This window comes from Anser anser (assembly GCF_964211835.1).
Source record: "Anser anser genome assembly, chromosome: 3".
In the NCBI taxonomy this organism is placed as follows: domain Eukaryota; kingdom Metazoa; phylum Chordata; class Aves; order Anseriformes; family Anatidae; genus Anser; species Anser anser.
The window spans coordinates 124145223-124201129 of record NC_139722.1 but is presented as its reverse complement, the minus strand read 5'-3'; the positions used below and the strand labels follow the sequence as shown (position 1 = coordinate 124201129).

General features: G+C 49.7%; 3 protein-coding genes across 52 annotated transcripts; all 3 read right to left on the bottom strand.

Annotated features, from left to right (window-relative positions):
* Positions 1–621: 621 nt before the first annotated feature.
* On the bottom strand, positions 622–12614 carry LOC310895935 (uncharacterized protein; the record flags this gene model as incomplete). The annotated part of the gene is made up of 8 exons (XM_083827651.1): positions 622–1103; positions 2705–2804; positions 3030–3103; positions 6296–6440; positions 6534–6640; positions 9334–9484; positions 10102–10225; positions 12595–12614. 8 exons carry the CDS (start codon positions 12612–12614, stop codon positions 967–969), a joined length of 858 nt encoding a protein of 285 aa, XP_083683777.1. The 3' UTR covers positions 622–966.
* On the bottom strand, positions 11870–28379 carry LOC310897904 (uncharacterized protein). Of its 50 annotated transcripts, XR_014582697.1 has the most exons (8): positions 24367–28379; positions 23651–23801; positions 22061–22211; positions 21001–21092; positions 20633–20701; positions 20485–20558; positions 16878–19951; positions 11870–15311 (listed from the first exon to the last, which is right to left on the bottom strand). XR_014582697.1 is itself a non-coding variant. In XM_083832056.1 (6 exons), the coding sequence occupies exons 1-6, from the start codon at positions 24580–24582 to the stop codon at positions 20548–20550; spliced, it is 672 nt and encodes a 223-aa protein (XP_083688182.1). In that variant the 5' UTR covers positions 24583–28379; the 3' UTR covers positions 19789–20547. The 50 variants fall into 50 exon arrangements, 3 of the variants coding, with proteins under 3 accessions (XP_083688182.1, XP_083688183.1, XP_083688184.1); XR_014582698.1 differs by lacking the exon at positions 20633–20701 and having other exon boundaries at positions 16878–20030; XR_014582720.1 differs by lacking the exon at positions 20633–20701 and having other exon boundaries at positions 16878–20030; positions 22065–22211.
* Positions 28380–38770: 10391 nt separating this feature from the next.
* LOC310895934 (uncharacterized protein) lies at positions 38771–50763 on the bottom strand (the record flags this gene model as incomplete). Its single annotated transcript, XM_083827650.1, has 8 exons — positions 38771–39252; positions 40854–40953; positions 41179–41252; positions 44445–44589; positions 44683–44789; positions 47483–47633; positions 48251–48374; positions 50744–50763. 8 exons carry the CDS (start codon positions 50761–50763, stop codon positions 39116–39118), a joined length of 858 nt encoding a protein of 285 aa, XP_083683776.1. The 3' UTR covers positions 38771–39115.
* Between the last annotated feature and the right edge of the window lie 5144 nt (positions 50764–55907).

Genomic DNA, 55907 nt, shown 5'->3' with positions numbered 1-55907 from the left:
ACCCCCGATTCTCCCGCCTTTCCCGGAGGGGGGGGACTCAGGCGGCGAGGAAACGGCTGCGCGGCGCTGAGCTGAGCTGTGCGGCAGGTTGAAGCTCGGCAGCCGGAGAGGCTCCCGCTGCCCCGGCATCGCGGCCAGACCCCGTCGCCTTCCCCTCCCCCGACAGCTGAAGCTGTTCTGTGTTATGTAGCCCCGCTACATAACCTGCTCCCGTAAAGCTGGCAAGCGCCGTGTGCTCGGGGTGCGCGCTACTCCGTGCCCGGGGCGGCACCGGCACCGCGCCTCGGCGGCCCGACCCGGCCGCTGCCGCCCATAGCGCCGGCAAGCCCTGCACGGCACCTCCGCCCTGGGTTCCTCCGAGCCAATCACGGAGCGTTTCCGCCCTGAGTGAAGGCTAGCCGTGACGCCGCTTCCGCCCTGGGTTCCCAGCCAATCACGGAATGCTCCCGCCCTCACTGACGGCTCGCTCGGACACCGCATCCGCCCTCACGGTCCAGCCAATCACGGAGCCGTTTTGGCCCTCGGTGAGGGCACGCCCTGACGTCACTTCCGCCCCCGGTTCCCTCCCAGGTAACGGGTCTCAAGGCAGTTTGTTCCCTTTAAACAATAACGGAGCGCGGCTGTGCTTCAGAACGATTGCATTTCTTGAAATCTCTAGGAAGCAGTCCGTGAAATGTGATCTCGGACCCTCGCCTTTTAAGCATCAGAGGCAAACGTGCTATCTGTAGATGCTCCTTAGAAGCTAAACTGTCAGTCTGCAATTGTTTTACCTTTACTGCAACTCAGGACCGCACTCGGAGCGCTGACTCAATGCCGTGTGTGCTGTCTCCAGCTAGCTGTCAGGCACACGCTGCTCCACGGAGAAGTCAAATTTCCTCTGAAATTGCTTACCCAAACCAGTATGGGACGCAATAGGAAACCAGGGAGGAAGCAACCTCTCCTCTGCACTCAGAGTCCGTCCTGCCGTCAGCTACAGCATGGGACAGAAACCGTATTATTCAGATGCGGAGGTATCAAAGATGATCCTCTGAAGTCGCATCGGAGAACTTGAGGCTGGGGGCTGGCAGGAAAAAAAGTAACTAACAAGACAAGCCATCCTAAGTCTGTAAAAAAAAAATAGAATAAAAGGAAAAAAAAGAAAAAGGTCGGAGGGTGGGGGTGGGAAGCCAGTAAGAATCAGCCTGATAAAAGGTTTACAAATGAGATGAAGAAGAAGAGGAGAAGGGGAGAGATTGTCTATGCAAGGCAAGAGACCCAGGAGGCAAAGGCTGAAGTCTAGGCAGGCAGACTAGAATGTGACGAGGAAACATACTGGCTTTCTATGAAGAACAGAGCTAGCAGCAAGGAAGTAATAATGGCAGACGAGGGAGACTAGTGCCTTTTCCTTTCACGTGAACATACTCCCTTCACTAGAGCCTACTCCCCTTCAGTATGAAACGAGGACCAACGCTCACAAAATTCAGTTATAAAATAGGAAGCTGCCCTTTGGCAGTCTCTTTCTAAGTGCCCATACCCATCACTTGCTCCTCAAACACTTGCTCATATGTTAGAGAAATGCTCAATCAGTCTTGCTAAAAATACTAGCAGTGAGAGCCTAGACTCATCGCTCCACAAGCGAGTGAAAGCAATCATTCTGCCTCGGTGCAAACATGCAGTATCAGTATGGGACAGACCACTCACAGCCTAGAGCTTCTACTTCCTGTGCTAATTTTTTTTAGCATATATTCTTAACAGTTGCGATTTGCTATTAGCAATCTATATCAAACATTTGATGTTTAATGGTAGCCTGCAACTCAGCTGCGTTCGGCATGGACAGGAAAGTGCTCATTGGTAGGAACCTCATAAATTGCAAGTTAAGCAGGGAACCTACGTTATAAGACACGTGCAGAAACCGCAGCACCTGAACGTAAGCTAACTCCTTCTCTACGCTGGGTATCAAAAACCAACCCTGAATAACTCTCGACATTGCAGAAGCAAGTCCCAAGAATGTGCCCGTAGGAAAAAAAAAAACTGGGATGGCAACAGAATTCATTTCAGAAGAGTCTTTTGAGGCAAGACTTCTTGCAGCCTTCCAGTAACTCACCAACAGAAATACACTTTTGTTATCAAAGATCTCTCTGCATTACAGTTTGCGACGTGCCAGTTTCACACATTTTCTAACCCAAGACCAGCTTCTCGATGCACCCCTCGAACGCAAAAGAACGGATTTAGTCTATGCTGCCTGAACTGTACTTTCCTCGGTCAGAAGGTAATATGGTTCGTTCCGGAAAGCATCATTTTTCAGTAACAACCTTCCCCACAGGGGCCAAACATCACGTTAACCAGCCCGGGAGATACTCATGCTATTTCATACATGACGATAACAGGGCAGATACTTGCTATATTCAATTCCTAAAGCGAGCCTCCTTTGGCAAAAGGAAACGCTATTTATTTATTTATTTAGATTTTTTTTTTTTTTTTAAACAATGCCGTGGGTTGCTGTTTTCAAAGGCCTCTCTGTCTTCTCTGATGAAGACATCTCTCATGTAATTATGGAAGCTGCAGCTGTTTCCACCGACAAGCTCTCAAAGTCCTGGGCTCACTAACCTGTGACAGCCGTAATATCCAATTGCAGGTGACGGAATATTCTAGTTCTGCTCATTTCCTTTGAGGCCCAGAAAAGCTCACGACAACAGGAGTACCATGAAAGGACCCATAATATTACCTTTATTTTCAGCTTCTTCTAAGTCCTTCTCGTTTGCCAAGAGAATTTCTTCTCTCTGATCAGGTAACAAGTCAGCAAGACGATAATCAATCTCCGCTCTCTGAAAGAGAAAAGTTTCTGAACTGCATCCTTATATGAAGTCCGTGGTGTTTGACATCTGGCTCACTTCAGCTCATTTCTACTGACACATCTTCCCGCCGTCTTGACTCCCTGGATGCTTGGAGCCAGCTGATTTTTTCCAGGACCCATTTGTGTTATAAACCTGTATTTTAAGGCTTGCCACGTGTTCCCAACCTTAAAGAGTGAGCACATACTGTTCTCTCACCTGCTCAGGCTGCAGAGCTGCCAGGGTCCTGCCACCAGCTCGAGCCCTTTCACCCTGCTGCTCTGCTGGAGGGCCTGCCAAAACAAACAAACAAACAAACAAAACACAACCACAAGACACGCAGACAAAGGTTACAGCCCATGTGGGAGGAAACGAACGCTAACCTTTCATCTTCCAACTCTTTACTCAAAGCAGGAAAACAGGTACGGTCCTAATAGACATATCAAAGAAATTCACTGTATGCCAGAACAGGAAAATCTGTATCAGATACCAAAATGCTGCCACGGTCCCCGAGCACAGCCCTTTTCAAGGCATCACGGAGATTCAGCAAGATCATCCAGGTCACAGGGGACAAACAAGCTCGTATCAAAGCTGCACACAGCTTGTATCAAAGAGACTTGACAAAGAGCAAAAGAATACAAGGACGGCTAAATCTCAGGAGAGATTTAGGAGAAAACTGAAAACAGGGAGGCATCCTTTGAAAAAGTTTAATTAGACAACTAACGAAAAGAGAAAAGATTGCAAAACAACACGGGAATGTACAAACAGCGCTGGAAGCCAAAAGCGGCCTGAGTAACAGCTTGCAGAATAGCTGCTCTCTCCACGCCTCTCCCTGTGCACACTGAAGGGTTCCTACAGAAGAAAGGTTTTCTTCTTGGCGTGGATATCAAAGAACCTGTCTCAAACTGAAACGATACAGAACAAGTTTTGAAACAGAAGCAGAAGTAACAAGTCAAAAGGCTCACGCAGCATTTCACTAAGGAGTTCTCAAGTAGCTCACGGATAAGCTACGTTTTCATTTTTAACTCTCTTGAAATTGTCTGTAGGACAGATGACTTGAAATGTGACTAATAGGCCCGGACTTCTATTTCAGAAGCGTCCTACAGAAATTGCCAGAGCAGGAATTCCCACGTTAAGGAAAATAACAGGAGGTAAGAAAAGAACTAGCGGACACTTGATTAAGAAGGCTTAATTAAGGAGCGTTAAAACAGCTTTTTAAAGCGAGGTCATACTTTATAAAGTAGAGCGTATTTTCGTGTTCTTTGAAAAAAAGTGACACACGCGAGGAGATAAGAGTTCATTTTAAAAAGTTACCTGACTATTTCAAGTGTGTTTTGGAAGACAGAAGACAAAAGAAAGAATGGGAGTAACCACGTTCCATGGTAGAGGAAGGGTCGCAGTAAGATTTCACCTTTACTTTTGCTGTTCACCATACTTGTAATTGTCTGAGACGTGGGGTTACAAGATGAAAAGCTTTATAGCTGATACAAATTTATTGCAGTAGGACAAAGTGAAAAGCGCTGATATCGCACTTTTTCCCAGAAAGGAACTTCTCGGAAAAGGAGCTAAGTTTCCTGGTGGACGCCAACTTGAACACGAAACAGCAATGTGCCTTTGCTGCAAAAGCAGCTGAGGGTATCCTGGGTGGCATTAGGCAAAGTATTGCCAGCAGGTCAAGAAAGGCGATCCTCCGCCTCTGCTCAGGAACGGTGAGGCCGCACCTGGCGTGCTGGGCCTGGGCCTCCCAGTACAGGAGAGACCTGGACACACTGCGAAGAGTCCAACGGAGGGCCACGAGGACGGTAAGGGACTGAAGCACCTTTCCTATGAGGACAGGCTGGGAGAGCTGGGACCGTTCGGCCTGGAGAAGAGGAGGCTTGGAGGGGATCTCATCGATGTCTGTAAATACACGAAGGGAGGGTGGAAGGAAGACAAAGCCAGACTTTTCTAACTGGTACCCAAGGAACAAAAAAGGAGGCAACAGACACAGGCCGAAACATAGGATGTTCCCCTCCTGTGGTTTCCTGAACATCAGTAAATACTTTTTCGCTGTGAGGGTGACTGAGCACTAGCGTAGGCTGCCCAGGGAGGTCGTGGAGTCACAGTCTTTGTGAGGTTTCAAAACCTGTCTGGACGTGGTCCTGGAAAACCAGATCTGGGTGGCTCTGCTTGAGCAGGGGTGTTGGACCGGGTGACCTCTGGAGGTCCTTCCGACCTCAACCAGCCTGTGATTCCTTTGCAGCCGCTATGCAACCAAATAGCGAGCACAATTCAAAGCAGATAAACGTGAAGAAATGCAGAGGCAAAAGGGGAAATCAGGCCTCGGTACTGCACATAATCCTATGAAAACATCACCCCAGTGCTCATCAGCGTCGAAGAGCAACTTACACGTTTAAGCTTTTGGAAAAGGCCTAGGAAAGGCAACAAGAAACATCACCAGTCTAATCAAAACTCAAAGTTAGCCTTGCTATCTCATAAACTGAAGGTTCATTTGCATCTTGGATGCTACACAGAATTTTATTTTTGCCTATCTTAAAAAGGTCACAGTAGAATAAAAACAGTTTCAGCCAAGAGAAACAGGGATCGCCAAACTTTTGGAACAGTTTCTGTAGAAAAGGACTAAGAAAAAACCTTTTTCATGTGACAAAGAGACGATGAGGGAAAAGACGATGTCTCATATCATAGAAGTTGAACAGAGATCGATCACCCGTGTTCTCTTTCCATACAGAAGGCGGGGGCATCAAAAGCTAGCAGGAAGCAAACTTCAACGCTCCTCCTGCCCACAAACACACACAAAATAAAGGAAGCAGTTCTCCACATAGTGCTAGCTCCAGAGTTTACGCACAATACCTAGTTAAGGCTCGTGACTGCTGTGACCCACGGGTGCTAAGTGTTTACATGGGTTCAAAGGATATGGCCGATTTTTACAAGAAACACATTAAGCGTTTTTATACTCAAAGGCATTGGCTTGTCTTAAAGTGCAAGTCACAAGTATCGCTCTATACTCGTTCCATTCTGCTAAGACCACCGATCTTTGGTCTGACTTTCTGCGGCCCTTGTTACATTGTCACAGCAACACAGAGGCAGGAAAACATTCCTGCATACGGTAACAAAAGACCGAGTCATTAAAAGAACTTACGACAAAAACCCAAACTACACACTATCTTAGTTCAGCCGTACATTCTATATGCACGCTTTCACCCTGGAATCTTCAATAATAGATGATAACCTCTAAGACTAAAAGCAATACAAATTCTACCTAGTTCTTTGAATGCAAGTCTGATGCAGCAAGTCATCAGCTGGAAGGAACCCGAGCAGAGGATTCAAGATGTTCTATTCCAACATTAAAAGTTACCTTTCAAAAGCCGTTTGTCAAGCAGAGCGTAGTTTCCCATTTGTTGAACAGGCAGGCCTAGCCAAATTTTGACCCTAAACTTCCAGGAAATCTCTACAGCTCCCAATGTACATGTTACTTCCGTACTCACCTGCAGGTTTTACCTCTGAAAAAAAAGTTCCAACTTTCTTCCCTTCCACAACACCTGTGATGACATGACCCGAGATCTTTGGGTGGGTTCCACTTGCAATCACTGCAGAGGTGCCTCCTTGGAGGGCCCACAGAGCTGCTTTCACCTGCGATGAAGGATAGAGCCAGTTCCCGAAAATGCACTTGTTATTTGAATCCCCATGCTCAACACGAATTCTTGCTCCACTTTGATCACTTACGTTTCCCACCTGGGATTTGGTTCCAAACGTCACCGATTGTTGGTCTCCTGGGTAGGATATGTCAGTGAGCTTTGCATCATCGGATCCAGGAGGGCTGTCAAAGAGTCCTGAAATGAATAATAAAAAACTGTTAATGTTACATATCTTCTGTTCCAAAGCTCACCAGGGAAAAAGAACTAAAGCCTTTGAGGCTAAAAACCTGTATTCCACTCTACAGGATTCAAAACTTCCACTGAACCCTCCTTTTGTGGAACTGAAAGGATGAAACACTAACATGCAGGCTCAAGATGCGTAACTTCACCGGAATTGTAGCTAGTGTGAGGAAACAGAATATCCACATGCTGAATAGCATCACGTACGCTGGGAAGTACCCACACTTCAGTGAGGTTAGAGAGAAAACCGGAAAGAAGTTTCCAGCTTTTATACGGTTCAGAATCAGGGCTGACACACAAGAGTGCACAACTGAACAAAGGACAGTCCTCTTCACCTAAAATCTCAGATGATATTCCCGAATGCTGTGTTGTACACTGATAAACCGGGCAACTTAGAAATATGTATAAAGGCTAACTATTGAGTTCTGCAAAGAAAGGACACAAGACTATAGACACACACTTATTCATTTTAAGTAAATATTGTACTTTTATTTAACTATGTTCTGAGTTGAGCGATACTTCTGTTTACCTAACATGTAAACCCTAAACTCTACCGCCAAACTTCCCAGAAGTTCTATGCGAACAAACACGTCACAGATTAAAGCGCACAAGTGAAGAGTACCTGAACTCTTCCTTTACAGCTTGGGAAGGAAAGGACACTTCTTTCCATAAAGAAGATACCACAGCAAATGAATAAGCTGTGAGGAAATGGGAGCGGTGTTTTCGTTTGTTTTTTATTTTTATTTTTTTATAAGTTGTTTGGACTACCATTTTTGTTATTTTTTTTTCCTGAGGCAGTCATTTCAACTAGAATCAACCATGAAATCCATCTGAAACAGCTGGAAGAAATTGTGGTTATGAAAAGCCAACCTCCTTCCTTCTCGGGGCCTACAATATGGACCAAAGTCCAGAAGCCACCGAAGGAAACACGTCTGGAGATGATAAAAAGAGTACGTGATTTTGTTGATGGCCTGGTGTGAAACTGTACCAACCACCTTCCTCTTTCCAGAAAAGTACCTTCAACATCAACAGGTGACAGACTTCACGGCAGCACAGCTCACAAGACTAGACCACTATCAGCCACACGTCTGGGAGACAGAAAAGCTAGCAAGCTCCAGGTATCTGGAAAGCAATATCCAGGACATGTAAAGTACCCATAAATCACTGAAAGACAGAATCCACTGCCGGAAGAAGCAAACGATTGTAGAATAGCGTTCGGCTTATATGCAGGGAAAGACTATGTATTTAGAATCAGGAGCGTTACTCATGACTATATACAATTCCGAGGAGCTAGCAAAAGTACCGTAGCGTCCACACAGGGCGTGCCTTCCAATCCTTTTACCGGCTTTGTTGCCCTCCTCTGTACGCTTTCAGGGATCTTAACGTTCTTTTTATATCGTAGAGCCCAGAATCGCACACAATATTGAAGGAGAGGCTTCGCCAACGCTAAATACAGTGGGAGAATCACCTCTTTTGACCAGCTGGCTACGCTGTGTTTAATATATCCCAATATGCTAGACGATAACCCGTGCTTCTGAATCCTCTAGCTATCTTCCCAGGGCCCTGAAATTTATTTTGATTGAACACAGACTTCTTGCTGCAAACTTGTTGGTACCCACGTGAAAGAGCAGGAGTAGGGAATAATCTGAAGTTTGAACTAAGCTCGTAAGCTCGCTAGCAATGTCCCTGATCCAAGCCCCAGGCAGGTAGAAAAGCTCTCGGTAAAGATGGTCTGGTCTGCAGATGGGAGCCTCTGTTCCCTTCAGAAGGCAGTCACCTGTGACTATAACCTGGCACTATTTCTTCACAACGCTGGCCTTGATCTCTCGATCACTCTACAATTCCACGAAAGGAATTGCCTCCCAAGTCGTTCTTGACTGACCACAACTAGCGTTCCATAAAGCCCTGCAAGCACTTGTTCATTGTTTCTAGGATAATTCTTAAAGCTGAAGCGGGACAAAGTTTTGTCCACAAAGGCCTTCGGGGAGACTTCTGAAAGGAAAACCAGGCCAAACCAAAAAACTAGGAACAGCAAGCGGCGTGTACGTCGGTTTTGCTAACAGAGTAACACTAACGTACTAGGAATTTCCACGTTCTTTGCCCTCTACCTTGAAAGTGTCACCCAATTCTGTCAGTGTTCACCATCAGCTTCTTTTTTTTTTTTTTTTTAAATTTTCACATGGACATCTGAGAAAAACATTTCGAGTCCCCGTCATCGAGGGAGAAGAGGAGAGGAAAAAAAAAGAAAAAGAGAGGGGGGTGGGGAAGAAGCACAGCCATTCCTTTCTTCAGTAATGTGAGCAAAAAGCTCAGGCGCTCGGCAACAACAGAATCGTAGAATATCCTGAGTTGGAAGGGACCACCGAGGATCATCGTTAAGGACCACCGAGTCAAACAACGCGCTTTGAAAGACAAAACACAGAAGAACCTGCACGTTATTTAATCTCAGCTGTAGAGTCACGTGTATTTGTACCCGCTCATTCCTTCACCTGCCAGTTTATTGTGCTACAGACGCTACGGAACACACAAACTGCAAGGTTACTACTACCTTTTGTAACCGATGCGACCTTTGGTAGGGCTAGCCGTCTAAGAGAGCCACCAAAATCCCCTTCACGCCCGGATTTCACCCGGAGGTCGCTGCGACTTACCCGGACAGCTGGGACAGACGGGCTGCTCTTTCTCCTGGGAAACCTGCGACTGCAGCACGCCAGCTGCAGCTTTCCTCCCTTCAGCTGCCGCGCCACCTTCGCTCGGCGACAAACCCCGCGGGGGTCCCAGCGGCGGGGAGCTGCTTCTGCCCTGGTGAGCCGCAGGGAAAGGAGAGAGCCGGCCGTCAGCGCGCGGGGGGAGGAAAACCTCCGAGGCGCAGCCCGACGATCGGGCGCAGCGAGGACCCGCGCCCGGCCGCCGCAGCCCCCACCCCTCCCGGCCCGACGCTCCGGGGAAGCGCCCCCGAAGGCTCTCGCTCGCCTCACCGCCGGCAGCCGCGCTCGCAGCCAGCGGCAACCTGCGCCTCCCGGCGCGCACGGCCCGGCCCCGGCCGCGGCCCCGGCTCGGGGAAAGACCGGCCGCGCGCCACAGAACTACAGCTCCCAGCATGCCGCGGGACGGAGCAGTCCATCCGCCCCAGAGGGGAGTCGGCCAAGCGCACGCAGCCGCCCCCCCCCCCGCCGCCCTCTCTGCGCCCGCCCGCCCCCCCCCCCCGCGCCGCTTCGCCCCCCTCTCCCCCAGCCCTCCGAAGCCCCGCGCAGTGCGGACCCCGCCGCACGCCCGCTCCGCTCCGCTCCGGCGCGGCGCCGCCCCCGCCCCGCACAAGGGCCGTTTCCGCAGAAGCCGCCGACCGCGTGGCGCCCCAACCGCCCGCCGCCTCGCCCCCGCCCGGCCCGGCCCGGCCCGGGGCGGCACCGACCACCAACCTCGTTGCGGCACCGCGCCGCGGCGGCCCGGCCCGGCCCGACAGCTTCCGCCCATAGTGCCGGCAAGCCCTGCACGGCACCTCCGCCCTGCGTTCCTCCGAGCCAATCACGGAGCGTTTCCGCCCTGAGTTAAGGCTAGCCGTGACGCCACATCCGCCCTCGCGGTCCAGCCAATCACGGCGCCGCTTCCCTGTGGGAAGGCGACCCTGAGGCTGCCCCTGTGCTGCCTTTTTTTTTGTTTGTTTGTTTATTTTTTTTTAAAGAAGGCGCGGGTGTTCTTGGTCCTCTCTCGTCAAGTATATCTGCGAGAAACATCTCAAATAATTTTCTTGACACGCGATCTTCTCTGAGGCTATTTTATTCGCGGTTGCAGTGGCGGGCGTCCTGCCGATCAGGAGCGCATTGCAGTAAGCACAGCATCAACTTTTATTCCCTGTTCCCCGACACCTGATCCCCTCCCCTGTATGTACCATGTATGTACAATCTTACTTCTTTTTCAACCATTTAATTTCTCCCTTCTTATTTCCTTTTTTTTTTTTTTTTTTTTCCCTTTCTTATGTTTCAGGAACCTGTGATCTTTGTTTTACCGTGCCCACGCTGCTCAACCTGTTTTTCCTCAAGCTTCTGCCTTATTTCGGAACAGTGAGGCCGCCTACTGTCCGCTTACCCACGTGGCGTTTCTCCTCATTATGACTGCACAACTACCTCGGAATACAGAAAATTAGTTCTCTACTGCAAAAACACAACTTAGTTTCTCACAGCTCCCTCCTCTCCTTTCCTTACTCCTACTGTTGTTTTTGCACCTCTTCACGTACCGCGCTCTTGAGTTTCTCCAACGTTAAGGCGCAATAGTCTTCTTCGGATGTCACGGGGGATGGGAGGCGTACAACGCCATTATTTTTACAATACCAACAAATAGTTGTTTGAGCCAATTCTGTTCAGGTAACCACGAAGTTAGTTTCTCCCAAATGTTTCTAAATGCCCAGGAACTGTCACATTGAGCTACTCTATGTAGGATCTTCCCCCCCCCCCCACGCCCCCCCAGTATACCTTTTTTCCCCCCAAATATCAGTCAAATCCGTCCCGTTTGATCTACATCTATACAGCAACTAGCATTAATTACAGTGCACGCTCCTCCTTATGAGGTTATTAATGAATCTAATACTATTCGATTCTACGGTGCTATTTTTGCAAACTTATCAAACTTATTTTCTAGTTCTTCAGTTATAGCGGAGATATTTACAATAGCTTTTTCTAATTCACCCACCCCTCACCGAGGTAAAAACCACCTTGCAAAGCTGTGAAATACTAGAGAATTTTACTAGAGAATTGTCTGGAGTCCGCTTAATCCTGCGTGTGGTCTCAAGGGGGCTTTGGCTTTGTGGGTCTTCAATAATAGTCACGTTTGGAATTATTGCCTCCAGGGTGCAAGCTCCCTTCCATCCCAGGGGCAACACCTTCCTGGCTTTATTGCCACGTAGCCAGTACCACCTCTCGCCATTTGGGACAGGCCATCCAGTTGCAGGATTCTCACGTCGCATCTGGCACGCGCTATGTATATTAGCGTTCCTGTGGCTACCATATTTGGTGCAGCGTGGATTATTCCCTGCGTGGATAATTCCACACCCAGGGTCAGTACTATCGCCCCCTGAGTTTCTATCACTGTTGTTTAAAAGGCACCTTCGATAACGCGGTATATTGTAGCCAGGATTACGCGCAGGGAGCGTGAGAAACACTCCGTAGCCAGTAGCTTAGGCTCAGGCGAGGATCTCAGTGAAGTAGTAATTTATTCGCGATCGCAATGGCACGCGTCCCACAAGCAGGAGCGCGCCTACTAGTCACACAGTACGGTTTGTGTACTTTCTTTCTCGACGACCGGGACCCTCCCCTGTTTCCCCACTGACTGGGTATTCCGGGTTCACAACCTATCCGACGCTTCACAGACACTACGTGGCCTTCAGTTGCCGGCCTGTTCAATTTCAAATTTCTTTTGACTTTTTTACTGTTTGAAGTGGTAATGTTTCTTCACTGATCTGACTTGACGCCGTGATTTTCACCTAGCTGCTCTGAGGGGTCCGGTTGTCTGCATTTTACAAGGTTGTCCGTTAAGCTTTCTTATCACTGCGAGCCTATCTCAACACCGCATTCCTTCCCTCTAAACAACGTAACTCTGCAAAAACAACATTTTTATTCCCACAATTCCCCCCTTTTCTTCTTTATAAATTGTTGATTTTTGCAAAACTTTTCTCTGCGGTGTAATTTGGTAGATCTCTTCCTCTTCTTCACCTTCTTTGCTTTCCATCCCCTCTAATATCATCGCCTTACGTGAGTAAGGTGGTGGCTCCACGGTCATTTCTTTCGATAGTGCAGTTTCAGTGAGCCGCTGTACTAGTCCTTTTACACAGGGGATAATGCAACAACCAAGGGCCGTCAAAACTCCTGATACTACGATCAAGGACGCAGATACGGACGCTAGGATCCCTTTCCATTTACCAAACCAAGATTCCGAACATCCCGCGAAGGAAGGGCCGGTTCCTAATTACTCTGCCAATTCACTGGCAAGGGCGGGAAGCCCTTGCAACGCTCTAGTTACTGTGCCATCTGGGGCAGTATTGTTGGGTATAAAAGTGCAACAATGGTTGCTCAGTATCACACACACACACACACCTCCTTTCTCCGCGATCAACATATCTAATGCTATTCTGTTTTCCCAAGCCATTTTGCTGGTGGCATCTAGTTGTTCAGCGATTTCTCTTATCACATCCCTTGTATGATTTATGAATATCTGCTGACTATAATAAATACTCTTATTGATTGTTACCCACCAGAACAGCGACTCAAACCCTGCAGCAATGTGATTCCTGGCTTTCTGTTCATCGGGAACTCCTCTAGGCACCCCAACAGAATCTATGTACACTCTATCATCAAATGACATTCCTAAGCCTCTTTTACTTCTTCTGTGTATTTGTGATGTTTCTCTTTCAAATGCCAGGGTGAAGGGTATAGCTAATTGAACAAGTGCAAAAGTGCCTCCCCAATTAGATGGTAGGGTGGACCATAAGATCTTCCCTCTGCAGTACCACCACAGATCTGCCCTGGGGATCTCAAGTCTTGAGCAGTTTCCCATCAGGTCCTTGGTAGCATTCAAGGTCCTCGTGCACAAGGCAAATTCTCCCAGATGCCGGGTAGCGCTCACACCCTGCCGTGAGAGGCAAGCTGCATGGTCACCTGTAGCTGTAGAGAATGCAGGGGGAACCCTGATATTGCTATCACGCAAGGAAGGGAACAGCAAAGAGAGAGACTTACAGGCCTCATTTCCCCAGGCAGTCTTTTCTTGGTACAATGCAATCATACATCGCATCCCCTGGGAATCCCTGGTCCACCCCAATGGGAAGGGCACTATCCGGGCAATCCGTCGTCCCGAGGCACAAGCATAGCAAGTGCTACGGTTGAGACTCTGGACAGCATATTTGACCCATTCTATCCAGGCATTCACATCCCCATACCCTGTTTCAATCTCAAATGTTTGAACTGCCACATTTCAAAGAGAGCCTCCTGTTTTCTCTCCTGTTTTCTCCTTGAGTTTCTCCCTTTCTCTGATGGCAATAGAGGATCGTTTCCATACAGCTGCTCTCAATCTGGCTGTTGGGTGTCTCCCAGTTACTTGTTCTCTCTGCTCAGTTGTCATTGGGCATTTAAATCTCCACAAGCTAACACCTCACAAGCATCAAACATGACAGATTGTGGTACATAACCCTCTGTCACATTCACCCCTATTTTGACGGGGTATCCCATCTTACTATTATCTGGTCATGCCTTTTCCAAGTTGCCAATTGACCAAGGCCTTCTCTGAGGCCTACAGTCACTAGAAACAAAATTAATAGTTGATTTTTCCCGGTCATTATTTTTAACCCTTAGGTTTCCAAATAATTACCAATACAAAGAGTAAGATATATGTACCCTACTACTAGAACAAAAACCCCTTGGGAGCACTTTGATTCGCTATAGGCCAGTCCTTTCTCTCAATCACAAGTCACACTCATTAGTTACCTGTGAAAATAAAAGGTTAGTTTACAACTGTAAGCTTTTATCCTGCTCACAGTCCACTACAAGATTTTTCTCTTCGATTTCAACTTCCAACAAGTCTTCTGTAGGAACAGCTTCCCAGGTATTAGGGTCGACGGATGCCTTCACTCGAGTATAGTGAGTCCAGCCTTTTTGTGCAGTTCTTACGGCTGTTTCAGTGGTTAGTAGTACTTGGAATAGTCCTTCCCATTCAGGCTGGAGTTTTGATTCTTTCCAGGTCCGAATCAGGACCCAATTTCCTGGTTGATGGTGGAGAATGGGGAATTCCAAAGGTGGGGTTTGAGCCAACAACCCACGGGTCCTGAGAGATGACAAAGAAGAGGACAACCCCAGAATACAGTTCTTAGGAAACTTCTCTTGTTTTGAATTGTGGTATCTCATCCCTTCTGCCCAGATAGGGGAATCCGAACAACATCTCATACGGTGAAATTCCTATATCGTTTCTTGGTGCTGTTTGAACCTGGAGGAGTGCTAAAGGTAATCATTCTACCCAAGGAAGTTGGGTTTCTAACACTAACTTAGTTAATTGCTTCTTTAATGTCTGGTTCATTCACTCTACCTTCCCAGAAGAGGAGGGGTGCCAGGGGGTGTGAAAATTCCATTGAATCTCTAAGGCCTGCATTAGCCCTTGCAGTACTCGTGAAGCGAGATGACTTCCGTGACCTGAATCAATGTTTTCAACTATCCCATATCTAGGGACTATTTGCTCCAGTGATACCTTAGCCACCGTGTTCGCAGTGGCAGATACTGAGGGGAAAGCTTACACCCATCCGGTCAACTAGGACAAACAAGTACTTTAGTCTCCCTACTTTAGGTAACTCGGTAAAGTCTACCTGTATGCTTTGGAAAGGTCAAATCCCTGGCTCCCGTCCCCCTCTAGATGGGTTACGGATGACCTTTTTATTTACCTTTTGACATACGGTACATCCTCTGCATATTTGCTTCGCTACAGTGTATACTCCTACACAGACATACTTTCTTAGCACAACATCACACATTGCTTGCACCTCCCAGTGACTCTCTTGATGTAAAACAGTTAATATTTGCCTCATTGGTGCTTTATTCAGCATTTCTCTCCCATCAGGGAGTATCCATTTTCCCTCAGACTTCGTGGTGCCTGATTCCTTAAAAAAAAAAAAAAATCTCTCAAAACTTTTTAATTCTTTCTCAGTTTTCAACAATTCCCTGAATCCTCTCTGGATTTATTCTTTGTTTTCCCTCAGACATTAGATGCCTTAAATACCTGACTTCTCCTTCTACATATTGTAATTTCTTTTTCAATACTCCCGAGCCGAATAGCTTGTCAGTAGCTTCCTTCACAACTCTTTTCTCCTGTCCTGACAATAAATGATCATCTACATATTTGTAACAGTAATACCTCCTCGGGAGGTTGTAATTGCTCCAAAATCTGTTCTAGAACTTGCCCAAATAAATTGGTGGCCCTGTAAACCCCTGAGGTAAAACTGTCCATCTGTATTGTTGCTTCCGCCCCCATTTCAGGGTCTTTCCAGTCAGAGGTGAATAGATCTTTGCTCTCAGGGCCTGAGAGCACTCCATTAATAACACTGTTATTCCAGTCTAACAATTTGCTATTTGAATGCCCAATTTCATCATCAAATCCCTTCCCTACAAGTTAGTCCCTGCCTTTGGTACATACAGTAATTGCCCAGTAATCATTTTATCCCCTACTCTCAGCCTGGTATCCCCCAAAAGTGGGGCTGTTATCCCAGCCCCTTCTACCCCCATCACTTTTAGGGTTTCATTAGTTAATTTAATCCCTGATACTTTACAAGCCAGTAATGATCTAGCTGCCCCAGTGTATTGGGTTCACATACCAAGGTTTGGGGGGGGAGAGGGGGGGTGGAGCAGGCTGCCCCCCCCCCCCCCCCATACTTGGGAAACTGACCAAACATCACAGCAAATATACCAAAACTTCTAGACTGTTACTTAGATAATGCCTTCATCCTCTTTCCCTGCTCATTCAACTTCAAACAGCTCTGTCAAACACTACATACCCCACCTTTAACACCTTCAATAACCCTTTTTAACACTTCTATCTTTCTCCAGCCTGTACTTTCCCATTTTCCTTCTCTCCTCCTTCTTCCACTCTGGATATTCCTATTTGAAACGGCCAGCCTGGCCACACTTCAAAGCCTGTCTTTCCTTGCCTGCTATTCCTTCATCTCTCTTCCTCTCCTTTCCATCCTGGCCCTGACTCCCCCAGATGATTTTCTTCCTCTCTCTCCAACCCTCTGCCTCACTACCTGCTACACTGTCAATACCATTAGTTTCGCTCTCTGCTTTTCCTTCTCATCTCCCCTCCCGATATACACCTCCAGGGCCTCCCGCAGGAGGGCCCCCCACAGTGACTGTTCACTACAACCCCCACCTTCTGGAGCTTTTTCTGTGTATCTTGCCAGGCTTTAATCACAAAATGAACTTTCAAGAGACCTTGGGATACCAGGTCCTTGGGATTCATCCACGAGTACTTTCCCATTCTGACCCCAAATCTCTCATATGATTTCGGTGTTGTGCATTATTATTATTCCAGCCAGGATCAGCAAGGATCCTACTAGTTGTTACCTCACAAAGAAGGACGTACCTATCTCTACTTGGAAACGCATCAGTCCGTAGACTCTGACCCACCTAAAGACCCCTGCAACTGACTGAAGCAAAAACAAAGCACTTACCCCAAACTGCAGCCCAGGCAGAATGAGCTCTCTGATGGGATGCCTGTGACTCAATTACCATTAGGCCCTCCCTGGAACCCAAAGCCAATCACCTGGGAAAGGGGAGGGGCAAAGCACAAGAAAGTAGAAAGCAGAAAGAGAGCAGGAGAAGCAGCAGCTGTTTTTCTTTTCCTTTATTTTTTTCTAGCTTATCTGAACAGCATGCAGAGTGCAGACCGGAGAACTGGCGTCTCTCTAGAAGCAACAATACCAATGCTTTTGCTTCAGCTTTGAATATTGAAATGACAATATGAGAAAGCAAGTTACTGAAGCTAACTGGAATTAGCTCAACTTTTCTTCTGCACAGGAAGAAAAATCTAGCAGCATAACAGATTACACCCCAAAACCAAAATCAATGTAGTAACATCACTCGCAGGAAAAAATGTAGCAAATGATGTAGTAACATCACTCGTGGCCCCGAGGCGCCTGCAGTACCCACTTTTCGCCACCAGGTGGCGAAGAGGGCGCCAGGGGGAGCCACAGGGTATGCGCTGACCGAAGGCGCCTGCAGTACCGGATTTTCACCAGCAGGTGGCGGAAGAGGGCATTGAAAGGCGGCACCGCGCATGCGCGGCGCCGGGGCGCCTGCAGTACCCACTTTTCGCCACCAGGCGGCGGCAGAGGGCGCCAGGGGGCGCCACCGCGCATGCGTGGCCCCGGGGCGCCTGCAGTACCCACTTTTCGCCACCAGGCGGCGGCAGAGGGCGCCAGGGGGCGCCACCGCGCATGCGCGGCCCCGGGGCGCCTGCAGTACCCACTTTTGGCCACCAGGCGGCGGCAGAGGGCGCCACCGCGCATGCGCGGCGCCGGGGCGCCTGCAGTACCCACTTTTGGCCACCAGGCGGCGGCAGAGGGCGCCAGGGGGCGCCACCGCGCATGCGCGGCCCCGGGGCGCCTGCAGTACCCACTTTTCGCCACCAGGCGGCGGCAGAGGGCGCCAGGGGGCGCCACCGCGCATGCGCGGCCCCGGGGCGCCTGCAGTACCCACTTTTCGCCACCAGGCGGCGGCAGAGGGCGCCAGGGGGCGCCACCGCGCATGCGCGGCCCCGGGGCGCCTGCAGTACCCACTTTTCGCCACCAGGCGGCGGCAGAGGGCGCCAGGGGGCGCCACCGCGCATGCGCGGCCCCGGGGCGCCTGCAGTACCCACTTTTCGCCACCAGGCGGCGGCAGAGGGCGCCAGGGGGCGCCACCGCGCATGCGCGGCCCCGGGGCGCCTGCAGTACCCACTTTTCGCCACCAGGCGGCGGCAGAGGGCGCCAGGGGGCGCCACCGCGCATGCGCGGCGCCGGGGCGCCTGCAGTACCCACTTTTCGCCACCAGGCGGCGGCAGAGGGCGCCAGGGGGCGCCACCGCGCATGCGCGGCCCCGGGGCGCCTGCAGTACCCACTTTTCGCCACCAGGCGGCGGCAGAGGGCGCCAGGGGGCGCCACCGCGCATGCGCGGCCCCGGGGCGCCTGCAGTACCCACTTTTCGCCACCAGGCGGCGGCAGAGGGCGCCACCGCGCATGCGCGGCCCCGGGGCGCCTGCAGTACCCACTTTTGGCCACCAGGCGGCGGCAGAGGGCGCCAGGGGGCGCCACCGCGCATGCGCGGCCCCGGGGCGCCTGCAGTACCCACTTTTCGCCACCAGGCGGCGGCAGAGGGCGCCTGGGGGCGCCACCGCGCATGCGCGGCCCCGGGGCGCCTGCAGTACCCACTTTTGGCCACCAGGCGGCGGCAGAGGGCGCCAGGGTGCGCCAACGCGCTTGCAAGGCCCCGGGGCGCCTGCAGTACCCACTTTTCGCCACCAGGCAGCGGCAGAGGGCGCCACCGCGCATGCGCGGCCCCGGGGCGCCTGCAGTACCCACTTTTCGCCACCAGGCGGCGGCAGAGGGCGCCAGGGGGCGCCAACGCGCTTGCGCGGCCCCGGGGCGCCTGCAGTACCCACTTTTCGCCACCAGGCGGCGGCAGAGGGCGCCACAGCGTATGCACGGCCCCGAGGCGCCTGCAGTACCCACTTTTGGCCACCAGGTGGCGCAGAGGGCGCCAGGGGGCACCACAGCATATGCGCTGACCCAAGGCGCCTGCAGTACCGGATTTTCACCAGCAGGTGGCGGAAGGGGGCATCCAAAGGCGCCACCGCGCATGCGTGGCCCCGCCGCCTGCAGTACCCGCTTCTCGCCGGCAGGATGCGTCCTGAGGGCAGCAGGGACGGCTTCCCAGACCATTTTCCCAGAGAAAGCACAAACGAAAACAGCAGAAATTTGCACCCCGCGCCGCCTCAGGGAGGAAGGGTCTGCCTTGAGCAACGTGCCGCTCACGGCTGGGAAGCTGAGCGGCGGCAAGCTGTAACAGTACATTTTTTATCGGGACAAAAAAGGCAGGGAGATAATAACAACGAACCCAACGCGGGCAACGGGATGCTCTGAGCCCAACGACCACAACTCCCGGCTTGCTGGGGGAATGGTGCTCCTGGCGGCTTGACACTGCAGACACCATGGAGCCAGCCCCAGGCTTCCCCACCTGCAGCCCAGCACCCGCAGACCTGTGCCTGCCACCCCATGCCACCCCCGCCTGGGCTTTCCTTGCCCCAGCCGGCAATCCCCCGGGACCCGGCCTCCACAACGCCATCGCCTGCCCTGGGGGTCCTGCCGGGAACCCCCAGCCCCCTCCCCACTTGCGCCTCTGCAAGCAGCCCCCACCCCACAGAGCAGTCTCCCCACCCCAGGGAGCAAAGACAGCAGCGAGCCGCCCTCCCCGTCCCACAATAGGCAGCTGCCCCCCCACCTGGCAGGGCTGGCCCCGCACTCCGGCCGACAGACACGGGGCCACCCCCCCTCCATACCCACCCCGCTACGGAACCTGCACCCACACACAGACGGCGAAAGCCACTTCCTGGGATGGCAACCACCAAAGGGGGCACGGGCCGGAAAGCAAACTTTATTAAACTGCTGTGCAGGACTCCGGGGAGGGGGGCTGCGGTGGGGCTCCCTGCCCGGTCGTTCTCCCCTTCCCCTGGCGGGCAAGGCAAAGAGCGGCGTCCGTCTGTCCGTCCCTGCGTGGGGAGCGGATGCTGGAAGTGGGCTTCTCACTGTCGCTGCTTTGGGTAGTTGCAGAGTAATTGCCTGAAGTAACTAGGCAAATTAAACTCATATTCACCTTTTAAAGAAAGCGTACAGCATCGAAGCTTTCAGGGTGGAGGGCAGCTGCGCTACCTAAGCGTTCCCTAGGCCTCCAACTTTACGTGCTATCGCACTAGGGGAACTCGGTGTGCTGACTCCAAGGAAGGGGAGGGAGCGTAAAGCGGAGTGGAAACACCACGGATAGGCTCTGCAACCAGATGGGGATCCGATGCTCTCGTGCACACTGAGACCCACTGATAAGCTGAGACACACTGATAAGCTGCACCTTTGCTACCCTGAGCCAACGACCTGTCATGTTTTTAACAAAACACTGTACTCTAGGGAACTTTTGCTCATTCTAGTATCATCATAATACCAAAACACACCTCCATCCCAAAAGGTCCGTGCCTCCAAGGGACGACCACCCCTCACTGAGGGCGTGCTATGAATTTCTCAGACCCCTTACCTTTAAACAAAAGCAAGAAAACTTTTCACCAATCATAACCAAGGTATGCCTGACGAGAGTCACTCAAGCCCCACCTAAAGGAGAGAAAATAATGTAAACTGTCTGAAGTGAAAGGGGATGTTAGGGAAGATACCATCACGAAGGATACCTTTCTGACTTCTGGGATCAGTCGACGGGCTGAGCCTCTCTTCCCCCTGCCACCCTCCGCACTGGGACTCTGTGGGGTAACATTTGAACACTGCCCTTCATTGCATTGTTCCCAGCCGTGACAGTTCTCATTAAACGTGACTAGACCAAGGGCGTGCTACATTATTTAGGTGAATCCGTGACCATGATAGGTCAGTACCCTGAATCCGACCGCAACTGTAACAGTTACTCAGCTATGCCCCTTAACGTGACAGTATTTCATAGGGAAAAACATTAAGCCTAAGATTTCCCATGCCTAAGGCCCTAGGGGTCAGGCAGAGAAGGAACCCGAGACTCTTAGCTATGCAACTCCTGAGAATCGCAGCTTACAGTTAGTCACTCACTGTCTTCCGGTCTCACAGAATGAGGCAGAGGTATAATTAATTCCTTCTCCATCTCTCTGGAAAGAGCTTTTCTCCTATCTGTGACAAAGGAAAAAAAAAAAGTTGCGATCATGGGAGTCATTACACAAAGCCACAATCTGTGAATTCACTACTACAGTTAAGATCATTTTTAGTCAAAAAACACCTCGGCAGCAATGTTACCACTGCAAACAGCGCGGCAAGAAAAATTCCACTCAAGGTAAAGGAAAGGGCGAGCTAAAAGGACGAATGACGTGACCAAAGGCAACTGCAACAACCATCTGGTAGATGGTTGTCCACAGCCCTTGGATTTCATGGTTGTCTTTCCTGACAAATGAATCCTGGAAGAACAGAAAAGATACACAAGGTGTCCTTTGTGGAGCCTTTGGGGAGACTACTGAAAGGAAAACCAAACCAAAAAACTAGGGACAGCAAGCGGCGTGTACGTTGGTTCTGTTAACAGAGTGACACTAACATACTAGAAATTTCCACGTTCTTTGCCCTCTGCCTTAAAAAAGTCACCCAATTCTGTCAGTGTTCACCGTCGCCTTTTTTTTTTTTTTTTTAAATTTTCACGTGGACATCCGAGGAAAACATTTTGAGTCCCTGTCATCAAGGGAGAGGAGGAGAAAAAAAAAAAAGAGAGGGATGAGGGGGGAAGAAGCACAGCCATTCCTTGCCTCGGTAACACGAGCAAAAAGCTCAGGCGCTCGGCAACAATGCGCTTTGAAAGACAAAACACAGAAGAAACAGCACGTTATTTAATCTCAGCTGTAGAGTCACGTGTATTTGTACCTGCTCATTTATTCATCTGCCAGTTTATTTTGCTACAGACGCTACAGAACGTAGAGACTGCGAGGTTACTACAACCTTTTGTAACCGATGCAATCTTTGGTAGGAATAGCTATCTAAAAGAGCCAACAAAATCCCCTTCGTCGACAGCCATTTGAACAGCCTGGTTCGATACGCTCACAGAGAGACCCATGAAAAATCCACCCTTTCTTTCAGAAAAGTAAATAAATACATACATACATACGAGACGGTAAGGAAGAAAAGCTGAACACACGGGATACAGTCCTTTGCCAAGGGGCAGATCCAACATCAGCACAAGGAGCTTTGGGGCATGTGAGTGATCATCTACACCAGCCATCGGGACAAGCCAAACGCACGCACACGAGCCTCGATTAAAAAACAAACAAACAAACAAAAAAACCCAACACGTTAAGTTCCTTTATAGCTTATGGAAGTACCAACCTACAGCTTAGATGCAGTTGGATTGCATCAGCTTAGGGACTGCCTCCTTCAAAACGCACAGGGCGGTGGGAAAACCAGTCTCGAAAACCTGTTGCCTAACAGGAGACTGTTGCCTGCTCCTCCACAGGTTACATTCTTCCAAGCATCGTCCTGTTCCTGGATTTTACCAGCCACAACAGGATGGTCCCACTGGCATGAGTCGGGGACGCTTCGCACGGGGTTTATTTGACGCTGAAGTAAGTCTTCTGTGGGTATAAGTAACGCAGCACGAGATGGAAAGTAAGCTAAGGTACCGTCTGCGGCACAACGCTTGTGCGATATTGGACCTGAGGGGACCAGTCAAAGCCTGCAATAATCGCTGAGCGGGTGGGTAAGTAGGGAGCCCTACGGGAAACAGAGCTTGTGTTCTGCAAAGCTCTTTTCCCGTCAAGAAGAGGACCTTTTCTATTCAGCGTCTTTACCGAACTTTAGGCTACTTCCTATTCGCTTTGGCAAGTTAGCCTCCATAGAAGCCAAGAGATTTTAAACTGCCAAGCACCATTTATAGTTCCTGTCCTCCGATGACAGGGAATTTCAATCGGGGCGCTAGTTAATAGGAAAGTCTGGCTCTGTTTCACGCAAATCAAGTACCTAACCACAGACAGGAGTCTGCAGAAAGAACGCTTTAAAAGATGAATTTAAAGAGAGGGATGATACTCACTTTTCCAACATTTCTGCAATGACTGTGGCAAAAAAGGCTGAACCAGGGACGTCTCTATCATCCCCTCTAGGATTTAGCAGCTCCATACAGTTATGGGTCAAATACCACAGCTTCAACGCAAGGCAGACCTCGAAGGTCACGTTTCTGTCTGCGTACCGAGTTCTGCTGGAAAGCCCCCAGCCGCTCAATTCCCAAGCAACTTTGCCACGGCCAGCGCTTACCTGGAGTTTTGCTTTCTCTCGCTGCTCAGTACGGGCTCAAGGCCTCTTTTGTTGCACACAGTTCAAGCAAAACTCTCGGGACATAACCAACAGACAGACAGACAGGCAGAAATCACCTCTCACGTCTGTCTTGACCGACCACAACCAGCGTTCTGGAAAGCCCCGCAAGCACCGGTGTATTTCTAGGACAACTCTGAAAGCTGAGGCAGGACAAAGGTTAGCCTCTTGTACCACAGACTGAGCAACAAAGAGACAGAGCTCAACAGGCCAATTCGTTCTAGGTCTAAGAAGCTACTACAGCTTGGCAGGCACTACGTGGCTTTCCTTTAAGCTTCCCACACCGAGCAGTTCGCGCTTCTGCAAATTTGATTAAGCCTTTGAGCCTGGGCTGCAGGAAGTTTACGAGCACGCCTCGGTTTCACCCGGAGGTCGCTGCGACTTACCCGGACAGCTGGGACAGACGGGCTGCTCTTTCTCCTGGGAAACCTGCGACTGCAGCACGCCAGCTGCAGCTTTCCTCCCTTCAGCTGCCGCGCCACCTTCGCTCGGCGACAAACCCCGCGGGGGTCCCAGCGGCGGGGAGCTGCTTCTGCCCTGGTGAGCCGCAGGGAAAGGAGAGAGCCGGCCGTCAGCGCGCGGGGGGAGGAAAACCTCCGAGGCGCAGCCCGACGATCGGGCGCAGCGAGGACCCGCGCCCGGCCGCCGCAGCCCCCACGCCCCCCGGCCCGACGCTCCGGGGAAGCGCCCCCGAAGGCTCTCGCTCGCCTCACCGCCGGCAGCCGCGCTCGCAGCCAGCGGCAACCTGCGCCTCCCGGCCGCGGCCCCGGCTCGGGGAAAGACCGGCCGCGCACCACAGAACTACAGCTCCCAGCATGCCGCGGGACGGAGCAGTCCATCCGCCCCAGAGGGGAGTCGGCCAAGCGCACGCAACCGCCCGCCCCCCGCGCCGCTTCGCCCCCCTCTCCCCCAGCCCTCCGAAGCCCCGCGCAGTGCAGACCCCGCCGCACGCCCGCTCCGCTCCGCCCGCTCCGGCGCGGCGCCGCCCCCGCCCCGCACAAGGGCCGTTTCCGCAGAAGCCGCCGACCGCGTGGCGCCCCAACCGCCCGCCGCCTCGCCCCCTCCCGGCCCGGCCCGGCCCGGGGCGGCACCGACCACCAACCTCGTTGCGGCACCGCGCCGCGGCGGCCCGGCGCGGCCGCTGCCGCCCATAGCGCCGGCAAGCCCTGCACGGCACCTCCGCCCTGGGCTCCTCCGAGCCAATCACGGAGCGTTTCCGCCCTGAGTTAAGGCTAGCCGTGACGCCGCTTCCGCCCTGGGTTCCCAGCCAATCACGGAATGCTCCCGCCCTCACTGACGGCTCGCTCGGACACCGCATCCGCCCTCACGGTCCAGCCAATCACGGAGCCGTTTTGGCCCTCAGTGAGGGCACGCCCTGACGTCACTTCCGCCCTCGGTTCCCTCGCAGGTAACGGGTCTCAAGGCAGTTTGTTCCCTTTAAACAATAACGGAGCGCGGCTGTGCTTCAGAACGATTGCATTTCTTGAAATCTCTAGGAAGCAGTCCGTGAAATGTGATCTCGGACCCTCGCCTTTTAAGCATCAGAGGCAAACGTGCTATCTGTAGATGCTCCTTAGAAGCTAAACTGTCAGTCTGCAATTGTTTTACCTTTACTGCAACTCAGGACCGCACTCGGAGCGCTGACTCAATGCCGTGTGTGCTGTCTCCAGCTAGCTGTCAGGCACACGCTGCTCCACGGAGAAGTCAAATTTCCTCTGTAATTGCTTACCCAAACCAGTATGGGACGCAATAGGAAACCAGGGAGGAAGCAACCTCTCCTCTGCACTCAGAGTCCGTCCTGCCGTCAGCTACAGCATGGGACAGAAACCGTATTATTCAGATGCGGAGGTATCAAAGATGATCCTCTGAAGTCGCATCGGAGAACTTGAGGCTGGGGGCTGGCAGGAAAAAAAGTAACTAACAAGACAAGCCATCCTAAGTCTGTAAAAAAAAAAATAGAAAAAAAGGAAAAAATAGAAAAAGGTCGGAGGGTGGGGGTGGGAAGCCAGTAAGAATCAGCCTGATAAAAGGTTTACAAATGAGATGAAGAAGAAGAGGAGAAGGGGAGAGATTGTCTATGCAAGGCAAGAGACCCAGGAGGCAAAGGCTGAAGTCTAGGCAGGCAGACTAGAATGTGACGAGGAAACATACTGGCTTTCTATGAAGAACAGAGCTAGCAGCAAGGAAGTAATAATGGCAGACGAGGGAGACTAGTGCCTTTTCCTTTCACGTGAACATACTCCCTTCACTAGAGCCTACTCCCCTTCAGTATGAAACGAGGACCAACGCTCACAAAATTCAGTTATAAAATAGGAAGCTGCCCTTTGGCAGTCTCTTTCTAAGTGCCCATACCCATCACTTGCTCCTCAAACACTTGCTCATATGTTAGAGAAATGCTCAATCAGTCTTGCTAAAAATACTAGCAGTGAGAGCCTAGACTCATCGCTCCACAAGCGAGTGAAAGCAATCATTCTGCCTCGGTGCAAACATGCAGTATCAGTATGGGACAGACCACTCACAGCCTAGAGCTTCTACTTTCTGTGCTAATTTTTTTTAGCATATATTCTTAACAGTTGCGATTTGCTATTAGCAATCTATATCAAACATTTGATGTTTAATGGTAGCCTGCAACTCAGCTGCGTTCGGCATGGACAGGAAAGTGCTCATTGGTAGGAACCTCATAAATTGCAAGTTAAGCAGGGAACCTACGTTATAAGACACGTGCAGAAACCGCAGCACCTGAACGTAAGCTAACTCCTTCTCTACGCTGGGTATCAAAAACCAACCCTGAATAACTCTCGACATTGCAGAAGCAAGTCCCAAGAATGTGCCCGTAGAAAAAAAAAAAACTGGGATGGCAACAGAATTCATTTCAGAAGAGTCTTTTGAGGCAAGACTTCTTGCAGCCTTCCAGTAACTCACCAACAGAAATACACTTTTGTTATCAAAGATCTCTCTGCATTACAGTTTGCGACGTGCCAGTTTCACACATTTTCTAACCCAAGACCAGCTTCTCGATGCACCCCTCGAACGCAAAAGAACGGATTTAGTCTATGCTGCCTGAACTGTACTTTCCTCGGTCAGAAGGTAATATGGTTCGTTCCGGAAAGCATCATTTTTCAGTAACAACCTTCCCCACAGGGGCCAAACATCACGTTAACCAGCCCGGGAGATACTCATGCTATTTCATACATGACGATAACAGGGCAGATACTTGCTATATTCAATTCCTAAAGCGAGCCTCCTTTGGCAAAAGGAAACGCTATTTATTTATTTATTTAGATTTTTTTTTTTTTAAACAATGCCGTGGGTTGCTGTTTTCAAAGGCCTCTCTGTCTTCTCTGATGAAGACATCTCTCATGTAATTATGGAAGCTGCAGCTGTTTCCACCGACAAGCTCTCAAAGTCCTGGGCTCACTAACCTGTGACAGCCGTAATATCCAATTGCAGGTGACGGAATATTCTAGTTCTGCTCATTTCCTTTGAGGCCCAGAAAAGCTCACGACAACAGGAGTACCATGAAAGGACCCATAATATTACCTTTATTTTCAGCTTCTTCTAAGTCCTTCTCGTTTGCCAAGAGAATTTCTTCTCTCTGATCAGGTAACAAGTCAGCAAGACGATAATCAATCTCCGCTCTCTGAAAGAGAAAAGTTTCTGAACTGCATCCTTATATGAAGTCCGTGGTGTTTGACATCTGGCTCACTTCAGCTCATTTCTACTGACACATCTTCCCGCCGTCTTGACTCCCTGGATGCTTGGAGCCAGCTGATTTTTTCCAGGACCCATTTGTGTTATAAACCTGTATTTTAAGGCTTGCCACGTGTTCCCAACCTTAAAGAGTGAGCACATACTGTTCTCTCACCTGCTCAGGCTGCAGAGCTGCCAGGGTCCTGCCACCAGCTCGAGCCCTTTCACCCTGCTGCTCTGCTGGAGGGCCTGCCAAAACAAACAAACAAACAAACAAAACACAACCACAAGACACGCAGACAAAGGTTACAGCCCATGTGGGAGGAAACGAACGCTAACCTTTCATCTTCCAACTCTTTACTCAAAGCAGGAAAACAGGTACGGTCCTAATAGACATATCAAAGAAATTCACTGTATGCCAGAACAGGAAAATCTGTATCAGATACCAAAATGCTGCCACGGTCCCCGAGCACAGCCCTTTTCAAGGCATCACGGAGATTCAGCAAGATCATCCAGGTCACAGGGGACAAACAAGCTCGTATCAAAGCTGCACACAGCTTGTATCAAAGAGACTTGACAAAGAGCAAAAGAATACAAGGACGGCTAAATCTCAGGAGAGATTTAGGAGAAAACTGAAAACAGGGAGGCATCCTTTGAAAAAGTTTAATTAGACAACTAACGAAAAGAGAAAAGATTGCAAAACAACACGGGAATGTACAAACAGCGCTGGAAGCCAAAAGCGGCCTGAGTAACAGCTTGCAGAATAGCTGCTCTCTCCACGCCTCTCCCTGTGCACACTGAAGGGTTCCTACAGAAGAAAGGTTTTCTTCTTGGCGTGGATATCAAAAAACCTGTCTCAAACTGAAACGATACAGAACAAGTTTTGAAACAGAAGCAGAAGTAACAAGTCAAAAGGCTCACGCAGCATTTCACTAAGGAGTTCTCAAGTAGCTCACGGATAAGCTACGTTTTCATTTTTAACTCTCTTGAAATTGTCTGTAGGACAGATGACTTGAAATGTGACTAATAGGCCCGGACTTCTATTTCAGAAGCGTCCTACAGAAATTGCCAGAGCAGGAATTCCCACGTTAAGGAAAATAACAGGAGGTAAGAAAAGAACTAGCGGACACTTGATTAAGAAGGCTTAATTAAGGAGCGTTAAAACAGCTTTTTAAAGCGAGGTCATACTTTATAAAGTAGAGCGTATTTTCGTGTTCTTTGAAAAAAAGTGACACACGCGAGGAGATAAGAGTTCATTTTAAAAAGTTACCTGACTATTTCAAGTGTGTTTTGGAAGACAGAAGACAAAAGAAAGAATGGGAGTAACCACGTTCCATGGTAGAGGAAGGGTCGCAGTAAGATTTCACCTTTACTTTTGCTGTTCACCATACTTGTAATTGTCTGAGACGTGGGGTTACAAGATGAAAAGCTTTACAGCTGATACAAATTTATTGCAGTAGGACAAAGTGAAAAGCGCTGATATCGCACTTTTTCCCAGAAAGGAACTTCTCGGAAAAGGAGCTAAGTTTCCTGGTGGACGCCAACTTGAACACGAAACAGCAATGTGCCTTTGCTGCAAAAGCAGCTGAGGGTATCCTGGGTGGCATTAGGCAAAGTATTGCCAGCAGGTCAAGAAAGGCGATCCTCCGCCTCTGCTCAGGAACGGTGAGGCCGCACCTGGCGTGCTGGGCCTGGGCCTCCCAGTACAGGAGAGACCTGGACACACTGCGAAGAGTCCAACGGAGGGCCACGAGGACGGTAAGGGACTGAAGCACCTTTCCTATGAGGACAGGCTGGGAGAGCTGGGACCGTTCGGCCTGGAGAAGAGGAGGCTTGGAGGGGATCTCATCGATGTCTGTAAATACACGAAGGGAGGGTGGAAGGAAGACAAAGCCAGACTTTTCTAACTGGTACCCAAGGAACAAAAAAGGAGGCAACAGACACAGGCCGAAACATAGGATGTTCCCCTCCTGTGGTTTCCTGAACATCAGTAAATACTTTTTCGCTGTGAGGGTGACTGAGCACTAGCGTAGGCTGCCCAGGGAGGTCGTGGAGTCACAGTCTTTGTGAGGTTTCAAAACCTGTCTGGACGTGGTCCTGGAAAACCAGATCTGGGTGGCTCTGCTTGAGCAGGGGTGTTGGACCGGGTGACCTCTGGAGGTCCTTCCGACCTCAACCAGCCTGTGATTCCTTTGCAGCCGCTATGCAACCAAATAGCAAGCACAATTCAAAGCAGATAAACGTGAAGAAATGCAGAGGCAAAAGGGGAAATCAGGCCTCGGTACTGCACATAATCCTATGAAAACATCACCTCAGTGCTCATCAGCGTCGAAGAGCAACTTACACGTTTAAGCTTTTGGAAAAGGCCTAGGAAAGGCAACAAGAAACATCACCAGTCTAATCAAAACTCAAAGTTAGCCTTGCTATCTCATAAACTGAAGGTTCATTTGCATCTTGGATGCTACACAGAATTTTATTTTTGCCTATCTTAAAAAGGTCACAGTAGAATAAAAACAGTTTCAGCCAAGAGAAACAGGGATCGCCAAACTTTTGGAACAGTTTCTATCATTTTTGTTGTTTTTTTTTCCTGAGGCAGTCATTTCAACTAGAATCAACCATGAAATCCATCTGAAACAGCTGGAAGAAACTGTGGTTATGAAAAGCCAACCTCCTCCTTCCTTCTCGGGGCCTACAATATGGACCAAAGTCCAGAAGCCACCGAAGGAAACACGTCTGGAGATGATAAAAAGAGTACGTGATTTTGTTGATGGCCTGGTGTGAAACTGTACCAACCACCTTCCTCTTTCTAGAAAAGTACCTTCAGCATCAACAGGTGACAGACTTCACGGCAGCACAGCTCACAAGACTAGACCACTACCAGCCACACGTCTGGGAGACAGAAAAGCTAGCAAGCTCCAGGTATCTGGAAAGCAATATCCAGGACATGTAAAGTACCCATAAATCACTGAAAGACAGAATCCACTGCCGGAAGAAGCGAACGATTGTAGAATAGCGTTCGGCTTATATGCAGGGAAAGACTATGTATTTAGAATCAGGAGTGTTACTCGTGACTATATACAATTCCGAGGAGCTAGCAGAAGTACCGTAGCGTCCACACAGGGCGTGCCTTCCAATCCTTTTACCGGCTTTGTTGCCCTCCTCTGTACGCTTTCAGGGATCTTAACGTTCTTTTTATATCGTAGAGCCCAGAATCGCACACAATATTGAAGGAGAGGCTTCGCCAACGCTAAATACAGTGGGAGAATCACCTCTTTTGACCAGCTGGCTACGCTGTGTTTAATATATCCCAAAATGCTAGACGATAACCCGTGCTTCTGAATCCTTTAGCTATCTTCCCAGGGCCCTGAAATTTATTTTGATTGAACACAGACTTCTTGCTGCAACTTTGTTGGTACCCACGTGAAAGAGCAGGAGTAGGGAATAATCTGAAGTTTGAACTAAGCTCGTAAGCTCGCTAGCAATGTCCCTGATCCAAGCCCCAGGCAGGTAGAAAAGCTCAGCTGTAGAGTCACGTGTATTTGTACCCGCTCATTTCTTCACCTGCCAGTTTATTGTGCTACAGACGTTACAGAACACACAAACTGCAAGGTTACTACTACCTTTTGTAACCGATGCGACCTTTGGTAGGGCTAGCCGTCTAAGAGAGCCACCAAAATCCCCTTCACGCCCGGATTTCACCCGGAGGTCGCTGCGACTTACCCGGACAGCTGGGACAGACGGGCTGCTCTTTCTCCTGGGAAACCTGCGACTGCAGCACGCCAGCTGCAGCTTTCCTCCCTTCAGCTGCCGCGCCACCTTCGCTCGGCGACAAACCCCGCGGGGGTCCCAGCGGCGGGGAGCTGCTTCTGCCCTGGTGAGCCGCAGGGAAAGGAGAGAGCCGGCCGTCAGCGCGCGGGGGGAGGAAAACCTCCGAGGCGCAGCCCGACGATCGGGCGCAGCGAGGACCCGCGCCCGGCCGCCGCAGCCCCCACCCCTCCCGGCCCGACGCTCCGGGGAAGCGCCCCCGAAGGCTCTCGCTCGCCTCACCGCCGGCAGCCGCGCTCGCAGCCAGCGGCAACCTGCGCCTCCCGGCCGCGGCCCCGGCTCGGGGAAAGACCGGCCGCGCACCACAGAACTACAGCTCCCAGCATGCCGCGGGACGGAGCAGTCCATCCGCCCCAGAGGGGAGTCGGCCAAGCGCACGCAACCGCCCGCCCCCCGCGCCGCTTCGCCCCCCTCTCCCCCAGCCCTCCGAAGCCCCGCGCAGTGCAGACCCCGCCGCACGCCCGCTCCGCTCCGCCCGCTCCGGCGCGGCGCCGCCCCCGCCCCGCACAAGGGCCGTTTCCGCAGAAGCCGCCGACCGCGTGGCGCCCCAACCGCCCGCCGCCTCGCCCCCTCCCGGCCCGGCCCGGCCCGGGGCGGCACCGACCACCAACCTCGTTGCGGCACCGCGCCGCGGCGGCCCGGCGCGGCCGCTGCCGCCCATAGCGCCGGCAAGCCCTGCACGGCACCTCCGCCCTGGGCTCCTCCGAGCCAATCACGGAGCGTTTCCGCCCTGAGTTAAGGCTAGCCGTGACGCCGCTTCCGCCCTGGGTTCCCAGCCAATCACGGAATGCTCCCGCCCTCACTGACGGCTCGCTCGGACACCGCATCCGCCCTCACGGTCCAGCCAATCACGGAGCCGTTTTGGCCCTCAGTGAGGGCACGCCCTGACGTCACTTCCGCCCTCGGTTCCCTCGCAGGTAACGGGTCTCAAGGCAGTTTGTTCCCTTTAAACAATAACGGAGCGCGGCTGTGCTTCAGAACGATTGCATTTCTTGAAATCTCTAGGAAGCAGTCCGTGAAATGTGATCTCGGACCCTCGCCTTTTAAGCATCAGAGGCAAACGTGCTATCTGTAGATGCTCCTTAGAAGCTAAACTGTCAGTCTGCAATTGTTTTACCTTTACTGCAACTCAGGACCGCACTCGGAGCGCTGACTCAATGCCGTGTGTGCTGTCTCCAGCTAGCTGTCAGGCACACGCTGCTCCACGGAGAAGTCAAATTTCCTCTGTAATTGCTTACCCAAACCAGTATGGGACGCAATAGGAAACCAGGGAGGAAGCAACCTCTCCTCTGCACTCAGAGTCCGTCCTGCCGTCAGCTACAGCATGGGACAGAAACCGTATTATTCAGATGCGGAGGTATCAAAGATGATCCTCTGAAGTCGCATCGGAGAACTTGAGGCTGGGGGCTGGCAGGAAAAAAAGTAACTAACAAGACAAGCCATCCTAAGTCTGTAAAAAAAAAAATAGAAAAAAAGGAAAAAATAGAAAAAGGTCGGAGGGTGGGGGTGGGAAGCCAGTAAGAATCAGCCTGATAAAAGGTTTACAAATGAGATGAAGAAGAAGAGGAGAAGGGGAGAGATTGTCTATGCAAGGCAAGAGACCCAGGAGGCAAAGGCTGAAGTCTAGGCAGGCAGACTAGAATGTGACGAGGAAACATACTGGCTTTCTATGAAGAACAGAGCTAGCAGCAAGGAAGTAATAATGGCAGACGAGGGAGACTAGTGCCTTTTCCTTTCACGTGAACATACTCCCTTCACTAGAGCCTACTCCCCTTCAGTATGAAACGAGGACCAACGCTCACAAAATTCAGTTATAAAATAGGAAGCTGCCCTTTGGCAGTCTCTTTCTAAGTGCCCATACCCATCACTTGCTCCTCAAACACTTGCTCATATGTTAGAGAAATGCTCAATCAGTCTTGCTAAAAATACTAGCAGTGAGAGCCTAGACTCATCGCTCCACAAGCGAGTGAAAGCAATCATTCTGCCTCGGTGCAAACATGCAGTATCAGTATGGGACAGACCACTCACAGCCTAGAGCTTCTACTTTCTGTGCTAATTTTTTTTAGCATATATTCTTAACAGTTGCGATTTGCTATTAGCAATCTATATCAAACATTTGATGTTTAATGGTAGCCTGCAACTCAGCTGCGTTCGGCATGGACAGGAAAGTGCTCATTGGTAGGAACCTCATAAATTGCAAGTTAAGCAGGGAACCTACGTTATAAGACACGTGCAGAAACCGCAGCACCTGAACGTAAGCTAACTCCTTCTCTACGCTGGGTATCAAAAACCAACCCTGAATAACTCTCGACATTGCAGAAGCAAGTCCCAAGAATGTGCCCGTAGAAAAAAAAAAACTGGGATGGCAACAGAATTCATTTCAGAAGAGTCTTTTGAGGCAAGACTTCTTGCAGCCTTCCAGTAACTCACCAACAGAAATACACTTTTGTTATCAAAGATCTCTCTGCATTACAGTTTGCGACGTGCCAGTTTCACACATTTTCTAACCCAAGACCAGCTTCTCGATGCACCCCTCGAACGCAAAAGAACGGATTTAGTCTATGCTGCCTGAACTGTACTTTCCTCGGTCAGAAGGTAATATGGTTCGTTCCGGAAAGCATCATTTTTCAGTAACAACCTTCCCCACAGGGGCCAAACATCACGTTAACCAGCCCGGGAGATACTCATGCTATTTCATACATGACGATAACAGGGCAGATACTTGCTATATTCAATTCCTAAAGCGAGCCTCCTTTGGCAAAAGGAAACGCTATTTATTTATTTATTTAGATTTTTTTTTTTTTAAACAATGCCGTGGGTTGCTGTTTTCAAAGGCCTCTCTGTCTTCTCTGATGAAGACATCTCTCATGTAATTATGGAAGCTGCAGCTGTTTCCACCGACAAGCTCTCAAAGTCCTGGGCTCACTAACCTGTGACAGCCGTAATATCCAATTGCAGGTGACGGAATATTCTAGTTCTGCTCATTTCCTTTGAGGCCCAGAAAAGCTCACGACAACAGGAGTACCATGAAAGGACCCATAATATTACCTTTATTTTCAGCTTCTTCTAAGTCCTTCTCGTTTGCCAAGAGAATTTCTTCTCTCTGATCAGGTAACAAGTCAGCAAGACGATAATCAATCTCCGCTCTCTGAAAGAGAAAAGTTTCTGAACTGCATCCTTATATGAAGTCCGTGGTGTTTGACATCTGGCTCACTTCAGCTCATTTCTACTGACACATCTTCCCGCCGTCTTGACTCCCTGGATGCTTGGAGCCAGCTGATTTTTTCCAGGACCCATTTGTGTTATAAACCTGTATTTTAAGGCTTGCCACGTGTTCCCAACCTTAAAGAGTGAGCACATACTGTTCTCTCACCTGCTCAGGCTGCAGAGCTGCCAGGGTCCTGCCACCAGCTCGAGCCCTTTCACCCTGCTGCTCTGCTGGAGGGCCTGCCAAAACAAACAAACAAACAAACAAAACACAACCACAAGACACGCAGACAAAGGTTACAGCCCATGTGGGAGGAAACGAACGCTAACCTTTCATCTTCCAACTCTTTACTCAAAGCAGGAAAACAGGTACGGTCCTAATAGACATATCAAAGAAATTCACTGTATGCCAGAACAGGAAAATCTGTATCAGATACCAAAATGCTGCCACGGTCCCCGAGCACAGCCCTTTTCAAGGCATCACGGAGATTCAGCAAGATCATCCAGGTCACAGGGGACAAACAAGCTCGTATCAAAGCTGCACACAGCTTGTATCAAAGAGACTTGACAAAGAGCAAAAGAATACAAGGACGGCTAAATCTCAGGAGAGATTTAGGAGAAAACTGAAAACAGGGAGGCATCCTTTGAAAAAGTTTAATTAGACAACTAACGAAAAGAGAAAAGATTGCAAAACAACACGGGAATGTACAAACAGCGCTGGAAGCCAAAAGCGGCCTGAGTAACAGCTTGCAGAATAGCTGCTCTCTCCACGCCTCTCCCTGTGCACACTGAAGGGTTCCTACAGAAGAAAGGTTTTCTTCTTGGCGTGGATATCAAAAAACCTGTCTCAAACTGAAACGATACAGAACAAGTTTTGAAACAGAAGCAGAAGTAACAAGTCAAAAGGCTCACGCAGCATTTCACTAAGGAGTTCTCAAGTAGCTCACGGATAAGCTACGTTTTCATTTTTAACTCTCTTGAAATTGTCTGTAGGACAGATGACTTGAAATGTGACTAATAGGCCCGGACTTCTATTTCAGAAGCGTCCTACAGAAATTGCCAGAGCAGGAATTCCCACGTTAAGGAAAATAACAGGAGGTAAGAAAAGAACTAGCGGACACTTGATTAAGAAGGCTTAATTAAGGAGCGTTAAAACAGCTTTTTAAAGCGAGGTCATACTTTATAAAGTAGAGCGTATTTTCGTGTTCTTTGAAAAAAAGTGACACACGCGAGGAGATAAGAGTTCATTTTAAAAAGTTACCTGACTATTTCAAGTGTGTTTTGGAAGACAGAAGACAAAAGAAAGAATGGGAGTAACCACGTTCCATGGTAGAGGAAGGGTCGCAGTAAGATTTCACCTTTACTTTTGCTGTTCACCATACTTGTAATTGTCTGAGACGTGGGGTTACAAGATGAAAAGCTTTATAGCTGATACAAATTTATTGCAGTAGGACAAAGTGAAAAGCGCTGATATCGCACTTTTTCCCAGAAAGGAACTTCTCGGAAAAGGAGCTAAGTTTCCTGGTGGACGCCAACTTGAACACGAAACAGCAATGTGCCTTTGCTGCAAAAGCAGCTGAGGGTATCCTGGGTGGCATTAGGCAAAGTATTGCCAGCAGGTCAAGAAAGGCGATCCTCCGCCTCTGCTCAGGAACGGTGAGGCCGCACCTGGCGTGCTGGGCCTGGGCCTCCCAGTACAGGAGAGACCTGGACACACTGCGAAGAGTCCAACGGAGGGCCACGAGGACGGTAAGGGACTGAAGCACCTTTCCTATGAGGACAGGCTGGGAGAGCTGGGACCGTTCGGCCTGGAGAAGAGGAGGCTTGGAGGGGATCTCATCGATGTCTGTAAATACACGAAGGGAGGGTGGAAGGAAGACAAAGCCAGACTTTTCTAACTGGTACCCAAGGAACAAAAAAGGAGGCAACAGACACAGGCCGAAACATAGGATGTTCCCCTCCTGTGGTTTCCTGAACATCAGTAAATACTTTTTCGCTGTGAGGGTGACTGAGCACTAGCGTAGGCTGCCCAGGGAGGTCGTGGAGTCACAGTCTTTGTGAGGTTTCAAAACCTGTCTGGACGTGGTCCTGGAAAACCAGATCTGGGTGGCTCTGCTTGAGCAGGGGTGTTGGACCGGGTGACCTCTGGAGGTCCTTCCGACCTCAACCAGCCTGTGATTCCTTTGCAGCCGCTATGCAACCAAATAGCAAGCACAATTCAAAGCAGATAAACGTGAAGAAATGCAGAGGCAAAAGGGGAAATCAGGCCTCGGTACTGCACATAATCCTATGAAAACATCACCTCAGTGCTCATCAGCGTCGAAGAGCAACTTACACGTTTAAGCTTTTGGAAAAGGCCTAGGAAAGGCAACAAGAAACATCACCAGTCTAATCAAAACTCAAAGTTAGCCTTGCTATCTCATAAACTGAAGGTTCATTTGCATCTTGGATGCTACACAGAATTTTATTTTTGCCTATCTTAAAAAGGTCACAGTAGAATAAAAACAGTTTCAGCCAAGAGAAACAGGGATCGCCAAACTTTTGGAACAGTTTCTATCATTTTTGTTGTTTTTTTTTCCTGAGGCAGTCATTTCAACTAGAATCAACCATGAAATCCATCTGAAACAGCTGGAAGAAACTGTGGTTATGAAAAGCCAACCTCCTCCTTCCTTCTCGGGGCCTACAATATGGACCAAAGTCCAGAAGCCACCGAAGGAAACACGTCTGGAGATGATAAAAAGAGTACGTGATTTTGTTGATGGCCTGGTGTGAAACTGTACCAACCACCTTCCTCTTTCTAGAAAAGTACCTTCAGCATCAACAGGTGACAGACTTCACGGCAGCACAGCTCACAAGACTAGACCACTACCAGCCACACGTCTGGGAGACAGAAAAGCTAGCAAGCTCCAGGTATCTGGAAAGCAATATCCAGGACATGTAAAGTACCCATAAATCACTGAAAGACAGAATCCACTGCCGGAAGAAGCAAACGATTGTAGAATAGCATTCGGCTTATATGCAGGGAAAGACTATGTATTTAGAATCAGGAGTGTTACTCGTGACTATATACAATTCCGAGGAGCTAGCAGAAGTACCGTAGCGTCCACACAGGGCGTGCCTTCCAATCCTTTTACCGGCTTTGTTGCCCTCCTCTGTACGCTTTCAGGGATCTTAACGTTCTTTTTATATCGTAGAGCCCAGAATCGCACACAATATTGAAGGAGAGGCTTCGCCAACGCTAAATACAGTGGGAGAATCACCTCTTTTGACCAGCTGGCTACGCTGTGTTTAATATATCCCAAAATGCTAGACGATAACCCGTGCTTCTGAATCCTTTAGCTATCTTCCCAGGGCCCTGAAATTTATTTTGATTGAACACAGACTTCTTGCTGCAACTTTGTTGGTACCCACGTGAAAGAGCAGGAGTAGGGAATAATCTGAAGTTTGAACTAAGCTCGTAAGCTCGCTAGCAATGTCCCTGATCCAAGCCCCAGGCAGGTAGAAAAGCTCAGCTGTAGAGTCACGTGTATTTGTACCCGCTCATTTCTTCACCTGCCAGTTTATTGTGCTACAGACGTTACAGAACACACAAACTGCAAGGTTACTACTACCTTTTGTAACCGATGCGACCTTTGGTAGGGCTAGCCGTCTAAGAGAGCCACCAAAATCCCCTTCACGCCCGGATTTCACCCGGAGGTCGCTGCGACTTACCCGGACAGCTGGGACAGACGGGCTGCTCTTTCTCCTGGGAAACCTGCGACTGCAGCACGCCAGCTGCAGCTTTCCTCCCTTCAGCTGCCGCGCCACCTTCGCTCGGCGACAAACCCCGCGGGGGTCCCAGCGGCGGGGAGCTGCTTCTGCCCTGGTGAGCCGCAGGGAAAGGAGAGAGCCGGCCGTCAGCGCGCGGGGGGAGGAAAACCTCCGAGGCGCAGCCCGACGATCGGGCGCAGCGAGGACCCGCGCCCGGCCGCCGCAGCCCCCACCCCTCCCGGCCCGACGCTCCGGGGAAGCGCCCCCGAAGGCTCTCGCTCGCCTCACCGCCGGCAGCCGCGCTCGCAGCCAGCGGCAACCTGCGCCTCCCGGCCGCGGCCCCGGCTCGGGGAAAGACCGGCCGCGCACCACAGAACTACAGCTCCCAGCATGCCGCGGGACGGAGCAGTCCATCCGCCCCAGAGGGGAGTCGGCCAAGCGCACGCAACCGCCCGCCCCCCGCGCCGCTTCGCCCCCCTCTCCCCCAGCCCTCCGAAGCCCCGCGCAGTGCAGACCCCGCCGCACGCCCGCTCCGCTCCGCCCGCTCCGGCGCGGCGCCGCCCCCGCCCCGCACAAGGGCCGTTTCCGCAGAAGCCGCCGACCGCGTGGCGCCCCAACCGCCCGCCGCCTCGCCCCCTCCCGGCCCGGCCCGGCCCGGGGCGGCACCGACCACCAACCTCGTTGCGGCACCGCGCCGCGGCGGCCCGGCGCGGCCGCTGCCGCCCATAGCGCCGGCAAGCCCTGCACGGCACCTCCGCCCTGGGCTCCTCCGAGCCAATCACGGAGCGTTTCCGCCCTGAGTTAAGGCTAGCCGTGACGCCGCTTCCGCCCTGGGTTCCCAGCCAATCACGGAATGCTCCCGCCCTCACTGACGGCTCGCTCGGACACCGCATCCGCCCTCACGGTCCAGCCAATCACGGAGCCGTTTTGGCCCTCGGTGAGGGCACGCCCTGACGTCACTTCCGCCCCCGGTTCCCTCCCAGGTAACGGGTCTCAAGGCAGTTTGTTCCCTTTAAACAATAACGGAGCGCGGCTGTGCTTCAGAACGATTGCATTTCTTGAAATCTCTAGGAAGCAGTCCGTGAAATGTGATCTCGGACCCTCGCCTTTTAAGCATCAGAGGCAAACGTGCTATCTGTAGATGCTCCTTAGAAGCTAAACTGTCAGTCTGCAATTGTTTTACCTTTACTGCAACTCAGGACCGCACTCGGAGCGCTGACTCAATGCCGTGTGTGCTGTCTCCAGCTAGCTGTCAGGCACACGCTGCTCCACGGAGAAGTCAAATTTCCTCTGAAATTGCTTACCCAAACCAGTATGGGACGCAATAGGAAACCAGGGAGGAAGCAACCTCTCCTCTGCACTCAGAGTCCGTCCTGCCGTCAGCTACAGCATGGGACAGAAACCGTATTATTCAGATGCGGAGGTATCAAAGATGATCCTCTGAAGTCGCATCGGAGAACTTGAGGCTGGGGGCTGGCAGGAAAAAAAGTAACTAACAAGACAAGCCATCCTAAGTCTGTAAAAAAAAAATAGAATAAAAGGAAAAAAAAGAAAAAGGTCGGAGGGTGGGGGTGGGAAGCCAGTAAGAATCAGCCTGATAAAAGGTTTACAAATGAGATGAAGAAGAAGAGGAGAAGGGGAGAGATTGTCTATGCAAGGCAAGAGACCCAGGAGGCAAAGGCTGAAGTCTAGGCAGGCAGACTAGAATGTGACGAGGAAACATACTGGCTTTCTATGAAGAACAGAGCTAGCAGCAAGGAAGTAATAATGGCAGACGAGGGAGACTAGTGCCTTTTCCTTTCACGTGAACATACTCCCTTCACTAGAGCCTACTCCCCTTCAGTATGAAACGAGGACCAACGCTCACAAAATTCAGTTATAAAATAGGAAGCTGCCCTTTGGCAGTCTCTTTCTAAGTGCCCATACCCATCACTTGCTCCTCAAACACTTGCTCATATGTTAGAGAAATGCTCAATCAGTCTTGCTAAAAATACTAGCAGTGAGAGCCTAGACTCATCGCTCCACAAGCGAGTGAAAGCAATCATTCTGCCTCGGTGCAAACATGCAGTATCAGTATGGGACAGACCACTCACAGCCTAGAGCTTCTACTTCCTGTGCTAATTTTTTTTAGCATATATTCTTAACAGTTGCGATTTGCTATTAGCAATCTATATCAAACATTTGATGTTTAATGGTAGCCTGCAACTCAGCTGCGTTCGGCATGGACAGGAAAGTGCTCATTGGTAGGAACCTCATAAATTGCAAGTTAAGCAGGGAACCTACGTTATAAGACACGTGCAGAAACCGCAGCACCTGAACGTAAGCTAACTCCTTCTCTACGCTGGGTATCAAAAACCAACCCTGAATAACTCTCGACATTGCAGAAGCAAGTCCCAAGAATGTGCCCGTAGAAAAAAAAAAAACTGGGATGGCAACAGAATTCATTTCAGAAGAGTCTTTTGAGGCAAGACTTCTTGCAGCCTTCCAGTAACTCACCAACAGAAATACACTTTTGTTATCAAAGATCTCTCTGCATTACAGTTTGCGACGTGCCAGTTTCACACATTTTCTAACCCAAGACCAGCTTCTCGATGCACCCCTCGAACGCAAAAGAACGGATTTAGTCTATGCTGCCTGAACTGTACTTTCCTCGGTCAGAAGGTAATATGGTTCGTTCCGGAAAGCATCATTTTTCAGTAACAACCTTCCCCACAGGGGCCAAACATCACGTTAACCAGCCCGGGAGATACTCATGCTATTTCATACATGACGATAACAGGGCAGATACTTGCTATATTCAATTCCTAAAGCGAGCCTCCTTTGGCAAAAGGAAACGCTATTTATTTATTTATTTAGATTTTTTTTTTTTTTTTAAACAATGCCGTGGGTTGCTGTTTTCAAAGGCCTCTCTGTCTTCTCTGATGAAGACATCTCTCATGTAATTATGGAAGCTGCAGCTGTTTCCACCGACAAGCTCTCAAAGTCCTGGGCTCACTAACCTGTGACAGCCGTAATATCCAATTGCAGGTGACGGAATATTCTAGTTCTGCTCATTTCCTTTGAGGCCCAGAAAAGCTCACGACAACAGGAGTACCATGAAAGGACCCATAATATTACCTTTATTTTCAGCTTCTTCTAAGTCCTTCTCGTTTGCCAAGAGAATTTCTTCTCTCTGATCAGGTAACAAGTCAGCAAGACGATAATCAATCTCCGCTCTCTGAAAGAGAAAAGTTTCTGAACTGCATCCTTATATGAAGTCCGTGGTGTTTGACATCTGGCTCACTTCAGCTCATTTCTACTGACACATCTTCCCGCCGTCTTGACTCCCTGGATGCTTGGAGCCAGCTGATTTTTTCCAGGACCCATTTGTGTTATAAACCTGTATTTTAAGGCTTGCCACGTGTTCCCAACCTTAAAGAGTGAGCACATACTGTTCTCTCACCTGCTCAGGCTGCAGAGCTGCCAGGGTCCTGCCACCAGCTCGAGCCCTTTCACCCTGCTGCTCTGCTGGAGGGCCTGCCAAAACAAACAAACAAACAAACAAAACACAACCACAAGACACGCAGACAAAGGTTACAGCCCATGTGGGAGGAAACGAACGCTAACCTTTCATCTTCCAACTCTTTACTCAAAGCAGGAAAACAGGTACGGTCCTAATAGACATATCAAAGAAATTCACTGTATGCCAGAACAGGAAAATCTGTATCAGATACCAAAATGCTGCCACGGTCCCCGAGCACAGCCCTTTTCAAGGCATCACGGAGATTCAGCAAGATCATCCAGGTCACAGGGGACAAACAAGCTCGTATCAAAGCTGCACACAGCTTGTATCAAAGAGACTTGACAAAGAGCAAAAGAATACAAGGACGGCTAAATCTCAGGAGAGATTTAGGAGAAAACTGAAAACAGGGAGGCATCCTTTGAAAAAGTTTAATTAGACAACTAACGAAAAGAGAAAAGATTGCAAAACAACACGGGAATGTACAAACAGCGCTGGAAGCCAAAAGCGGCCTGAGTAACAGCTTGCAGAATAGCTGCTCTCTCCACGCCTCTCCCTGTGCACACTGAAGGGTTCCTACAGAAGAAAGGTTTTCTTCTTGGCGTGGATATCAAAGAACCTGTCTCAAACTGAAACGATACAGAACAAGTTTTGAAACAGAAGCAGAAGTAACAAGTCAAAAGGCTCACGCAGCATTTCACTAAGGAGTTCTCAAGTAGCTCACGGATAAGCTACGTTTTCATTTTTAACTCTCTTGAAATTGTCTGTAGGACAGATGACTTGAAATGTGACTAATAGGCCCGGACTTCTATTTCAGAAGCGTCCTACAGAAATTGCCAGAGCAGGAATTCCCACGTTAAGGAAAATAACAGGAGGTAAGAAAAGAACTAGCGGACACTTGATTAAGAAGGCTTAATTAAGGAGCGTTAAAACAGCTTTTTAAAGCGAGGTCATACTTTATAAAGTAGAGCGTATTTTCGTGTTCTTTGAAAAAAAGTGACACACGCGAGGAGATAAGAGTTCATTTTAAAAAGTTACCTGACTATTTCAAGTGTGTTTTGGAAGACAGAAGACAAAAGAAAGAATGGGAGTAACCACGTTCCATGGTAGAGGAAGGGTCGCAGTAAGATTTCACCTTTACTTTTGCTGTTCACCATACTTGTAATTGTCTGAGACGTGGGGTTACAAGATGAAAAGCTTTATAGCTGATACAAATTTATTGCAGTAGGACAAAGTGAAAAGCGCTGATATCGCACTTTTTCCCAGAAAGGAACTTCTCGGAAAAGGAGCTAAGTTTCCTGGTGGACGCCAACTTGAACACGAAACAGCAATGTGCCTTTGCTGCAAAAGCAGCTGAGGGTATCCTGGGTGGCATTAGGCAAAGTATTGCCAGCAGGTCAAGAAAGGCGATCCTCCGCCTCTGCTCAGGAACGGTGAGGCCGCACCTGGCGTGCTGGGCCTGGGCCTCCCAGTACAGGAGAGACCTGGACACACTGCGAAGAGTCCAACGGAGGGCCACGAGGACGGTAAGGGACTGAAGCACCTTTCCTATGAGGACAGGCTGGGAGAGCTGGGACCGTTCGGCCTGGAGAAGAGGAGGCTTGGAGGGGATCTCATCGACGTCTGTAAATACACGAAGGGAGGGTGGAAGGAAGACAAAGCCAGACTTTTCTAACTGGTACCCAAGGAACAAAAAAGGAGGCAACAGACACAGGCCGAAACATAGGATGTTCCCCTCCTGTGGTTTCCTGAACATCAGTAAATACTTTTTCGCTGTGAGGGTGACTGAGCACTAGCGTAGGCTGCCCAGGGAGGTCGTGGAGTCACAGTCTTTGTGAGGTTTCAAAACCTGTCTGGACGTGGTCCTGGAAAACCAGATCTGGGTGGCTCTGCTTGAGCAGGGGTGTTGGACCGGGTGACCTCTGGAGGTCCTTCCGACCTCAACCAGCCTGTGATTCCTTTGCAGCCGCTATGCAACCAAATAGCGAGCACAATTCAAAGCAGATAAACGTGAAGAAATGCAGAGGCAAAAGGGGAAATCAGGCCTCGGTACTGCACATAATCCTATGAAAACATCACCCCAGTGCTCATCAGCGTCGAAGAGCAACTTACACGTTTAAGCTTTTGGAAAAGGCCTAGGAAAGGCAACAAGAAACATCACCAGTCTAATCAAAACTCAAAGTTAGCCTTGCTATCTCATAAACTGAAGGTTCATTTGCATCTTGGATGCTACACAGAATTTTATTTTTGCCTATCTTAAAAAGGTCACAGTAGAATAAAAACAGTTTCAGCCAAGAGAAACAGGGATCGCCAAACTTTTGGAACAGTTTCTGTAGAAAAGGACTAAGAAAAAACCTTTTTCATGTGACAAAGAGACGATGAGGGAAAAGACGATGTCTCATATCATAGAAGTTGAACAGAGATCGATCACCCGTGTTCTCTTTCCATACAGAAGGCGGGGGCATCAAAAGCTAGCAGGAAGCAAACTTCAACGCTCCTCCTGCCCACAAACACACACAAAATAAAGGAAGCAGTTCTCCACATAGTGCTAGCTCCAGAGTTTACGCACAATACCTAGTTAAGGCTCGTGACTGCTGTGACCCACGGGTGCTAAGTGTTTACATGGGTTCAAAGGATATGGCCGATTTTTACAAGAAACACATTAAGCGTTTTTATACTCAAAGGCATTGGCTTGTCTTAAAGTGCAAGTCACAAGTATCGCTCTATACTCGTTCCATTCTGCTAAGACCACCGATCTTTGGTCTGACTTTCTGCGGCCCTTGTTACATTGTCACAGCAACACAGAGGCAGGAAAACATTCCTGCATACGGTAACAAAAGACCGAGTCATTAAAAGAACTTACGACAAAAACCCAAACTACACACTATCTTAGTTCAGCCGTACATTCTATATGCACGCTTTCACCCTGGAATCTTCAATAATAGATGATAACCTCTAAGACTAAAAGCAATACAAATTCTACCTAGTTCTTTGAATGCAAGTCTGATGCAGCAAGTCATCAGCTGGAAGGAACCCGAGCAGAGGATTCAAGATGTTCTATTCCAACATTAAAAGTTACCTTTCAAAAGCCGTTTGTCAAGCAGAGCGTAGTTTCCCATTTGTTGAACAGGCAGGCCTAGCCAAATTTTGACCCTAAACTTCCAGGAAATCTCTACAGCTCCCAATGTACATGTTACTTCCGTACTCACCTGCAGGTTTTACCTCTGAAAAAAAAGTTCCAACTTTCTTCCCTTCCACAACACCTGTGATGACATGACCCGAGATCTTTGGGTGGGTTCCACTTGCAATCACTGCAGAGGTGCCTCCTTGGAGGGCCCACAGAGCTGCTTTCACCTGCGATGAAGGATAGAGCCAGTTCCCGAAAATGCACTTGTTATTTGAATCCCCATGCTCAACACGAATTCTTGCTCCACTTTGATCACTTACGTTTCCCACCTGGGATTTGGTTCCAAACGTCACCGATTGTTGGTCTCCTGGGTAGGATATGTCAGTGAGCTTTGCATCATCGGATCCAGGAGGGCTGTCAAAGAGTCCTGAAATGAATAATAAAAAACTGTTAATGTTACATATCTTCTGTTCCAAAGCTCACCAGGGAAAAAGAACTAAAGCCTTTGAGGCTAAAAACCTGTATTCCACTCTACAGGATTCAAAACTTCCACTGAACCCTCCTTTTGTGGAACTGAAAGGATGAAACACTAACATGCAGGCTCAAGATGCGTAACTTCACCGGAATTGTAGCTAGTGTGAGGAAACAGAATATCCACATGCTGAATAGCATCACGTACGCTGGGAAGTACCCACACTTCAGTGAGGTTAGAGAGAAAACCGGAAAGAAGTTTCCAGCTTTTATACGGTTCAGAATCAGGGCTGACACACAAGAGTGCACAACTGAACAAAGGACAGTCCTCTTCACCTAAAATCTCAGATGATATTCCCGAATGCTGTGTTGTACACTGATAAACCGGGCAACTTAGAAATATGTATAAAGGCTAACTATTGAGTTCTGCAAAGAAAGGACACAAGACTATAGACACACACTTATTCATTTTAAGTAAATATTGTACTTTTATTTAACTATGTTCTGAGTTGAGCGATACTTCTGTTTACCTAACATGTAAACCCTAAACTCTACCGCCAAACTTCCCAGAAGTTCTATGCGAACAAACACGTCACAGATTAAAGCGCACAAGTGAAGAGTACCTGAACTCTTCCTTTACAGCTTGGGAAGGAAAGGACACTTCTTTCCATAAAGAAGATACCACAGCAAATGAATAAGCTGTGAGGAAATGGGAGCGGTGTTTTCGTTTGTTTTTTATTTTTATTTTTTTATAAGTTGTTTGGACTACCATTTTTGTTATTTTTTTTTCCTGAGGCAGTCATTTCAACTAGAATCAACCATGAAATCCATCTGAAACAGCTGGAAGAAATTGTGGTTATGAAAAGCCAACCTCCTTCCTTCTCGGGGCCTACAATATGGACCAAAGTCCAGAAGCCACCGAAGGAAACACGTCTGGAGATGATAAAAAGAGTACGTGATTTTGTTGATGGCCTGGTGTGAAACTGTACCAACCACCTTCCTCTTTCCAGAAAAGTACCTTCAACATCAACAGGTGACAGACTTCACGGCAGCACAGCTCACAAGACTAGACCACTATCAGCCACACGTCTGGGAGACAGAAAAGCTAGCAAGCTCCAGGTATCTGGAAAGCAATATCCAGGACATGTAAAGTACCCATAAATCACTGAAAGACAGAATCCACTGCCGGAAGAAGCAAACGATTGTAGAATAGCGTTCGGCTTATATGCAGGGAAAGACTATGTATTTAGAATCAGGAGCGTTACTCATGACTATATACAATTCCGAGGAGCTAGCAAAAGTACCGTAGCGTCCACACAGGGCGTGCCTTCCAATCCTTTTACCGGCTTTGTTGCCCTCCTCTGTACGCTTTCAGGGATCTTAACGTTCTTTTTATATCGTAGAGCCCAGAATCGCACACAATATTGAAGGAGAGGCTTCGCCAACGCTAAATACAGTGGGAGAATCACCTCTTTTGACCAGCTGGCTACGCTGTGTTTAATATATCCCAATATGCTAGACGATAACCCGTGCTTCTGAATCCTCTAGCTATCTTCCCAGGGCCCTGAAATTTATTTTGATTGAACACAGACTTCTTGCTGCAAACTTGTTGGTACCCACGTGAAAGAGCAGGAGTAGGGAATAATCTGAAGTTTGAACTAAGCTCGTAAGCTCGCTAGCAATGTCCCTGATCCAAGCCCCAGGCAGGTAGAAAAGCTCTCGGTAAAGATGGTCTGGTCTGCAGATGGGAGCCTCTGTTCCCTTCAGAAGGCAGTCACCTGTGACTATAACCTGGCACTATTTCTTCACAACGCTGGCCTTGATCTCTCGATCACTCTACAATTCCACGAAAGGAATTGCCTCCCAAGTCGTTCTTGACTGACCACAACTAGCGTTCCATAAAGCCCTGCAAGCACTTGTTCATTGTTTCTAGGATAATTCTTAAAGCTGAAGCGGGACAAAGTTTTGTCCACAAAGGCCTTCGGGGAGACTTCTGAAAGGAAAACCAGGCCAAACCAAAAAACTAGGAACAGCAAGCGGCGTGTACGTCGGTTTTGCTAACAGAGTAACACTAACGTACTAGGAATTTCCACGTTCTTTGCCCTCTACCTTGAAAGTGTCACCCAATTCTGTCAGTGTTCACCATCAGCTTCTTTTTTTTTTTTTTTTTAAATTTTCACATGGACATCTGAGAAAAACATTTCGAGTCCCCGTCATCGAGGGAGAAGAGGAGAGGAAAAAAAAAGAAAAAGAGAGGGGGGTGGGGAAGAAGCACAGCCATTCCTTTCTTCAGTAATGTGAGCAAAAAGCTCAGGCGCTCGGCAACAACAGAATCGTAGAATATCCTGAGTTGGAAGGGACCACCGAGGATCATCGTTAAGGACCACCGAGTCAAACAACGCGCTTTGAAAGACAAAACACAGAAGAACCTGCACGTTATTTAATCTCAGCTGTAGAGTCACGTGTATTTGTACCCGCTCATTCCTTCACCTGCCAGTTTATTGTGCTACAGACGCTACGGAACACACAAACTGCAAGGTTACTACTACCTTTTGTAACCGATGCGACCTTTGGTAGGGCTAGCCGTCTAAGAGAGCCACCAAAATCCCCTTCACGCCCGGATTTCACCCGGAGGTCGCTGCGACTTACCCGGACAGCTGGGACAGACGGGCTGCTCTTTCTCCTGGGAAACCTGCGACTGCAGCACGCCAGCTGCAGCTTTCCTCCCTTCAGCTGCCGCGCCACCTTCGCTCGGCGACAAACCCCGCGGGGGTCCCAGCGGCGGGGAGCTGCTTCTGCCCTGGTGAGCCGCAGGGAAAGGAGAGAGCCGGCCGTCAGCGCGCGGGGGGAGGAAAACCTCCGAGGCGCAGCCCGACGATCGGGCGCAGCGAGGACCCGCGCCCGGCCGCCGCAGCCCCCACCCCTCCCGGCCCGACGCTCCGGGGAAGCGCCCCCGAAGGCTCTCGCTCGCCTCACCGCCGGCAGCCGCGCTCGCAGCCAGCGGCAACCTGCGCCTCCCGGCGCGCACGGCCCGGCCCCGGCCGCGGCCCCGGCTCGGGGAAAGACCGGCCGCGCGCCACAGAACTACAGCTCCCAGCATGCCGCGGGACGGAGCAGTCCATCCGCCCCAGAGGGGAGTCGGCCAAGCGCACGCAGCCGCCCCCCCCCCCGCCGCCCTCTCTGCGCCCGCCCGCCCCCCCCCCCCGCGCCGCTTCGCCCCCCTCTCCCCCAGCCCTCCGAAGCCCCGCGCAGTGCGGACCCCGCCGCACGCCCGCTCCGCTCCGCTCCGGCGCGGCGCCGCCCCCGCCCCGCACAAGGGCCGTTTCCGCAGAAGCCGCCGACCGCGTGGCGCCCCAACCGCCCGCCGCCTCGCCCCCGCCCGGCCCGGCCCGGCCCGGGGCGGCACCGACCACCAACCTCGTTGCGGCACCGCGCCGCGGCGGCCCGGCCCGGCCCGACAGCTTCCGCCCATAGTGCCGGCAAGCCCTGCACGGCACCTCCGCCCTGCGTTCCTCCGAGCCAATCACGGAGCGTTTCCGCCCTGAGTTAAGGCTAGCCGTGACGCCACATCCGCCCTCGCGGTCCAGCCAATCACGGCGCCGCTTCCCTGTGGGAAGGCGACCCTGAGGCTGCCCCTGTGCTGCCTTTTTTTTTGTTTGTTTGTTTATTTTTTTTTAAAGAAGGCGCGGGTGTTCTTGGTCCTCTCTCGTCAAGTATATCTGCGAGAAACATCTCAAATAATTTTCTTGACACGCGATCTTCTCTGAGGCTATTTTATTCGCGGTTGCAGTGGCGGGCGTCCTGCCGATCAGGAGCGCATTGCAGTAAGCACAGCATCAACTTTTATTCCCTGTTCCCCGACACCTGATCCCCTCCCCTGTATGTACCATGTATGTACAATCTTACTTCTTTTTCAACCATTTAATTTCTCCCTTCTTATTTCCTTTTTTTTTTTTTTTTTTTTCCCTTTCTTATGTTTCAGGAACCTGTGATCTTTGTTTTACCGTGCCCACGCTGCTCAACCTGTTTTTCCTCAAGCTTCTGCCTTATTTCGGAACAGTGAGGCCGCCTACTGTCCGCTTACCCACGTGGCGTTTCTCCTCATTATGACTGCACAACTACCTCGGAATACAGAAAATTAGTTCTCTACTGCAAAAACACAACTTAGTTTCTCACAGCTCCCTCCTCTCCTTTCCTTACTCCTACTGTTGTTTTTGCACCTCTTCACGTACCGCGCTCTTGAGTTTCTCCAACGTTAAGGCGCAATAGTCTTCTTCGGATGTCACGGGGGATGGGAGGCGTACAACGCCATTATTTTTACAATACCAACAAATAGTTGTTTGAGCCAATTCTGTTCAGGTAACCACGAAGTTAGTTTCTCCCAAATGTTTCTAAATGCCCAGGAACTGTCACATTGAGCTACTCTATGTAGGATCTTCCCCCCCCCCCCACGCCCCCCCAGTATACCTTTTTTCCCCCCAAATATCAGTCAAATCCGTCCCGTTTGATCTACATCTATACAGCAACTAGCATTAATTACAGTGCACGCTCCTCCTTATGAGGTTATTAATGAATCTAATACTATTCGATTCTACGGTGCTATTTTTGCAAACTTATCAAACTTATTTTCTAGTTCTTCAGTTATAGCGGAGATATTTACAATAGCTTTTTCTAATTCACCCACCCCTCACCGAGGTAAAAACCACCTTGCAAAGCTGTGAAATACTAGAGAATTTTACTAGAGAATTGTCTGGAGTCCGCTTAATCCTGCGTGTGGTCTCAAGGGGGCTTTGGCTTTGTGGGTCTTCAATAATAGTCACGTTTGGAATTATTGCCTCCAGGGTGCAAGCTCCCTTCCATCCCAGGGGCAACACCTTCCTGGCTTTATTGCCACGTAGCCAGTACCACCTCTCGCCATTTGGGACAGGCCATCCAGTTGCAGGATTCTCACGTCGCATCTGGCACGCGCTATGTATATTAGCGTTCCTGTGGCTACCATATTTGGTGCAGCGTGGATTATTCCCTGCGTGGATAATTCCACACCCAGGGTCAGTACTATCGCCCCCTGAGTTTCTATCACTGTTGTTTAAAAGGCACCTTCGATAACGCGGTATATTGTAGCCAGGATTACGCGCAGGGAGCGTGAGAAACACTCCGTAGCCAGTAGCTTAGGCTCAGGCGAGGATCTCAGTGAAGTAGTAATTTATTCGCGATCGCAATGGCACGCGTCCCACAAGCAGGAGCGCGCCTACTAGTCACACAGTACGGTTTGTGTACTTTCTTTCTCGACGACCGGGACCCTCCCCTGTTTCCCCACTGACTGGGTATTCCGGGTTCACAACCTATCCGACGCTTCACAGACACTACGTGGCCTTCAGTTGCCGGCCTGTTCAATTTCAAATTTCTTTTGACTTTTTTACTGTTTGAAGTGGTAATGTTTCTTCACTGATCTGACTTGACGCCGTGATTTTCACCTAGCTGCTCTGAGGGGTCCGGTTGTCTGCATTTTACAAGGTTGTCCGTTAAGCTTTCTTATCACTGCGAGCCTATCTCAACACCGCATTCCTTCCCTCTAAACAACGTAACTCTGCAAAAACAACATTTTTATTCCCACAATTCCCCCCTTTTCTTCTTTATAAATTGTTGATTTTTGCAAAACTTTTCTCTGCGGTGTAATTTGGTAGATCTCTTCCTCTTCTTCACCTTCTTTGCTTTCCATCCCCTCTAATATCATCGCCTTACGTGAGTAAGGTGGTGGCTCCACGGTCATTTCTTTCGATAGTGCAGTTTCAGTGAGCCGCTGTACTAGTCCTTTTACACAGGGGATAATGCAACAACCAAGGGCCGTCAAAACTCCTGATACTACGATCAAGGACGCAGATACGGACGCTAGGATCCCTTTCCATTTACCAAACCAAGATTCCGAACATCCCGCGAAGGAAGGGCCGGTTCCTAATTACTCTGCCAATTCACTGGCAAGGGCGGGAAGCCCTTGCAACGCTCTAGTTACTGTGCCATCTGGGGCAGTATTGTTGGGTATAAAAGTGCAACAATGGTTGCTCAGTATCACACACACACACACACCTCCTTTCTCCGCGATCAACATATCTAATGCTATTCTGTTTTCCCAAGCCATTTTGCTGGTGGCATCTAGTTGTTCAGCGATTTCTCTTATCACATCCCTTGTATGATTTATGAATATCTGCTGACTATAATAAATACTCTTATTGATTGTTACCCACCAGAACAGCGACTCAAACCCTGCAGCAATGTGATTCCTGGCTTTCTGTTCATCGGGAACTCCTCTAGGCACCCCAACAGAATCTATGTACACTCTATCATCAAATGACATTCCTAAGCCTCTTTTACTTCTTCTGTGTATTTGTGATGTTTCTCTTTCAAATGCCAGGGTGAAGGGTATAGCTAATTGAACAAGTGCAAAAGTGCCTCCCCAATTAGATGGTAGGGTGGACCATAAGATCTTCCCTCTGCAGTACCACCACAGATCTGCCCTGGGGATCTCAAGTCTTGAGCAGTTTCCCATCAGGTCCTTGGTAGCATTCAAGGTCCTCGTGCACAAGGCAAATTCTCCCAGATGCCGGGTAGCGCTCACACCCTGCCGTGAGAGGCAAGCTGCATGGTCACCTGTAGCTGTAGAGAATGCAGGGGGAACCCTGATATTGCTATCACGCAAGGAAGGGAACAGCAAAGAGAGAGACTTACAGGCCTCATTTCCCCAGGCAGTCTTTTCTTGGTACAATGCAATCATACATCGCATCCCCTGGGAATCCCTGGTCCACCCCAATGGGAAGGGCACTATCCGGGCAATCCGTCGTCCCGAGGCACAAGCATAGCAAGTGCTACGGTTGAGACTCTGGACAGCATATTTGACCCATTCTATCCAGGCATTCACATCCCCATACCCTGTTTCAATCTCAAATGTTTGAACTGCCACATTTCAAAGAGAGCCTCCTGTTTTCTCTCCTGTTTTCTCCTTGAGTTTCTCCCTTTCTCTGATGGCAATAGAGGATCGTTTCCATACAGCTGCTCTCAATCTGGCTGTTGGGTGTCTCCCAGTTACTTGTTCTCTCTGCTCAGTTGTCATTGGGCATTTAAATCTCCACAAGCTAACACCTCACAAGCATCAAACATGACAGATTGTGGTACATAACCCTCTGTCACATTCACCCCTATTTTGACGGGGTATCCCATCTTACTATTATCTGGTCATGCCTTTTCCAAGTTGCCAATTGACCAAGGCCTTCTCTGAGGCCTACAGTCACTAGAAACAAAATTAATAGTTGATTTTTCCCGGTCATTATTTTTAACCCTTAGGTTTCCAAATAATTACCAATACAAAGAGTAAGATATATGTACCCTACTACTAGAACAAAAACCCCTTGGGAGCACTTTGATTCGCTATAGGCCAGTCCTTTCTCTCAATCACAAGTCACACTCATTAGTTACCTGTGAAAATAAAAGGTTAGTTTACAACTGTAAGCTTTTATCCTGCTCACAGTCCACTACAAGATTTTTCTCTTCGATTTCAACTTCCAACAAGTCTTCTGTAGGAACAGCTTCCCAGGTATTAGGGTCGACGGATGCCTTCACTCGAGTATAGTGAGTCCAGCCTTTTTGTGCAGTTCTTACGGCTGTTTCAGTGGTTAGTAGTACTTGGAATAGTCCTTCCCATTCAGGCTGGAGTTTTGATTCTTTCCAGGTCCGAATCAGGACCCAATTTCCTGGTTGATGGTGGAGAATGGGGAATTCCAAAGGTGGGGTTTGAGCCAACAACCCACGGGTCCTGAGAGATGACAAAGAAGAGGACAACCCCAGAATACAGTTCTTAGGAAACTTCTCTTGTTTTGAATTGTGGTATCTCATCCCTTCTGCCCAGATAGGGGAATCCGAACAACATCTCATACGGTGAAATTCCTATATCGTTTCTTGGTGCTGTTTGAACCTGGAGGAGTGCTAAAGGTAATCATTCTACCCAAGGAAGTTGGGTTTCTAACACTAACTTAGTTAATTGCTTCTTTAATGTCTGGTTCATTCACTCTACCTTCCCAGAAGAGGAGGGGTGCCAGGGGGTGTGAAAATTCCATTGAATCTCTAAGGCCTGCATTAGCCCTTGCAGTACTCGTGAAGCGAGATGACTTCCGTGACCTGAATCAATGTTTTCAACTATCCCATATCTAGGGACTATTTGCTCCAGTGATACCTTAGCCACCGTGTTCGCAGTGGCAGATACTGAGGGGAAAGCTTACACCCATCCGGTCAACTAGGACAAACAAGTACTTTAGTCTCCCTACTTTAGGTAACTCGGTAAAGTCTACCTGTATGCTTTGGAAAGGTCAAATCCCTGGCTCCCGTCCCCCTCTAGATGGGTTACGGATGACCTTTTTATTTACCTTTTGACATACGGTACATCCTCTGCATATTTGCTTCGCTACAGTGTATACTCCTACACAGACATACTTTCTTAGCACAACATCACACATTGCTTGCACCTCCCAGTGACTCTCTTGATGTAAAACAGTTAATATTTGCCTCATTGGTGCTTTATTCAGCATTTCTCTCCCATCAGGGAGTATCCATTTTCCCTCAGACTTCGTGGTGCCTGATTCCTTAAAAAAAAAAAAAAATCTCTCAAAACTTTTTAATTCTTTCTCAGTTTTCAACAATTCCCTGAATCCTCTCTGGATTTATTCTTTGTTTTCCCTCAGACATTAGATGCCTTAAATACCTGACTTCTCCTTCTACATATTGTAATTTCTTTTTCAATACTCCCGAGCCGAATAGCTTGTCAGTAGCTTCCTTCACAACTCTTTTCTCCTGTCCTGACAATAAATGATCATCTACATATTTGTAACAGTAATACCTCCTCGGGAGGTTGTAATTGCTCCAAAATCTGTTCTAGAACTTGCCCAAATAAATTGGTGGCCCTGTAAACCCCTGAGGTAAAACTGTCCATCTGTATTGTTGCTTCCGCCCCCATTTCAGGGTCTTTCCAGTCAGAGGTGAATAGATCTTTGCTCTCAGGGCCTGAGAGCACTCCATTAATAACACTGTTATTCCAGTCTAACAATTTGCTATTTGAATGCCCAATTTCATCATCAAATCCCTTCCCTACAAGTTAGTCCCTGCCTTTGGTACATACAGTAATTGCCCAGTAATCATTTTATCCCCTACTCTCAGCCTGGTATCCCCCAAAAGTGGGGCTGTTATCCCAGCCCCTTCTACCCCCATCACTTTTAGGGTTTCATTAGTTAATTTAATCCCTGATACTTTACAAGCCAGTAATGATCTAGCTGCCCCAGTGTATTGGGTTCACATACCAAGGTTTGGGGGGGGAGAGGGGGGGTGGAGCAGGCTGCCCCCCCCCCCCCCCCATACTTGGGAAACTGACCAAACATCACAGCAAATATACCAAAACTTCTAGACTGTTACTTAGATAATGCCTTCATCCTCTTTCCCTGCTCATTCAACTTCAAACAGCTCTGTCAAACACTACATACCCCACCTTTAACACCTTCAATAACCCTTTTTAACACTTCTATCTTTCTCCAGCCTGTACTTTCCCATTTTCCTTCTCTCCTCCTTCTTCCACTCTGGATATTCCTATTTGAAACGGCCAGCCTGGCCACACTTCAAAGCCTGTCTTTCCTTGCCTGCTATTCCTTCATCTCTCTTCCTCTCCTTTCCATCCTGGCCCTGACTCCCCCAGATGATTTTCTTCCTCTCTCTCCAACCCTCTGCCTCACTACCTGCTACACTGTCAATACCATTAGTTTCGCTCTCTGCTTTTCCTTCTCATCTCCCCTCCCGATATACACCTCCAGGGCCTCCCGCAGGAGGGCCCCCCACAGTGACTGTTCACTACAACCCCCACCTTCTGGAGCTTTTTCTGTGTATCTTGCCAGGCTTTAATCACAAAATGAACTTTCAAGAGACCTTGGGATACCAGGTCCTTGGGATTCATCCACGAGTACTTTCCCATTCTGACCCCAAATCTCTCATATGATTTCGGTGTTGTGCATTATTATTATTCCAGCCAGGATCAGCAAGGATCCTACTAGTTGTTACCTCACAAAGAAGGACGTACCTATCTCTACTTGGAAACGCATCAGTCCGTAGACTCTGACCCACCTAAAGACCCCTGCAACTGACTGAAGCAAAAACAAAGCACTTACCCCAAACTGCAGCCCAGGCAGAATGAGCTCTCTGATGGGATGCCTGTGACTCAATTACCATTAGGCCCTCCCTGGAACCCAAAGCCAATCACCTGGGAAAGGGGAGGGGCAAAGCACAAGAAAGTAGAAAGCAGAAAGAGAGCAGGAGAAGCAGCAGCTGTTTTTCTTTTCCTTTATTTTTTTCTAGCTTATCTGAACAGCATGCAGAGTGCAGACCGGAGAACTGGCGTCTCTCTAGAAGCAACAATACCAATGCTTTTGCTTCAGCTTTGAATATTGAAATGACAATATGAGAAAGCAAGTTACTGAAGCTAACTGGAATTAGCTCAACTTTTCTTCTGCACAGGAAGAAAAATCTAGCAGCATAACAGATTACACCCCAAAACCAAAATCAATGTAGTAACATCACTCGCAGGAAAAAATGTAGCAAATGATGTAGTAACATCACTCGTGGCCCCGAGGCGCCTGCAGTACCCACTTTTCGCCACCAGGTGGCGAAGAGGGCGCCAGGGGGAGCCACAGGGTATGCGCTGACCGAAGGCGCCTGCAGTACCGGATTTTCACCAGCAGGTGGCGGAAGAGGGCATTGAAAGGCGGCACCGCGCATGCGCGGCGCCGGGGCGCCTGCAGTACCCACTTTTCGCCACCAGGCGGCGGCAGAGGGCGCCAGGGGGCGCCACCGCGCATGCGTGGCCCCGGGGCGCCTGCAGTACCCACTTTTCGCCACCAGGCGGCGGCAGAGGGCGCCAGGGGGCGCCACCGCGCATGCGCGGCCCCGGGGCGCCTGCAGTACCCACTTTTGGCCACCAGGCGGCGGCAGAGGGCGCCACCGCGCATGCGCGGCGCCGGGGCGCCTGCAGTACCCACTTTTGGCCACCAGG

Coding starts and splice junctions, on each gene's coding strand:
- LOC310897904 (XM_083832056.1), bottom strand. CDS start 24,582: ATGCGGTGTCCGAGCGAGCCGTCAGTGAGGGCGGGAGCATTCCGTGAT. Junction 22,212..23,650: donor CGTCTGTCCCAGCTGTCCGG/GTAAGTCGCAGC, acceptor TTTTTAATCGAG/GCTCGTGTGCGTGCGTTTGG. Junction 20,702..21,014: donor TTCTGTGAGACCGGAAGACA/GTGAGTGACTAA, acceptor GTTACCCCACAG/AGTCCCAGTGCGGAGGGTGG.